At 40.0% G+C, this 72089-nt stretch overlaps 4 protein-coding genes, 2 long non-coding RNA genes and 1 pseudogene across 6 annotated transcripts; 3 read left to right on the forward strand and 4 right to left on the reverse strand.

Annotated features, from left to right (window-relative positions):
- On the forward strand, positions 8434-9235 carry LOC18771784 (protein DETOXIFICATION 45, chloroplastic). The gene is made up of 3 exons (XM_020568608.1): positions 8434-8592; positions 8834-8905; positions 9060-9235. The coding sequence occupies exons 1-3, from the start codon at positions 8488-8490 to the stop codon at positions 9177-9179; spliced, it is 297 nt and encodes a 98-aa protein (XP_020424197.1). The 5' UTR covers positions 8434-8487; the 3' UTR covers positions 9180-9235.
- Positions 13860-15133, forward strand: LOC109950211 (annotated as a pseudogene).
- Positions 15415-16263, reverse strand: LOC109950212. The gene has a single exon (XM_020568289.1). The coding sequence runs from the start codon at positions 16261-16263 to the stop codon at positions 15415-15417; it is 849 nt and encodes a 282-aa protein (XP_020423878.1).
- On the reverse strand, positions 16413-22151 carry LOC18771155 (transcription factor bHLH10). Its single transcript, XM_020568291.1, has 2 exons — positions 20989-22151; positions 16413-16688 (listed from the first exon to the last, which is right to left on the reverse strand). The coding sequence occupies exons 1-2, from the start codon at positions 21820-21822 to the stop codon at positions 16413-16415; spliced, it is 1110 nt and encodes a 369-aa protein (XP_020423880.1). The 5' UTR covers positions 21823-22151.
- On the reverse strand, positions 17582-18243 carry LOC109950248. The gene is made up of 2 exons (XR_002272554.1): positions 18167-18243; positions 17582-17665 (listed from the first exon to the last, which is right to left on the reverse strand). It is a non-coding gene; the product is annotated as an uncharacterized LOC109950248 (long non-coding RNA).
- On the forward strand, positions 25415-27960 carry LOC109950247. The gene is made up of 6 exons (XR_002272553.1): positions 25415-25665; positions 26193-26253; positions 26351-26428; positions 26524-26585; positions 26678-26887; positions 27029-27960. It is a non-coding gene; the product is annotated as an uncharacterized LOC109950247 (long non-coding RNA).
- On the reverse strand, positions 32723-37892 carry LOC18771188 (NAC domain-containing protein 68). The gene is made up of 4 exons (XM_020568607.1): positions 37524-37892; positions 36742-37322; positions 36364-36630; positions 32723-36094 (listed from the first exon to the last, which is right to left on the reverse strand). Exons 1-4 carry the CDS (start codon positions 37804-37806, stop codon positions 35930-35932), a joined length of 1296 nt encoding a protein of 431 aa, XP_020424196.1. The 5' UTR covers positions 37807-37892; the 3' UTR covers positions 32723-35929.

Below are 72089 nucleotides of genomic sequence, written 5' to 3' on the forward strand. Positions count from 1 at the left end.
AATCGACCGTGTAGAAAGTAAGCAAAATGTGACTATCTAGGTGTACATCTATTAATACCATAAAATAATGAAAAGGTCCAAATAATGGGTGAATAGGTCCACATATATCTCTTTAGATTCGCCGTAAAAACATGGGAGATTCACCAACAACTTTTACCAATGATGGTCTAATGACAAAGTTTCCTTGTGAGAAAGCCTCGCATGGACAGTCATTATATGAAAGAATCTTGGGAAATAGCCCTAAATGCCACCATGTTTATAATTGTAACTGAAAATACCACCCTTTTTTAAAAAATTTGGAACTATAACCTATAAATATATATTTATTGTCCCCTTATTGCACACATATCACTTTTGCTGAAATTTTATTCTCTCTGTTTTGCAAAAGTTCTCTCTCGGCTCTCTCTCTTGGCTCCGCTCTGTTTCTCTTCACTCTCCCGTGGCTTTGCTCTGACTCTCTCATCTCTCGTCGCTCAGCTCTGAATCTCTCGTCGCTCAGCTCTCAATCTCTCGTCGCTCAGCTCCGACTCTCTCTTCTCTCTTCCTCTCCCAGCGACAGGTACTGTTCATCGGCATTTTCTTACAGTTTAAGGGTTTCTCTGAAGTTGGTTTAGGGTTTATGCATTTCTCTGAAATTGGTTGAGGGGTTTGTTTGAAATTGGTTGAAGGTTTAGGGGTTTCTCTGAAATTAGTTTAGGGGTTTGTTCGAAATTGATTGAAGGTTTAGGGGTTTCTCTGAAATTGGTTTAGGGGTTTCATCGAAATTGGTTTTGGGGTTTCTCTGAAATGATCTTAGTATGATGATTCCTTGTTTCAAACAGTGAATGGGTTTGTTCTTTGTGGACTGATGCTTGCACTGCTGTTGTGTTGCTGTTGCTATTGCTGTCGTATTGTGTTTTTTTGCTAGTGTATTGCTAATGTAGTGATGTTGTGTTGGCATTTTAGTGCTGTTGTATTTTTAGTTTTATTATGGTTTTATTATGGTTTTTGTAGCAGTTATTGATTGGTATTTGGTGGCTTAGTATGAGTCTTTATGACCATTGCATTTAACCTTCTTACAAGTCTAATTGGTATCTATTTTGTTTGTTGAAGATGATATCTAAAGTGTAAGACAATTAACCTGTGTATATCATTTTGAACTTGTAAACTCCCAACCATATCATACTTTTTGTTTGAGAATAATGCTTGTTAATTCGACATATTTTTTTATAACTCTGTTTACTAAGTTTAGGGCTTGCATATTGGATATGGATGAGTTTTCTTTAGAACCATATGTGGTGTAATATGAGTTCTTTAAAAGTTTGCTATTTTCTGCTTGATCATTGTGTGCTTAAAAGAAAGCGGGAAATGAGTGAAGATGAGAACCTACCACCAGCAGGTGTGGTTTAGAGAAATGGGGACATTGATTTTGCTATAAACTAACTGTTTAAGCTTTTGCTTTTCTTGTTTGTGTATGGATACTTAGAGAACTCTGTTTATGAGGAGAACTTATAATTTTGTAATTGTACATGTCTTACAAACATTTTATACAGTTTTGATGGTTTATTTATGAATTTATCTTTGATATTTTGTTAAGAAAAAACTGAAGGGATGGTGCCAATTTCTTTCATTTTCTTACATTTGAAAGGAGGGCCATAGTAGAGTCAGTATTGTGGTTGCCACTAATTCATAGGATGTTCCATTACATTATACCTTGAAGTGAATCAATTGTTTCCCGATGTCTTGTTGTTTTTTAAAACTCTTTCTAGTAAGATAGATTTGTATCGTTAGTCTTGAATTGTTCTGAATTAGGCTTGTGCTACCGCACATTCCCATTCTAGCTGAAGCTGTCTCATGATTAGATGGTGTGATTATATGGTGTGTTGAGATGTGTGTTTAGATATTATATTATGCAGGAGTGGTAGAGTACTGGGTGTCTTGAAACTTGGCTTTGAGCCATTAAATTAGGAGGTCAGTTGTAAATAGCTGGGGTTTTGTTTATGATATGTATTTTTTGTTTTTTTTTTTCACTTCATATCCTATAATAGGCTGTTGATAAGTGGTGGTTGTTTATTGCTTGTTATTGTCTAGATTGCAACCGACTGAAATTTTGTTTATAATATTGGCATGCAGGGAAATATGATTGGTCAAATGAAGTTGATGATTGCAGAGGAACAAAAGTTCCAAGGGAAAGCATTGTCGCTATCCCATACGAAGACCGCAATCACTACGATAAAGGAGAAATTCACTGAACAGCAGCTGCAAATGTTTGAACAGAGTTGTTTTGGTCATCTCCTACGGATTGAGGACCTCAAGTGGACTTCTCCAATTGTCCACGGCTTGCTGCTCAGGAAAGCTGATCCCAAGACAGTTTCCCAACTGAACGGGATCAAATTCATTGTTGGCAATAAGGTCATCCAATTCACGGCGCAGCAATTTTGCATCGTGACAGGGCTAAGGTTTGGAAACCTTCCCTTTATTCCGATTCCCACTAATGAGAACTGCTCATTGAAACGGAAGTACTTTGCTAACGATAAAACTGTGAACCTGTTGGAATTAGAAAAGGCCTTCCTCGAATGCGATGATGTGGACGATGTATTGAAGCTCGGATTCGTATACTTTGCTGTGTTTGTGCTGTTGGGCAATGAAAAACATGTCCATATTGACATGCGATATTTGAAGTTGGCGGAAGACCTTGAAGACTTTGGGAAGTATCCATGGGGTGCTGTGTGTTATGCGAAGACAAATGCGTCACTGCTGAGGGCACTTTGTGCAGATTACCAGCGAGTGAAAGTGCCCACAAAAACTGCAAAAACAAAAAAATCTGGAAAGAAACCAACAACAACGGCAACTGGTAGACCAAGAGAGTACCACCTCAAAGGTTTTGCCTATGCACTTCAGGTGAGCAAATGTCCATTGATGTTGAAGTTAAATTGCATTTGTTTACAATGACTGACCTTTTATTCCTCAAACCAGATTTGGGCATATGAGGTATTTCCAGCTTTGGCTGCACTACATTTGGTGGTGCACGAAGATAATGCGTACATCCCTCGTTTACTACATTGGAGGAGCAATAGTTCGCTGCGTTTTTATGAGCTAATGAGCCAAGTATTCGAGAACCGTGAGGTTAGTTCAGTTTTTAATGATAATGTTAGGGATATGAAAATATAATATAATTAGTTTACTGATATGTATATTGTATGTGTAAATTGCAGGTTGATGTGCAGCTTCTCCGGCCATCTGTAATGGACAAGTTGCAGCCATATTGGACTTGGGGTGACAGTGCTGACGACACTGAAGAACTTGTTGACTTGTTGGGCGATGACGCTGAACAAAAAACCGGCACTTCTGCCTCTGTAGAAGAAAAAGATGAGGACATTGACGAAACTGCTAGCCTTCCGTCGTCTTCTAAGGCAAGCATTAATTTTGTTTCCAAGATATACGTCATAATACAATAGGAAAAAAGCTGCTGTATTGTTGCAATATAATTTGGAAATATTGTAACACTTGCGTTATAATTGAATGCAGGGTACAGTCGCGTCCACTGAGTTATGTACTTTGAAGCCTGACTTTCAAAGGACAAAGGATGAATTGGCCAAAGTTGCCATATCAAATCGAGCGCTTCGCAACAGAGTGCATCAGTTGGAAGACATGGTACGGAAGGAGTCATTGAAAGTTGAAAGAGAGTTCGAAAAAAATAAAAAGTGTGTGGAGGATTTCCGCAACACCCTGGCTTCAATGGAGCATTCTTTTAAGGTGGAGATAGAGCAACTGAAAATACGAAATCGTGGGGTGAATGAAGGTGGGGAAGGACATGAGGACCTCGGTAGTCCTCATATGAATGAAGGAGCAACCGATGACTTCTCGCCTCCACATGAGTATGTTAGTCCGCCTACAGAACCGGCAGTAATGGAAACACAAGTCCCCGCTGATGGAGCCAAACCATCCGCAGCCATTGTAGTCGAAGAGGCAGCAATGACTGCTGCAGTTGCTGACTTAGAAGTGCATGAAGCAGCTGAGCAGGCACAATCTGAGAAGCTGCCTACCCCGGAAGATGTGGCCGGGTGTGACGAAATCTGCCAAAGAGTGTTGTTTTTGTTGCAAGATTGGAAAAAGACTCAGAGTATGCCATCGGGAGGTCCAATGAATCCTCCAAGTCTACCCACAGTTAGTATGGCTGGTGATGAAGAAGGGAGTTCGAGTGTTGAAAAAAAGGAAGTGGAAGGTAAAGGGTGCAGACAGAAGCGCCCGACGCAGACATTGTTGAGCCCATTTACTGATCCTTTGAGGAAGAAGAGGACGATGAGTGTGTCGGCCGCGATTGCAACCCCGCCATGTTTTGATCCAACAAAATCCGTGCCCATTGAAGATGTGAAGGCAGTAATAGAGTTTTGCACTGCCTGGAAAAACGATATCATGTTAGGTTCTTTACCTTTGAAATCCAATCTTCATCCTATTCTAGTATGTAGTCATAGACTAATGACAAAATGTAGAGTTTGCTTTAATATACTTATGTATTTTTGTCGGAATTATGAGATGAGCACAAAAGTAATCGTTGCAAGTTTGCCTTTTGTAGTGCGGAGGTGCAGCTGGAATCATTTTCAGTGGGCGCAGATTTTTTCTACAAACTTATCGATGACACAGAATGGGTTAGCTCAAGGGTAAGAATACACAAAGCTCTACTTTATTACAATAATTCAATTGTTTTCCCACCTTTTTTAATTGTAGAGTTGTATGAAATTGTGCTCATAGTATATATGTCAACTTTCAGCACCTGGACATGGCAACCTTTCTTATCCGGAAAAGGCAACTCTCTCATCCGTTGGTATTTGGAACTGACTGGACAACGGCAGATTATTGCTTGCAGGTAAACATGTTACCAGGTTACATTCACTGGTTCATTTGCTTTCGGTTGTGATTTTCTAATATGCCTCCATTTCAATTTATGCAGCAATTTCTAGAGCCGTTGAAACCGACTGTGAAGAAACGTGGAGCGAAGAAGGCAGCTGCTTCAAACACCGTTGACCTTCCACCTAACAAGCTCAAGAATATACATCACTATGTGCGCGGTACGTGGCAGCACGGGTATGGCCAAGCTTGGACAAAAGTCCGGAAGGTCTATTTTCCATATAATCTTCGAGGGTCCCACTGGGTTGCAATCGTCAGACATACTGCAACTGTGTATGACTCCTATGTTGCGTATACCAAATCTTAGAGGCTGGTTACACTGCTGCACCCTATTAACGATACGCTAGCACGAGTGCTGTACGAGATGCACTTTTATGAAGATTCTGAGGTTGAAGAGGTTAAGCAAAAGGGGCTGCAGATGTCGAGGTTTACGCCATTCTCAGTTTGCAGCATTGCAGGTCTTCCACAACAACGAGATGGGTAAGCTTTGTCAATTTAGTGTAGTTTATCCAAATTTTACATAACTGCAGTTCTAATTTCCCAACTTATTGGCCTGACAGTACATCTTGCGGAATCATGACCGTCAAATTCATCGAGCATCTTAGTGCTGGGATTTCGGTGGATAAAGTTGACCCTTTGAAGATCAAATATTACCGACTGAAGCTTGCAATTGAGGGTTTAAGGGGGGAGGCATATTTATGAGGTAAATGTCTTAATGTCCGTGAATTCACCTCACTATGGACTTATGACTTGGGAATTCACTTTGCTCAAACTTATGTCAAGAACTCCTTCATATGAACATGCAGACGTAGATGCTTTAGTGGGGGTACTTCATATGGTCATCATGCCTTTTTGCTAGAGCTAGTTGGTTTAGATATTATGGTGAGGTGTAATATTGTACAGTCTAGAAGCAGTGGCTAATTGCCTTACATGGCACACACACTGTTTCGATTTTGAAAGTTAACTATTTTGTACACCTCCATATATGAATATAGTTGCTCTTTATGGATGCTTTTGTAGCCATTGTTCACATTTTTTGTCTGTGGTTTTGGGAATCTGTTACTGGACTTACTGAAGCATACAACTCTGTTAACATTTCTCCATTTAGTTTTGACTTAGTTCTTTGTAAATAATTGATGCTCTTACTTTCATTAGTTTGATATGATTTCTTCTAATATGTGATATATTTTTCTTCCCTTCATAATTGGACATAAGATATGCATCTTAGTGCTGGAATGGACTGTTATGTTTCCGTAAACTACTTAATACTGATTTGCCTACGCTGAACTGCCCATTTTCCATGCACAGATATTCATATTTTTTCAAATTTGTTAGAAATTTATCATTTTGTAAAAACTCTGGTTTGTTAGAGTGAATGGTAATATGAGCATGATAGCTGTGGATGAGTTTTTCTACTGTTGATGAAAGCCAGTCCCTCCCTTCCTTTGTCCTTCTTGATCTTACAAGGGCAAGCAAGCTGATGGGGGTTACAAGATTTGATACCTATCTTAAACATTGTGAAGCTGATATGAGAAACATTGCTAACAGATTCTTGGTCCTGTCTATTTCAGTGAGTGGCAGAAATTCTTATGATTACTCTTAATTAGTTTTAGGTGATGGGGGTTACAAGATTTGATACCTATCTTAAACATTGTTTTATGCTTGTTTTGGGTAAATGATTCTTCAGTACCTGTCTATCGTTGAGCAACATTCCTATCAGTCAAACATATTCTCCAGATGTCAAACGTGAGCTGTTGATGCTTTCTTTACCTGCAATTTTTGGTCAGGCCATTGATCCCTTAGCACAGCTAATGGAGACTGCTTACATTGGTAGATTGGGTATGTTTTCACTCCTTTAAATGAGTTGAACGACTAATATTTGTATAATGCATTGAACTTTGGAGCTTTTATTCAATGTTTTTGGCTTTTTTGTTTTTCCATAGGTTTTGTGGAGTTGGCTTCAGCTGGTATTTCAATGAACATCTTCAATTATATATCAAAGCTATTTAATATCCCTCTCCTCAGTGTTGCTACATCTTTTGTTACTGAAGATCTTGCAAAGAGTGAACGTATAGCTTCTACTTCAGGTGAAGTTTAACTTTTTTTAATTACTTGCTCATCTCTGTTGGACATCAATTTTGGTTAGGGTTCATGTCTAAATTAGAGCATAGGTGACTTAAAATTTCTCCATTCGTAATCTAAATTCGGCTAATCATTGTACAGAAAATGGTTGGCTAGGAGACATTACTAATGGTAAACCCGAACGTACTGATGGAGTAACTGAGAGAAAGCAGCTATCTTCAATGTCTACAGCTTTACTATTATCAGTGGGGATTGGGATTTTTGAGGCCGTAGCCTTGTCTTTGGGATCTGGATTGTTTCTGAATATGATGGCCATATCAATGGTAGGTTCCCTGATCTAAAATTACAGCTCATACTGATTTGTTATCTGCCTGCTGTTATCTTTGTTTACATAAACATACAAACATATGTTTTCTGTGTGTACTGTGTACATACATGTTTACATATTTATGTGAATAATTACTATACAATTTTGTAGGTCTAGTGTATGTGTGGTTACTTAACAGGTGATAGTATAACTTTCGTGTAATTTTATTAATTTCTGTGAGTCTGGGTGGGGGGAGCCATATGTTTTGTGTTTTTTCTTCTCTCAAGCTCTTGGCTTTGAATTTTAAGCAAGATTTTTCTTTTTTCTTGAATATCACAGGACTCACCTATGCGCATTCCTGCAGAACGGTTTCTTTCACTAAGACCATTTTCTTACAACCACACATGTACACACCTCTATGTGTGTGTGTGTGTGTGTGTGTGTGTGTGTGTGTGTGTTACTGGTCTGTTATTCTCGCATAATGTTTTTATAACTTTGTCCCCAACTAGTTGGTTTCTATTTGTCTTTAGTTAAGCTTGAGTGGTCCATCTGGTTAATTGATGTATTTTGCTTTGTGCAGGTATTGGTAATCTCCTAGCTGCATTTTTATTACCCATCCTTATGTATTATTTTGGTTTGGGTGTAACTGGTGCAGCCCTTTCCACTGTTATATCTCAGTATGTGATTTTCAAAACAGTTTCTGTTAATATTCCTTTTTTGCTTTACTTCGCAAATGAACATATTTTGGAATTTCTGTTTTCAGATACACTGTCACCTTTTTAATGATCTGGTTTTTAAATAAGAGAGCTATACTATTGCCTCCAAAGGTGGGATCATTGCAATTTGGTGGATACATAAAATCTGCTCAGTTCCTTTTCTTTTTCTTTAAACTTTTACCCTCTCATATATCTGAAAATATAAGCCCTTTTTTTCAAGTGTTCTGCTTCAATTATTTGCTTGACTATCAACACTATCATAATATTTGACTTTTTTCGTTTTCTGATTGAGCAGTGCATGTATCTGGACAGTGTGTGTCTTAATGTTTCATTTTTTCTTTGTGATGCTAGTTAAACCTCGAGATAATTCTCTCTTGTCTTCCTTTTCAAAGTTCTTTCCCTAATTGCTTTTGTTTTCAACTCTGGGATGATACATGTGGTTTTCTTCTTGGAACAACTCTTGCTGTTCTTACTACCTTGACATTGGGAACATCAATGGCTGCTCGTCAAGGTCCAGTAGCTATGGCTGCTCATCAGATATGTATACAAGTTTGGTTGGTTGTATCCCTTCTAACTGATGCAATGGCTGCATCTGGTCAGGTATACTCTCTCTCATTTTTTCATCTCAGTTCGTATGTACTCATTTCCATTTGGTGATCCAGATCAATCAGTGGGTGAAGTCTAACTTTCAGTTTTACTTCACCCCGAGTGTGGAATTCTTTTCCTATTTTAACTGGACCAAATTTCACAGATTTTTGTCTGCAAATTGGGGTTTTGTGATGAAATGTGTGTCTTTGCATTTGACATCAAATTTACACAGCTAAAATGTGTTTGTTTGTAGGCCCTGATTGCTACTTATTTATGTAAAGGTGAATACAAAATTGTGAAAGAAGTTGCTGACTCCGTGTTAAAGGTATAGCTTTTTTTTATCATCTATAATTACATGGATGCTCCCAGATTTGCCTGATCTTTGGTGTAGTTTCGTTATGTTGCATATCAGAAAAAGAACCAACTGAATTCATCGCACCATCCAAAAATTAAATTTAAGTCATGCCACTTTCTTGCAGGGTCTAAAAGAAATGGTTGAGTGTTTGTCTGGAACTTTGACTAAGTCAACTGATGCTATTGGGCAAGACGATATTGAAGGTCCAGGAATGAAACCAACAAACCTCCTGAGGTTTGAATAAGAACTCTGTTATCTAGTATTTACATCATTCTTGAACATTGTAATGGAGCCCATCTGCTTGTATGCATATGTGATGATTTATGCTGAGGTTCCCATTTATAGCATGCCTCTTTTTTCTTTTTTACTTTGCTTTTTTACTTTTCGCTGGTCATAATGTGCGTGGCCGGTAGATGCATTTGGCACTATTGAACTGACTCGGTGGCAGTACAAATTACCATAGGTCCTATCTGAACTGCCCTCATCATGCTCATCTGTACTTAACCTAGTTGTTTTTGCATGTTGGTCTCAACCAAGTGTTGATTGCAATATTCTAAACAAGATGACCATATACTGTTATTTGATGTAGGTATACGTATGAGATGGCTTAGCTTTAATTGGTTTAGTTGTTCCAAGTTTTATGTACACAATCTCACAGTAACTGCCGAGTTGTTTTTCACTTCTCGTATTTCTCCGTGGTATTTATTCGCTCATATTCTGCTTATGGAGATGAAGTAAAAATTACTGTGGAGCTTATAGTATGTTTAGTTTATTTTGTGGGCATGACTTATGTTCTTGATAACCCTTTTTCTACAAAATCTCTAGTTTCTGTCATCTGAAGTCTTTTCAGTCATTCAAGTTAAAAAATCTCCAACCCACTTTGGAATGGCAGAACAAGTGTTAGAAGGCCATAAAGAAATAGCCACAAGTTCTGATACATGTACATAAAAAGTGTGAAGTTCAAACCTACAGACGACAAGGGAAGAAGGAAGCTCTGTCCCATAGAGGTGATCCATGGAGTAAACATGTTTATGCCACCATTCCAAATTGACTGGCCCCTCGAATTGCACAATGGCAATATGCTCTCCTCCTGCGACTCTAAAGTAGGCAAAACACTGGTGTTGGAAGGACATGTAACAGGGTTATTGTGCATTCCATTGTACAAGCTTGAATGGATTTTATTTTCTGTTGTATTTGGCCCTTCTCTTTTGAAGCATGCCAAAAATCATCCTGGTTTCGTAATATGTGGTTTGTGGCCAATTCATTTACCGTGGATGTTGCATTTTTGTACCCAATATTTGATAGCTGCCTTCTTTTGAAGGACAATTAATTGAGGGAGAGAATTACTTTCCTTTTGAATATGATTCCATGTGCAACTCCAACTATCATTTGAAAGGTCCACATCAATTCATGGTAATATAAGGATGGATAACAATTGTCGTGTCCGTCATAGTTGAATTCAGGATTACTTTCAACGAAGTGTAGACTTATTAGACCACATGCCATTGACATACGATATAACAGCAATATTAGGTCAATATAAGTGCACTATAGAGGCAATATTAGAGCAATATAAGGGCAATACGATAGCAATAGTATTCCACTATATATACAATAGGGTGGCAATATGCATACACTATCTACACAATATACAGGCAATATCAAGGCAATATACATGCAATAGAACTACAATATTAAGTCAATCTACATACAATACATACACATTACAGACAACATTTCACCCATGCAAAAGAAATCGCCACCGAACCTTAACAATACTATCCCGCGAAGGGAAAATGAAGGCAACAAAAGATCCATGTACTCAGGTGAGATGAACTGAAGCAGCACTCACCGTTACTACAGGTCCATCAAAAGATCCATGTCTTTGTCCTTTCTCCTCGCTGCATGCACGAGGCTATGATGAGCCATTCCTTCAGCATCCATATTCAGCACCTGCCAGACACCAGCTACATCAATTTCACTCCAATTGTAGTCTGGTGAGATGACCGAAGCATAATCTCGGAACATTTCGAAGCCGTTGTTGAAACATTCAACCATTTCATGGTTATATTCTTCAGATTGTGTGAATTTTTCGACGGCATTTGTCTTTCTCTCTTCCAATTTCAACTTCAACGACTCTAACTCTTTGCTCCGACTTTTTGCTTTTAGAGTTTGCTTCACCTCTCCTGCGTATGCTTTGTTCAACTTGTTCGCCAAGTTTCCCATAACTTGGCCATGAATATCGCACTTACTCTCCCACCAATCCGTTGCCTTTGACATATATTGGAGGTGGTGCTTGACGGCAGAGATTTGGTCAAGCGGATCATTGATCTCAGCCTCACTTCCAGATGAAGTGGGATCATGATTGGGAGTCCGAGGTGGAGATGGGAATGGCACATGCCACGGCTGGTCCCCCGGGTAACTGACATGCTCATTTGGAGGGCGTACATCCGACATCTTTAAGTATTGCTGGGGACAATTCACAGCTGTTGCCTGCAACAAAACAAATAAAGCTACATTCAGTCTCCAGTTGTAAACGACAACATGGTTAGCTTTAGTGGAGAATATGTGTGCTGCACTAAGACTAATTACCTTTCCCGTTAAAAAGGTGCCTCTGTTGCAGTTCTATATAGGAAGGTTCAGTTATATGTACGAACTACTATGAAGTATATTGCGTGTTTAGTTGGTGCATTCAATTGATGGGATTGCAAACTACACAATTAACTCCTTGGCTGCAATTTACAGCAGTACAACATTACATTAACAACAACAAAAAAATGCTTCCAAACGACAAAAAAGCAAACCTTAATGGGACATTGTAAATTGTGGATTTCAACCCAAAATAGGACTATGTCACTAAGCATTTATTGCGAATTTCAGAAAAGAAAATTGGAAATTACCGAAATTGGAAAATTGGAAAAGTGAAAACTTGGAAAATGGGAAATAAAGAAACTTGAAAAATTGGAAATAGAACCAAAGGAAAATTGGAAAATCGGAAATACGAAAAAATGGAAACTTGGAAAATTGGACATAGGAAAAAAGGAAAAATTGGAAAGAGGAAACTAGGAAATAAGATAAAATGACAGTTGGAAAATTGGAGAAAATTGGAAAATTGGAAAATTGGAAAATAGGAAAATAGGAAAAAGGAAAAAAGGACACTTGGAAAATTGTAAATTTGGGTAATTGGAAAATATAGCAACTTGGAAAATTGGAAAATTGGAAATTGGACAAAAGGAAACTTGGAAAATAGGAAAATAGGAAAAAGGAAGAAATGGAAACTCTGAAGAGAAGAAAATTGGAAAATTCTAAATAGGAAATAGGAAAAAAGGACACTTGAAAAATAGGCAAATTCGCAAATTGGATAATTGAAAATTTGGAATATTGGATAACTGGATAATTGCAAACTAGAAAATAAGGCAACTTGGAAAATAGCAAAATTGGAAATAGAACAAAAGGAAAGTTAGCAAATTGAAAAATTGAAAAATTGGAAAAAGGAAAAAGAAAGAAACTTAGAAAATAGTCCAATTGGAAAATAGAAAATTGGATAATTGGACAAAAACTGAATTTGAAAAATGGAAATAGGAAACAGGGACACATGGAAAATAAGAAAATTGGAACCGAATTGAAATTGTGGAAATGGGAAATAAGACAATTGCCATATTGGACAATTTTATTTACTTTCTGAATTAGGCAAAGTAGGCAACTTTTTTTAATTACATAATGGGAAAATGAGAACATTGAAAAATTGGAAAACTGGAAATATAACAAAAGGAAACTTGGGAAATTGCACAATAGGAAAATAGGGAATAGGCAAAAATAGGCAAAAATAATGAGAAATTGGAAAATTGGATGACACATGGAAAATAGGAAAATATGAATAATGGAAAAATGGAAACGAATTGAGATTGCTGAAATGAGAAATAAGACATTAACCATATTGGTCAATTTGAATGAGTTGGTCAATTAGGCAAATAGGCAAATCCCTTATTTGAATTAAATAATGGGAAAATGACCAAGTTCGGAACGTCCAACATACAACTATATTACAAAAAGGCATACAGTGAACTGGCTAATAACTCCCGCCCAATACTATCCCGCCTAAGACTCCCGCCCAATACTATCCCGCCTACGACTCCCGCCAATCCCTCCCGCCAATAACTCTCTGAGTTACTCCAGGTCATTAAAACCTGCCTATATTAATCAACCCAGCTGTTTGAAATGAAAACTTCCATCACATTAACTCCTGCTTGCAGCCATTACCTTCCCCACTGATTTCACTCACATTTCATTTAGTCCCCCTTTTTTCCAATTAAGTTGTACACCAGGCTACAATAAATATCGAAGACCATGGACCATTACCTCACACCAAACCCAACGCTTTCAATTATTGAAGGAGGGGAGACTTAAACACAAGCCAAGTCACCTAATTCACTCCCTGCAGACTTGGTCCATGGCATGCAGCAATGTCGAGGCAATACGATGTTTTGGAAAAATCTTCATGCAGACATAGTTTCAAAAATTGTGGAGGGCCAAGGTAGATGGGGTGTCATAAAAAACCGCACAATTCGCTCTCGTTATCATGCTCGCATGCATCTCCTACATATAAAGGCAATGAAAGCAAAAATTGAAATTGCCCCTGCCACTGCAATTATGGTATTCAAGGAATCAGAAGCAATGGCCAAGTTGAAGAAAGAAGAAGTGGAAAGCGGATTTGAACTTTTTCGTAAGTTTGCAAAAATAGTGGATCCGGTAGGATCTTGGGCCAACATCACTGTGGCCGGGGTCATGAATTTCATGGGTCGCGGTCACCGCACTTGAAGACTATGCAACTTCGAATTTGTCAACACCAGGGAAATGAAACTATGAGGCGGCCTATTTTTGTATTATGTAATGATGGGGTGGCCTGTTGTTGTATTATGTAAGTTTGGAATTAGGATTTTATGGAATGATGAAGCCTCTTTTTGTATTTGTGCGTATACAGTTTATCGGTGTCCAGTTCAGTGGCGATATAGCAGCAATAACTATACAATAAACATGCGTATAATGGCAATATTATGTCAATAAGAGTACAATAGAGTGATGATAGAGTTACAATATGATCCTATTACAGTACGTACTGCATCAGAATGTTTTTTAAATTAATTGGTCCAAAAAAATACGAATAAATAAACAAAAAAGTAATTACAATTTGGAAAAAGGATGAATTATACATCCCTTAAAAGACATATGGCCTACAATACAGACCTTCAAAATGAACTATATATATATAATGCATGCCTTGTAGCACCATCACATCCCCCCCTAAATTACACAAACATGACACCCCAAAACCTCATGCTCCTTCCTCTTTCAACCCCTAAATTATCCATTGGATGCCCAATACTAGATCACTACTTGGGGGGTGGGATACCCTGCAACTCCATAACAGAATTAGTAGGGGAGAGTGGTTCCGGGAAGACGCAGCTTTGTCTCCAACTTACGGTATGAGCTCAGCTCCCACCCTCACATGGCGGACTAGGGGGCTCCTCCGTCTACATATTCACAGAATTCAGCTTCCTATTTCGTCGATTGCAACAACTAGGCAACCTTTATCATGCATCATACCCCAACTTAATAAGGTTGGAGTCATTGGAAGACATATATGTTCATGGTGTTCATGATGCTCAACAACTCATCCATGTCCTTGGAGACATAGAAGCATTTATTGCCATTGATCACACCCGCCTACCTGTGAAACTCATTGTCATTGATTCCATTGCTGCATTGTTCCGATCACAGTATCAGACAACACCGGCAGATTTGAAACGGCGATCTGAAATGTTCTTCAACATATCTGGGACATTGAAGGGTTTAGCAAATAAGTTTGGGTTGGCGGTGGTTGTCACCAACCAAGTGGTGGATTTTATTGGGCCACATGATGGAGTGAATGGGGTGAGGTTGGGAAACTTGGAGTCCCTGGACACATCAGGCAGACGGGTGAGTCCAGCTTTGGGACTGGCTTGGGCACATTGCATAAATTCAAGAGTGTTCTTGGCAAGACATGAGCAATCTATTGAGGTTGACATTCGTAATGCTCCTTCAACAAGTATATGTAGTCAAACACACAGGACATTTCACCTTGTATTTGCCCCACATCTGGCCTATGCATCGGCTGAATTTGTAATCAGAAAAGAAGGTATAGTCGGAGTATCACAGTAACTGTGTAAGAAAGGAATTCTAAGAACTTTAATGTTTTGGATCCATTTGGAATTACATTCCAGTCCCTTTAATTTCGCACTCAAATTATAATAGCAATCTGGAAGCAATACCAGTGCAATAAACGTACAATATAATCGCAATCTGTCATCAATACAACATGCTGTAGCAATGCAACCGAAATTATGCAAATTTAAAAGAATTCCTATTCAGCATAACACGAAACCCACCATGAATAAAAGTAGAGTTTACATGACCTACCAAAGCAACACAAATCATATTGTCTAAGATACATTGCGCAATGGAATATTGTTTTTACAGGTGCTTTTATTGTGGCCTGCGGAACCGCACCTTGAGCACTTTCTTCTAATGGTGCCCTCTCCTTGCGAGGGAATTCTTATCTTCTTTCGTCTGCTTGACATGACCCTTGCCATGGGAGGCAGCACAACTCGACTTCGAACATCTTCAGGAATATCCCACATTCCGTGACGTTGTACCGGGTAGATGGTATCCGAATAAACATCCATCCAGGTTTTCCGAGTGTAATACCGAGAAGCCTTTGAGTATACATTTACTTTCAAGAAGCGGCAAACTGCAACTACATGCTTGCAAGGTAGCTGCTCAAGCTGAAACTTTCTACAACTACAACTGTTGTTCGTCAAATCTACGAGGCCGTCCTTATCACCGTCCAAAACATTAAACTGTGCATTATTTAATTTAACCACATTCATCCTTGCAGTATCCTCCAACCTGTTCCTCAACTTCTTCTCTCCTAAATTGGGGCACAATGTTGTTGTGCAATTCAAAGCCAACTCACGACGTTCGGTGAACCATTTCACAAGGAGATTAACAATTTCCCCTATCAAATGAACCACTGGCAGCATCCTTGCAAACATAAGGACTGAGTTGATTGACTCCACAATATTTGTTGTCATTACATTGTAGCGGCGTCCATCCATGTGAGCTCTAGACCACTTATGTAACCCTGCCTCTTCAAGATATTGAGCAACATGTTCCTTTCGCTTGATGTTGCGAAAATGACAATCAAATTCAGCAATGGAATAAGATTTCGCAGCCTGCTCAAAGTGCATAAGTATGTGATCACGCTTTTTCAACTTGCAAGTGCGTTTCATGTTCCCCTTCATATGATTTTAACACCCTTGTACTTGGATTTTAAATGAGTGGCATCCACGGCTATCACTGGGAGCATGGAAGAACGGAACCCTCTAATACATGCGCCAACCGCCATAAATAAATACACAAAGTGATTGTTCTCATCAGTTTAGATGTGTGTTTTTGTGCCGGGATTCATACGCTCCAATTCATAGCAATAAGCTGGAAGGATATAATATGCCTCCTCCGCTGATCCTCTAATGGACAATAGAGCTAACTCCTTTGCTTTCCAAGCTTTCAAATAATGGATGGTGCAACCAAAGCTGTGTTTCACATCTCTCATAATGTCACTTGGTGTGTATATTGTTCGAGAATCCTTCAACTTCCTTTTAAGTGAAGTGGCTACAAGTGCTACGGTTGCTTGACGATGCTTGTCACTTACGAACCTCAAATCACATTCATGGACAGTTGTACACCTCACAATCATGAAGCTGTATTCTCCAATTCTCGATGCTCGGACCCGCCATGGGCATGGACGTTGACAACAAACCACAAGCAACCTCTTAGTGCAAGAGAATTGCACCTTAAATTCAAAGTGGCCTCTTAATGCCGTGAACCGTAACTCCGTCAACAATGCTTTCTTACTAGAGAAAATTTGCCCAACTGTAATTTTCGGATTCCAATCACTTCGTGAAAACCCGCTGTCCAAATATGCTTCTTCATCATATACACCGGCTTCATTGTACCGGTTTTGTTCACCCATTTGACTCCAATAATGTTGACGAGTGGATTCAGATTCTCCTCCTAAACGCATTATTGGCAACTGGGTAGCTGTGTTCAAGCAGCCCAAATTAGGAGGGGCAGAGTACACTGACACTTCATTTCTTTCAGTACCATTATCACCACCATGCATCTCCTCCACCTCGCTAAAATCAATCATATCCATAAAATCTGTCCCTACTTCACCTCCCACGTCAGTGACATTTTTATTATTCCAAGTTACTTCATTGCTTTCAACAATGGCAACTGAAGAATGACCCATCCGACTACTATCTGTCGTGATATGCGTACTATGAACTACATCATTTGTCAGTCCTTTATCTTCTATACTCACGAGTAAGGGAGCTAGTTTTGAAGGTGTTACCTCGGAATTGTACTTCATAAAAAAATTGACATCATCATCGTCCTCAATCTTTATGTGCTTCCACTCATTCGAGGCCACCAAAACTAAGAATTTTAAGCAAACCTTGTCTTCCCTGCTGTTTGTATTACCAATCTGATGCACACGGTCCAACAGTTCAGCAAATTTGATAGTCCGTGGAACTACTAAGCCTTTTGAGTCACCCCCTTCGTATTTGCACATCTTCTTCGAGGTGACCCATTTTCCATTGTAGCACACGAGAATAACAATTGTCTCCATTTCTGACCATGACAAAACAACATTTCATTAACCCAATATAACCACAATAACCATACAATACAATAGCAATATAACCACAATATAACAGCAATATAGAAGCAATATAATGTCAATATAACAGCAATACGACAGTAAAATAAGAGGAACACAACAGCACTACACCAGTAACACATCAGAATCACACTATACAGATCTACTACATCAAATGGAAAATCCCAAGTTTCAAGATTCACATATCCAGACCAATCTAAATGCAATTGGTACAAACCCAGATGAATGAGCATGAATATTCAACAAAACCTAACCCAAAGAAATTAAAGCCAAAACGAATTTAACACAAACCCAAACAATCAAACTATAACCCATTTCACATAATCCCACTGATATTAATAAAAACCCAAAGAAATTAAAGCCAAAACGAATTTAACACAAACCCAAACAATCAAACTATAACCCATTTCACATAATCCCACTGATATTAACAAAATAACCATCAACACTACCTTTTCGAGGTCGGCAATCCACTAGAGCTTCAAGGTTGCAAGCAGCTATTCAGAAGACATAGCTAAAGGGAGGGGTTCGCGATTCCAAACAAAGAGCAAGAGATCGAATAGGGGAGAAACAGACATAACGAAGCTAGAGAGAGAAAGAGCTGCGCTATGAGAAAGAGAGCAAAGAGAGAGACAGAGAGTTGTGCTAGAGAGAGAGAGAGTCAAGAGATAGAGAGCCAAGAGAGACGCAGAGAGCTGTGATAGACAGATACCAAAGAGAAAGAGAGCTGTGCTAGAGAGAGAGAGAGCTGTGTGAGCTAAGAGAGAACAGAATTTCTGGACTTGTGAAAAAACTGCAATAAGTGGACAATAATTTTATATTTATAGGTGATAGTTGTACAAAAATTGGGAAGGAGTGGTATTTTTAATTACAATTATAAAAATGGTGGCATTTAGGGCTATTTCCCAAGAATCTTCTAGTTCTTCAATGGATGACCATATGAATTCTCAATTATTCGATGCATCATCGTTGACCCTAAATGGCCCAGTCTATCATGCCAAATTATAAAAAGTTATGGATTGTTGAACTTCTGGTTCACCATATAATTTGATTCTATTTCACTTATGGTGGTATAATATAACCCTGATGAAAAAGCTGGAAGTTTTTCTACTACATGCTTCTAGCATGAGTTAATAGAAGTGATATGAAGATATTCTTATTGAATTAAAAGCATTACACACAAAGTACATGAATTGAAACACTCAGCATACAATAAGCCTTTTATTTTAGAGCATTACACACGAAAATGTAGAAATTTGAACACACAACATAAGGTATAGCATAAAAGATCAATACAGAATTAATCAACATTCATGTCATCAATGCCATCATTGTTAGCCTTGTCATCATCATTGGCATTTCCTTCATTGATTGTGCGATCAATGTTTCCACTTGTTTCTATAAAGAAATTAGAAACCTCTAAATGGGTGATGTCTATCGGCTCATTGAAATCACCAAAAATGTTATCGAAATCAGTATAGTTTGTTTGTTTCTCTTTTCCCTTTCCCTTAATTGATTCTTGATATAGATTAACAAGATGTTTTAGCATACGATATGTACGTGACCAGTGTCCTTTTATTCCACACTTGTAGCAAGCAGCATCATCTTTCTTTTGGGAATTATGCACAACTTTCTTTTTCCTTTTCCTTCATTATTATTCCACTATTAGTGGTATGATGTGTTTTTCTTGTTTGAATAACTTCCTCAATTTTGGGAACTGTAATGAACATGACCATGACCTCGGCCGCACCCATGACCGTGTCCACGGTCGTACCCATATTTTCTTGCATTTGCTTCAGGCGATAATGTATGCATATTCTCATTTGTATTCACTTCAAGGATTGGTTTTGAGCCAGTTGAATCAGACTAATAATTTTTCATTAAAAGTTCATTATTTTGTTATGCAACAAGGAGACATGAAATCAGTTGGGAATATTTATTAAACACCCTTTCTCTATTGAGCATCCAATCATATTGAGCCTTTGGAAGTATTATACTCTTTTAGTCATCATATATTTCTTCCAAATTTTTCCAGAGAACTGCTGGATCTTTCAACCCAAGATATTCAGTTTTCAATCCTCCATGAAGATGAAGGAAAATCATTGCTTTTGCGCGATCCTGCAGGGATGCTTGATTTCCTTGCTTGATGGTATTTCCTAGTTTATTCCCATGCAGATGAATTTCCGCATTGAGAATCCACGTTAGATAGTTCTTGCCAGAAATATCTAGTGCAGTGAAATCAATCTTAGCAAGATTTGACATTGTTGTATATCTATAAAGATAGAAATAAAGAATTAATAAAAATAACAGTATGCATTAATAATATAAATGTTTAGGAAAATAATTTTAAGGAGATGATTGGATTATAATATGTATTTTATGTACTTGATGCTACAGGTTCAAGTTTAATAAAATTTAAGACTTCTAGCTCTTAAATTATCATATCATTCAGAACTTATGGTTCTAAGATTATTTTGATTTTAAACTTCAGGTTTAAATCATTAAGATGTGAACTTCAGGTTTCCACTCAATTCAAAATAAAATTCATTTCTTATAAAAGTATTCATGATATTACAATTATCATTTTAGTTTAGAACTTCGGATTCCAAAAATATTGGTCTATGAACTTCGGGTTCATGAATGATAAAAATTCATCTTCATCATATCAATATTGTAAGTTTAAAGATTAAAAAAGCTGATATATAAAGTTTGGCCGTTAACTATGTAAATATATATATATATATATTTATTTAAAAACAATAAGTATGTTTTATATAAGATAAAAGCCCTGCACGAGAATACAAAAATGGATAATATAGAAGATTCATGCTTTGACGTAGCTTCCACTTGTATTAATTAACATGTGTATAGCTATATCTAAATGAAACTTGGTTAGTAAAAATAGCACTCATATTAATGATTGAACTAGTAAATATAATAAAAAAAACGGAATATAAATTTAGATGGAAGAAAATTATACCAAGATCCTTGAGTGGTTAGAGACTCGTGCTGATAACGTGATATAAAACTTAGGGTAAATTACTCAAATGGTCCTCAAACTTGTACTCGATTTACATTTTGGTCCCTAAATTAAATTAGTAGTCCAAATGGTACATAAACTCTATATTAATCGCCCATTTGATCCAACCGTTATATTTTCTGTTAAATGTAACCAAATTTTAAGGACAAATACGACTTTTCATAATTAACAAATAAAATAGGGTTAAAATAAATACAAAATTAGAAAATAATTGAAGAAGAAGAGAAAAAAAAAGTGTTTGGTCCCTTTGACGTCTCCTCTTCCAATAGAACCCATTTCTCTGGAGAACTCCAACACCCCATTCTCAAATTGCTTCCCATTATTAATCACATCGGAGTAAACCCCTCCTCCAATCCCCTCTCCCTCATCCCCACCACTAGTAAACAAAGACCCATTTCTTGAGCCTGGCAAGCTGTATCCATGTGGCAATGACTGAAGCAATTCCCTGAACAATGGTGGCTGTGGAGGCAGGTTCAAATGGAAAAGTGGGTCATAGGGAACCGAACTCGCTGTCCCTGTCGGGGTGTCAATCCCACCATGGACATCTCCGAGGAACCCCAAAGAGTTCAGAAAATTCGAGCTTCTCGGGTTGGGGTTTGTGAAGGTAATGGACGAGTTTTGGAGAACAGAGGAGGGTGAGCATCTAGGTAAGCTGAAAAGGTTGAGAAGGTCAGGTGTAGGTGGGTATGCACCATTAGCACCATCTTGCAATTGTTGCTGCATCTGATCATGGACACCATGAATATTGTCCCAATTGGTTTGTTGCTCAAAGGAAACCAAATGGTCAGTATTGGTGCTGTATGGATTGAACCCAAGTTCATTTTGGAGCTCAATTTCCATGGCAGCATGATGATCTTGTTGATGAGGGTAGGAGAGCTCTTCCATGGAGAGTCTCAAGTTTTCTGCAACAGCAAAGCTGTTGTTGTTGTTGTTGTGGGTTTCTGAGGGAGAAGGCATGAGAACTTGTGGTGGAGGTGACAGGGGAAGAGGGTTGAGGTTGAGGACACTTTCTGCTGATTCTGGCATGGAGTTTTGGTCAAAGTTGCAGCCTACTGTATCTTCATACATTTTTGGACCAGTCTTTAATTTGTCTTCTGGAGCCTTTTGGCTTTTATGGGTCTGTTTTGTCTCTCTGCAGCATTTTCACATAAATGGGGCCTGGGATGGAGGGTGGTTGTTGGATGGGTTTGGGTGGAGAGTGGTTGTGGGATGGGTTGGGGGTTGGAGCTTGAGGGTGGTGGCCATGGGGGAATGGAGAGAGAGAGAGTTTTAACGTACGAAATGACCAATTTGTCCTCACATTTAACAGCAACATTGACAGAATGTAACAGTTGGATCAAATGGGCGATTAAAATAGAGTTTATTTACCATTTGGACTAATAATTTACTTTAGGGACCAAAATGTAAATCGAGTACAAGTTTGAGGACCATTTGAGTAATTTACCCGGACTTATGGAGAAAATTTAGAAGAAGATAATAACCATAGAGCTGCTCTTCTCAAACTTGTAATTTAATTCTCTTAATGCCTTGTATTTATGGACAAAATAGAGTATAACTATTTACCACACTTAACAAATATAATATAGGTAAATTACAATTACATCATTGTGGGTAAAAACATAGTGGCAAGAATTGTGAGAAAAAGTATATAGTGGGCATCCATAATAATTAAATTGATTTATAAGGCCTTCTCCAACCAATTTGGTCCTAAACCTAAATTTTCCTCCTCTAAAAAGTAACTATTTGGTTTTTGCCCGAACTCAAACCATTTTTTCCCTCAACCCTTCAGACTCCAATTTTAAGTTTGCGACTTTATTAAATTGTTTAATAATGGTTTAAGTAAATTTTTTTTTTTTTTTTTGTGTGGATAACTTTTCTTCATTTAATCTTTTTAAATAACTTCATAATTTAATTTTGTGAACAATTTGATTTTAAAAAATTGAAATTCCACAAATATAATTATATTCGAGAAATGGGTGGGTATTTATAGAGTTTAAAGTGAGTTTTGGGGTTGGATTTGATTTAGATTAATTTAAGATATTATTTTGATCGTTGAATTTTATTTTTTACTGTTAAAATAGCTTGGATTTAATATTGATCATTGGATTTGGGTTATTGTTGAAAAAAAAAAAAAGGCACGATACCAACACACGATAGTTGGCGTGTGATAGCTTCTGCAGCAACAACAGCGACACCTGGTGTCCATTGATTCCTCCTTGCACATGGGCTGCGTTAGTCTTGAGTGGGCTACACCAAAAGTTTTCCTGTCCAGTTTGGCTCCAAGTTTGGGTTTCCCAAATTTTGACCCCTTACTTTTCTTGAGTTGGGAGAAAATTTGGGGGCCAAATTGTAGCGATGGTCCTTGGACTAAAACAAACTTTACTTTTCGTCCCTCATATTGTTAAATTTTTACGGTGGTATTTGAATTATGCCTCCACTTTCAGAAATCATCATTTCCGTCATCTCAGTCAACTTTTCAATTAAAAATCATGACATGGCAATGACAAGTCCTACTTGGCATGGGCAAAAATGTCTTTTCACACAAAAAATTTAAAAAATTAATCAAATCTCTCTCTCTCTCTCTCTCTCTCTCCAGCCCCGATTTCTTCCCCCAAGTGATTTCTCACCCAGATTTCTTCACCCACCCAAATTTCTTCCCAACCCCGATTTCTCTCTTTCTCCCCCCCAAGAAGCAAAACAGAGAAGTGATTAACATCCCCCCCTCCCTACCAACGAACCAGAACCCCAACCCATAGCAACAATTTTGCCAATACACAAACACATAGCTATAAGAAGTGACCAATTTCTCTTAGCAGATCAATACACCTAACCAAGAAGCTAGCAAATCCAAAGTAAACAAAAAGTGGGGGATTGCGGGAGAGAGAAATTTCTTTTGATGGTTTTGTTGTACGTTCTTGGGACTTTTATCTGTTCAGTGATGAGGCTTTTGCAATTTAAGTTTAAGGAATATACTTCTACTTGTTGGAAACTATTAATTTGGGAAGAATGTCATTATGAACCATCAGTATGTTCTCTACCTAAATGTACTGCTGGAACCGAAAGAATCGAACTACCATTTAGAGAATGGGAAGAGTGCTGGGTTTCTTCTGAAGTGTGCTCCTCTTCTATTAGTATTCAACCAGAGGAAAGAGTGTCTTCACTTATTAATGTCATTTTAGCCATCCTTCAACCCTCTATCATTTCAGCCTCCTTCAAAGATTGAACCAATTTCTATTCACAAATCCATAAGCAAAAGAAAAGATGCCTCTGCTTCTCTGTTTTGATCAGATCTATGGTGGAGGATGGGGGCTGGGGTTGCGGGTTTGTGGGTGTTAGGGTTGCGGGTGTGGGTAGAGGGTTCTAGGGTTGGGGGAAGAAGAAATCGTCGGGGGAAGTGGGAGAGCGTAGAGGAAAGAGGGAGAGAGAGAGAGAGAGAGAGAGAGAGAGAAATTTTTTTTTATGAATTTTTCAATTTGCCCTTAATTTTGATAGAAAATTTAACTAAGTTGACTGGAAGACCAATGATGCAACATGAGATCTAATTAAAGTACCACCGTAACAATTTAACAATATAAGGGACGGAAAGTAAAGTTTGGTCTTAATCCAAGGGCCATTGCTACAATTTTACCAAAATTGAGTCATAATTTGAGATTATTTGGGTTTGGCCTCAAGGGTTGAAAATGGCCTAACAGAAGTAAATTCAAAGGGCAAGGTCGGGCCAGATTTTTTTTAGAAAATTCAAAGCCCCATGGGTCGGGCTTAAGAAAGCACATTGGGCAGGGCCGGGCCTAAACGGGCCTACATCATTAAAAAAAAATCATAACTTAATCATAAAGGCATTTTAGTCCAAATTTGAGATTAAACTCACTTAATTCCAATATTTTCACATCAAACCAAATTCATAAAACACCCAATAAAGTCACACAACTTATAAGATTTTCTACACAAATAATAAAATCAAGTATTATTTTTGAGGTTATTACATAATTAGACCATAATACGTTTTAAAAAATAATAAGTATCAAAAAAATATTTGTTTTAAAGGATGGTATGAATAAATATGCAAATATTTGGTGATGTGTTCAAGAAAAACATGATTATATTTGGTAGTACAATTATGTTTCGTGATATGATTATATTTGGTGATGTGATATGTTGTTCATCTTATATATATAATTGTTGAATTAATAATTGACACAAATTAATGTGCTAATCATCCAAATATAAATTAGGAATAAGTAAAGAAAAGTAAATGAAATGAAACAAATTATATGTGATTTAAGTGATAAAGTCCTAAACCTAAACTTTTATTTATACATATATAATACATGTATGCGGGCCTAACGGGCCGGGCTTTTGTGGGTGGGACAGGTCGGGTCTATGGGCCGAGTTGGGCTTCAGACACCCAAGCCCAAGCCAAGCTTAGCCCAAGGCGGGCCGAACCATCTCAAAACCCATAACGGACCGGGTCAGACTTTTTTCCAATGGGCCGGGCGGGCTTCCATTGGCCCATGAGCCCGCGGGCCAAATGATAAGGCGTAATCCAACAGTATAAAAAGTCAAAATGGGACACGTGTCCGGAATCTGATTTCACAGTTTCTAGGCTAGGGCAGCTGCTGCATATGCATATAAATTTGGGATTTAGGGTCGAGCCATCTCTACGGATACGGCGCCGCAAAATAAGCTGCTGCTGATGCAGCCGCCACAGCCGGCATCTCCAGCGTCTACAACTCACGTGCCCTAACCGACTCCTACCTATCCGACCTGACCCTCCGGTACCTTTCCGAGTGGGACCCTTCGGCCTCCGCCACCGACGACAATAGCCGAAGTAGCTCTATGTATCTGGCGACGTCGTCGCATTTGATGTCCTAGTATTCATGGCCAGCTCCCGATGTCGAGCCCGGCGTGAAGGTTCCTCACTTTCCGCTCTCTGTTTGGTTACTGCAATTTTGTTCTGATGTAATTGTTTATTGTTTCTTTGATAAGAAAGTGAGAATCTTGAATATGGTTATGATTAAAGTTCATTGCTTTAATACGACGTTTACTGAAAGTTTCTAATCGTAGTATCATAGAGATCAAAGAGTGGGAATGCAGTTGCTGCATACATTGCTTAAATTAGCTTATTTCTAAGTTAATCTTGTATGCAATTGTATTTCTGATTTTATGTGTGCTTTTTAATTTGCTTATCAGCAAGTATGAATATGATTTTTTGCTTAGAATTAGTAATGTTTGAAACTGATTAGTATTTCAAGCTTACTTTCATAAAGTCAGTTCTCCACAGATTTCACCTTAGATCAGTAATCTATTAATTTTAGAAATTGAATTTGTTGATCATAGATTGCAGCTGTTTATGTGCTATTGTCTGTTTGCTCATTAATTGATAAAGAGACAAAAGTTATATTGCAATAACTAACGGAAGTTTATGATTGGTTCATTAGGTTCCGCTTGTCGCTTCCAAGTGAATCCCTTACTGAGAGACATGGAGAGCCAGATTGTCCAGTAAGTTGCAATTCAATTTTTTTTTGTCTTTTTGCAGAAATGATACTTTTAAACAATTTAACTGGATATGGATTCTTTTCCCTTTTTTATGTTGCAGTATAAATACTTTATAAAGACTCAAAGATGCAAATTTGGTATGTGGTGCAAGTTCAATCATCCGAAGGACAAACTGGCTGTAAGTGCAAATGATATGTGGATTTTCCAAGAGTTAACTGTCGTTTGGACCTATTCCCTATTTTATTATGATATGATGCTCTACTATGGTTTTAGGTTGCTTCAGAAAATGCTGATTTTTTGCCTTACCTGAGAGGCCTTCTGAACCCCCATGTGCAGTAAGATATATTTCCATTACTTTTTTGGTGTGCGTTATCTATCTATCTATGTCGTAGATTTGCTTATATTCCATTTCATAATTTTTAAACAGTTCCACTAGTAAACGGGGCAATGTAAGTTTGGTGCAACCTGCAAATTTCATCACCTGAAAGATATCCTGATACCATCAGCCGAGCAAGAGAATACAATTGGAGAAACTAGGACAACAATTCAGCCGGAGGGAACTGAATTTGCTGTGAAGCCTCTTGTTTCATTCAGCCCTGCACTATCATTTAACTCCAAGGGTCTTCCTGTAAGACCGGTAAGGACGAAGCAACACATGAGCCTTTTATTATTCTGTTTGCATTACGTCCAGATTTTTAGTTACTTCTTTCTTCTTCGGATTTAACTGCTTTTTGATGTTGTAAATTTATGTTGATCATGTATCTTTTGCTTCTAATAGGGTGAACCTGATTGTCCATTCGATTTCTACCTAATTGGAAGGTCAGCATATGTATAGTTTTGTTGACTTATACTGTGATAAAAGTAAAAGGAGACTGAGAATTCCTAAATGACAAGAGAACAGAAAAAGGCACTATGGGACGATCTTGTTGCTGCCTCCACCACGCACTCAGCACCGTCAACAATACCTCCTTTGGTGAGGAGAAGGCCACGCAGAGAAGTTTGTAATCGGTAATGTCCCAAGTTTGTAATCAGTAATCTCACGGCATGAATTCTTTATAAAGTACTGCAACATAAAAAAGGGTATTTATGTGATCCACCAGTACTTGGCCGCTTTTCTTGTGCATCAAGGCCTTCATGCGATCTGATAATCAACTTGAGTTGAAATTTATTGAGAAAATTCTGAGTGTAGTATGGACCCCAAAGCAGACCAATGCCTTTCTATATTTGGAGAAAGACCAGGAGTCATTAAGGGATCTGACCACATCATGTCACCAGGAACCAAGTTGGGACCTCCTCATGGAGCATCAAGAAAGGTCCCAACTTGATTCTTGTTGACGTGATGTGGTTAGATCCTCAATGAATCCTGATCTTTCTTCAAATATAGAGAGGCATTGGTCTGATTTGGGGTCCTAACTGCATTGAGAATTTTCTCAATAAATTTAAACTCAAGTTGATTATCAAATCGCATGAAGGCCTTGATGCACGTGAAGAGAGGACATTACTGATTACAAAATTCTTTGTTAGTGGGATGCGATTTGCGAGGCTGTACCCTTACCCTTCATTTGGATGAAGGAATTGAAAATTACATATTATTCTAAAATGACAGAATTTGGATCTCTGTCATTTAAATTTCAATGTTTGGATTTATGTATGTCGGATTTTGTAAATAATAGAAATTTCAATGTTTGGATAGCTCATTAAAATTGTAAATGTCAGAAATTAAATATTTTGTGAAATTGATAATTTATTTCTAACTCATAAATGACATTTGTATCAAAAGAAAAACCAAACTCACAACCAATATAGAATGTACTCCAAATAGAAAAGGCTTAATTGCTGCAGTGCCCCTTGAAATATTGGTCAATTTATTATACCCCCTCAAAGTTAAAGTGACTCACTTTGCCCCTTGACCAAGGTTTCATGTGTCACTTAACAACTTTCCGTCAACGCCATTCGAAGTTTTGTTAAAATGATGACGTGGCAGGGGTATTTTGGTCAATCCAACTGAGTCGGGATTTTTCACCAATCTGAGGTTGTGACATGTACTTGTGGACCCCACCCCTAACATCTGATATAGCTAAAACGATTGAATTGCTTGCTTATGTGGATTTGTGGACCCCATCTCTAACAAAACAGCCACTATAATCTCTGAAAACTCACAAATGAAAACAGAAAATCAGATTGGGAGGGAAAATTGAGATTTGGGGATTTTAGAGTTAGGGTTTGAGAATACGATCAAGAAAGGGAGAGTGCTGTGAGTTAGTTTCGAAAACTTGAAGGCAAGAAGAAGCGATGCGACTCGACGACAATGCCCGTTTGGCGAGAAGTAGGAGCAGGGCAACCTGTGTACGGTAAGTGATTCTTCTGAAAAGGGACCTATTTTCTGAAAAGGAATCTTGTCTTTTGATGTGGAAAAGAATCTTGACCTGATAGTGATTTGCGTTGTGTACAAATTGATAGTCTTTAGGTGTTTTTGTGTTATGTGTTGTCGGTATAGTGGGTTCTAATGTAGTATAGCTTTCCTAATGTGGTCTCGTTTTTGTTTTCTTGTAGTTGGCTTTGAATATGTTAATCGAACCATGTTTGTTGTCTTGCTTCTAATAATTGGCTTAGAATACTATTTTGATGTTCTTAAAGACAAACCTTTTTTGTTTGTGTATAGAGGATAAAGAGTTGGTCACTTTTGAAGTACATCATGGGGGTAGACTTGTGAAAAACAAATAGAATAAGTGGTGTTATATTGGTGGGTCTGTAGGATATTTGGATTGGTGTACTGTAAAGTATATAAATATGTTAGAGATGTGGGAGCAAGTGAAACTGCTTTGGCACATGGGGAAAGTATCACTTAAAGGAGTAGTAAATGATGAGTTACTGGATATAGACACATATGGTGAGCTATTAAGTTTGTGTGATAAGGTACCACTTTCTTATGAGAGAGTGGTGCTAATTTATGTACAACACATTGAAGAGGAAGGTGTTACAGTGAATGAGGATTGTGAAGAAGTAGGTGTGGTGTTGAATGAGGATAGTAAAGAGGAAGGTATGACATTGAATGAGGATAGTGAAGAGGAAGATTCGGCTTTGAATGAGGATATTGGGCTTGTTACTGATGAAAATGGGGCTTTTATTGAAGGCAGTGGGCCTCTGAACAATGATAAAGAGGGTCGGCCTTTTACTGAGGATCATGGGCTTGCTTGCAGAGTTGAAGATTGAGTTTCAAGTGATGATGATGGGGCCCTGAACAATGAGGGTAATAGGGCTGATATAGGTGAGACTGATGTGGAAGACAGGAATGAAGATAGTGAAGAAGAAGACAAGGAAGATGACCTTGATTTTATTGACAATGCTTATGAGCAGAGTGAAAATGAATGTGAGTTGTTGAGAAAGGACAATAAAGCATTTGAAAATTATGTAGACCAACCTGAAGTAGTTGAAGACCCAAATGCCCTTGTAGACGAAGATGGGGAGTAAATTGATGTAGCTAAAAGTGATGTTGAGAGCTTGGATAGTAGCTCATATGATGAGGATGATGGGAACCAAAAGAAAAGGAAGAGGAAATTGCCTAAATTTCAAGAATTTAGGTCGGAAACAGACATGCGCAACCCTGTGTTTAAGCTGGGTTTAAGATTTGCAACCATTGACCTATTTAGGAAATCAATTAGGAACTATTCAATTATGAACAGAAGGATGATTAAATTCAAATGCAATGATCATGACAGGGTGAGGGCAGTGTGTGCAGGGAATTGCAACTGGGTTTGTTTTGCTTCAATAGTGAATAATAGTGAATGGGTTTAAGTGAAGAAGTTGGTTGACGTGCATGATTGTGGGACAATTGACCACAACTTTCATGCTAACTCAACATGGTTAGCTTAGAGATATGCTACTCAACTGTCTAGACTACATAATTGGGATATAGGAACCTTTAAGCAGCAGGTACAGGAAGATTTGTCTGTGATAGCTTCTAAATCCCAAATATATAGGGCAAGGCAAAAGGCAACATCCATAACTGAGGGGACTTATAAAAAACAGTATGAGTTGTTTTGGGATTATGCTGTTGAATTCAGAAAGACAAATGTGGGTAGCACAGTCATTATCAAATGTGAGTTAGAGGGTGAAAGGCCAAGGTTTCAAAGGATTTACATTTGCTTGGCTGCAGTTAAACAAGGGTTTTTGCACGGATGTAGGCCAGTGATAGGATTTGATGCTTGTCATATCAAAGGTCATCACCCTAGACAATTGTTATCTGTTGTTGGTGTGGATCCTAACAATGGCATGTATCCTATTGTGTATGCAGTGGCTGAGGTGGAGAATTATGAAACATGGTCATGGTTTTGTCAACTGTTGGCAGAGGACCTTAGAATCGAAAACAACACAAGATATGTCTTTATCACAGACAAGCAAAAAGACTTGATTGATGCAGTGCATGATCATTTTCCAAACGCTGAGCACATACACTACCTCAAACACTTAGAAGCAAATTTTTTGCTTGCTGGTCACAGAGGATTGGTGTTGAAATTGCAAATGAAGAAAATCGCAAGGGGCACAACCATCCCATGGTGGGATACTGAGATGAAAAATATGAGACAGTTGAGCCAAGTTACATTTGATTGGGTGGCGGCCTTAGATCCATCACAATGGTGTAGAACTCACTTTAAAACTCATTTCAAGTGTGACATCTTTTGAATAATATGTTTGAGGCTTTTAACGGTGCCCCTGTGGAAGTCTGAGACAAACCCATTTTAACCATGCTAGAGAGGATTAGATACTATATTATGTTGTTGATGGTAACTAGAAGAACATCTTGTGAAAGATGGAAACATGACATTGGTCCAAATGATTTTTGGCATTTTGGAGAAAACGAAGAAAGAATCATCTTGGTGCATTCCAAAGCTTGCTGTGGAGAGTTTATATGAGGTCAAAAACCATGATGGAAGTCAGGTTGTGGTTGATTTGGCAATGCATAGTTGTTCATGTAGGAGATGGGATATCATTGGGATTCCATGCAAGAATGTTTGTGCTGCCATTGGGCAATTAAATAGGGATCATATTGCTTATGTTGATGCTTGTTACAAGAAGAAAGCCTTTATGAGAGTTTATCGTCCAATGGTTCACCCAATGACAAGTGAAGACTTGTGGCCTAAGTGTCATAAGTCTCCCTTGATGCCACCGCTTGATCACAAACAACCTGGGAGACCAAGGAAGAAGAGGATGAGGCCAGCAGGTGAACAACCATGCAAATCTAATCCTACAGCCACCAAGTTGCAGAGGTATAACTTGGAAACCAAATGTTCAATTTATAGACACTGCCCTAAGGCAAAAGAATGCACTAGCAGTCAGGTTCGTCTCTTCCCAAAATACATTGGCAATGCATATTTGTTTTGGATCTTTATTATTTATTTATTTTCAAGTGATTCTCTTCTTATGTTAGTTCCCATGTAAACCAAAGGTGAAGAAAACAATTGACACGACATCAACCAAAAGGGTTACAAGACAATCAATAGCCAAGAAACTTGTTAGTGACTTTCCTTTGATACATATTTAGAGGAAGAGGTATGGGATGTAGTTGATGTAAATTGCCTTGTGCTTCAATTTTTAGGTCTGAAGAAGGTTGGAAACTGGCCAGTGTTCTGAAATTGCCCAATCTTCTCAAAATCCACATGGTTCTTAAACAGCCCAAGCTTCTCAAACTGCCCCAGCATCTCAAACTGCACCAGCTTCTCAAACTAGCCAAGCTTCTAAAACTGCCAAAAAAAAGAGGTTCAAGTCTTCTGTAAAGAGGATTAAATTTCCCAAAAAGAAGGATGGTTCTCAAACTGTGCAAGGAACTGAATTTGTGCAAGCTTGTCCAGGTTCTCAAACTGGCCAATGTTCTCAACCTGCCCAAACTTCTCAAACTGTGCATGGATCTCAACCAAGTACAAGCTCGTCACACGCTTTTGCCAGTGGTACAAACAAAAAGAGGTTCAAATCTCCTGCCAAGAGGAAGAAATTTACCAATCGAAAGGATTTTTGGATGGTTATCATCCTTGGAGATTCTAATGGTGTGCAAGTGTTTAGTGTTTTGTTAAAATGCCTCTTATAAAGACCTTTTCATTCCACTGTTATTTTGCAAGTCCAACTGTTAAGGACAAGTGTTAAGGACAACCCTTTCAAATGAGGCTTTTGATTGAACTATTATTTTGCAAGTCCAACTGTTAAAGACTTTATCAGTAATGTTATAAACTGTGAGGAGTTGATGGATGTTATAAACTGTAAGGATTTGATCAGTGTTATAAATTGTTTCCAGCTTAGACAAACCCATGATCAATGTTATGAACTATTTCCACGTATTCATTAGATAAGTTGATTTGTATACTCTTTTTCGTACCTTCTAGGAAGTGTTCGAGGAACTGTTGTTTTGGTAATGCTTTTGATACCATTACAGAAGTACCAAATCCAAAAACTGACTCCCACATTATGTTCAAAACCCACATTCATTAGATAAGTACTAATACATTGTTACATCCAGTTGCAAAATCAAACCATGTTCCTCCATCATTACATACGTACCAATACATGATATTTTACATACAGTTGCAAAATACAGACTTCTAAAATCTGCCTAATTCCTCCAGTGCAATGGCCACATTTTGTGGCAACTGTTACAGAAATTGCCAAAACAACAACAACATTACTAAACCCCAGGAAAGAATAAGCCAAACCATTAACTTTCTTTCTCTTGATTGACGATGCCCAACGTCCTTTTCAAGTTCCTTCAATCTTCTGAGTAGCCAACTCACTAGAGCCTTCTCACTAGGTGGAAATTCAACATCAACCTAAACAAAAAACCCACATCCTTTTTTCCTCCTCTACATCAACCATTAATAGCAATTTTAAAAACAAATTTAACCAAATTAACAAACTTTCAGCAACATAACTTACCCCTGATGAGTTTGGACAAACATGGAATCTTCGAAGTGGATTCACCTCAGTCCATGAAGTTTGTAAGCGAGCTATCTTCCCACAAAAGCAACGCGCTACCGCCACATCCAACTCTTCCCCTTCGTCAATTATTTCAGGCTTCATCTTCAATTTTCGTGGAAACCCAACCTTTAATTTCTAGAGTTTTATCTTCTTCTATGGGAGAAGGAAGCCAATCTGGGGTTTTTTGGTTCGCCAGGCAGGTCAGATCAATTCGATCGTTTTGGCTATATTAGATGTTAGGGGTGGGATCCACAAGTACACGTCACAACCTCAGATTGGTGGGAAAAATCCTATCTCAGTTAGATTGACCAATATACCCCTGCCACATCATCATTTTAATAACGGCAAGCAAGCTAAAGGAGCAACAAGTTCGAACACAAAATTCAGGACAAGCGCAAGTCGCAACCCCAAGAGGGAGTCTCCGAAACAAAAACCTTCACTGAATTTACTATCCCGATCCACCAAATCCTGGCACAAGTGAAAAACAAGCCGTGCGTGAAGAGACTGCCGCCTCTAAGGGGAGACCCAGCTAGGAGGGACACCAGTAAATATTGCGCATTCCACAGGGAGCATGGTCATTACACTAACAACAGCAATGCTTGGAAAAGGCACCTCGAGGATCGCGATGTAGCTGCCAAGGAACCTCCCCAAAAAATAATAAGGATCATCACCATCCTAGCCGACTCTCAGGAGTCCGGGCTAACCACTAAGGAGCGAAAGAGAAAGATCGAGTAGGCGAATTACGTCTCCTAAGTCATAACTGGTGATCCAACCATTGAGGACACCTCGTAATCGACTTTCAGAAGACGAACTTGATTTGCCACATAATGACGCCCTAGTCATCTCATCCAAATTGAACAAGCTGTGATCGAGCGAGTTCACGTGGACGAGGATAGTGCAGCCAACATCCTACAACTATCTATTATCCAACAGATAGGATTAGAACCCAAGATCAACAGACTTGCCAAGTCGCTCACCGACTTCAATGGGGCCACATTGATCACGGTGGGAACGATTGACCTTGACATCCACTGACCCTAGGTGGTGAGCTCCACCTTTATGGTCATCCACAAGATCTGCCCTACAAAGGAATTTTGGGCCGACCATGGATCAGCAAGATCGAAGCATTCACATCTGCAATACACCAGAAGATCGGCTACCCCATCCTTGGGGGCGAGATCGGACAGATTAATAGTGACCAAGCCATGGCTAGAAGATGCACAACCCAAGGGCTCAAGACAAGCAAGCAGTTGCATTTCACACCAGTAATGTAGGCTGTTGACGTGGTAGGATGAGCTCCCAGCATACAAGCAAGCCCGAACGGGAAGGGAGTTGCTACCTCACAATAACAATTAAGGAGCCAGGATCAAGGCGAGGGAATCTACCCTAAAGACTCTCCTGAAAAGGGTTGGAAGCCTGCGCTACAACCCAAACGAGAAGGATCGAGATGAAGGAATCTGCCTGGAAGGCTCCCTTGAAGAAGCTTGGAAGCTTGAGGAAGATGTTGAGTTAGTACCCCCCGCGCCTGAGCCCAGACAAAAAGGTGGAGCACACAACCTTCCTCTAGAATAACAAAGACATGTTCACATGGTCACCATCTGACATGCCTGGCATTAACTCTAACATCATCTGCCATCGGCTCCATGTCAACCTCGCCAACAAGCCGGTGGCACAGAAGAGACTCAACTTCGCTTCCGAGCGAGTCGCAATCATTGAAGCCGAGATCGACAAGCTTCAAGCTACTAGCTTCATCGAAGAAGTCTCCTACTCATAGTGGCTAGCCAACGTTGTTTTGGTGGCAAAACAAGAAAATGGCCAATGGAGAGTTTGTGTCGATTACACTGACCTCAACAAAGCATGCCCTAAAGACAACTTCCCATTTCCGAGAATCGATCAGCTCGTGGATTCAACTTCCGGCAATCAGCTGCTTAGCTTCATGGACGCCTATTCTGGCTATTGTCAAATCCTAATGCACGAGGATGACGAGGTGAAGACTTCTTTCATCATCGAGAGGGGAACCTACTGTTACAAGGTCATGCCCTTTGGGCTGAAGAACGCCAGAGCAACCTACCAAAGGCTCGTGAATAAAATTTTCAAAGAGTAGATCGGCAAAACCACGGAAGTTTACATGGAAGACATGCTAGTCAAAGCCCCTGAGTGTGCGGACCACATCATGAACCTCATTGAAGCATTCAGCCTGCTCTGCTAGTATCACCAGTATGGCATTCGGTGTATCGTCCGACAGATTCCTGGGATACCTAGTCATACAACGAGGTATGGATGCACACCCAGGCCAAATCAAAGATCTTGGACATAACCCTTGCCGTGTGTGACAGACTAGTAACTTGTGTCGTTTGTCCTGGACATAAATGTCCAAAACTACGAACAAGTTTCCAAAGCCTCCAGTTCCAGAAATGTAGACAACTGTGAGTTTTTACTCAATACAGTTGAATTATTTGTAGGAGAATATCACTGTCTGTAATAATGTGAGTTGGAGACACATTCTTACAAGGACTTTTGTGGTTTATAAGTCCCCTTTGATATTCTCCTATAAATAAAATGTTGTGTTTTTCTCCAATAGCTAATACAGATAATCTTTCCATGGAGTACTTCAGTGTTTGCGTCACTGTGGTACTCCACCATTTCCATCATAAACCCTTCCCAATGATTTTGGTAGGTTGTAGTCATTGAAAAGAGTTTATGATGTTTCTGTTATTCAAGAACTTTGTGGGAAAAGAGCTGCAGACTGCAACTCATTGCATCCAATATAGTTATTGGCATGCAGAAATCTCCCAGTTCTAGGTACAATAGGCAATATGTAATCCTCTGGCTCAAATTGACGAAAGAACGATTCCAGATTTTCTTCTGCTTGAGAATAAACCTGGATTAAGAATCATAACAATCAAGTGTTAAGTTTGGGTGTACTTCTTGTGCTCCATATTAAGAATTATGTATATGAAAGTTTCAAACAAGCAAGTGTTAAGTTTAAGCATCACAAAACAAGAATTATGTGAATCCAGCTCTTCTCCTAGCTGAGCACATAATTGCCATTGCCAGATTAAGCATCACAAAACAAGCAAGTGTTAAGTTTTGATATTCTTGTGCTCCATATCAACAAGTTCACATCAGAAAATGTTCAAAAAGTGTCACCTTTTGAAGCATATTAGATGAAACACAGCCACCAGGTTCACCATCATCAGGATTGCAACTGCCAAGAACACGTTCTAGCTCTTTGTAGGCCAGAAGTTCTTCTGGGTCTGGAATCATATGATTGATAGCAGCAGCTTGGTTATTAGAATTAGAGCCGATGTAATCACCAGTAACAGGAACATTTCCCAGCTGAGGTGGCTGGCGTTGGCGAGGCAGCTCAGGAGGAGGAGAAGGTAAATCCAGATATTCTCCACCCTTAGCACATAGCTGCCAGATTAAGAATCACAAACAAGCAAGCATTAAGTTATTGATATATTTCGTGTGCTCCACATTTCCAATTTTACATCAGAAATCTTCTAAAAGCATATTAATTCTCACCTCTTGAATCATATCATCAAAATCAGATGAAACAAAGCCACCAGGTTCACCATCGTTCTGATTGCCACTTCCAAGGAGAACATGTTCTAGCTCTTTGTATGTCAGATGTTCTTCTGCATCCGAAATCAGATGAATTCCAGCAGCTTGATCAAGCTCAGAATTAGAGGCCATGCAGCCAGAAATACCAGGATCAGCTGATTCAACACAGACTGAAACATCCTGATGCTTCTTATTATCAGACTCATTGTCAGTTGACTTATTCTTCATGCGGCTGAGAACAAAGCCACTCAGCTGATTGGGATTAGAACCTGGGTCAGTTGGAGTGAGATAGTACTCCTGCCTGACGCAGCCGGTGTTCCTGGACTTAGACACACGACCTTCATGGAAGGTCAAGGTCCTCTTTTTGCAAGTGACCGATTTGGGGAGTTGTCGAGACTTGGCTTGTCGTGGCTTGCCTGTGATTTTCCAGAAGCCCTTCCCTGTGGCCCTGTTGCAGCGAGGACTGTTGGCAGATTTGTAATCAGGTCGACTGAAGGAGAACCAGGCCCTGGGTTGATATGGAGAGTCTGGGAACATGAGCTCTGCAAAATGCAAGCAAGTCTTGAAGTAATGAACAACAAAACAAAAGATTTCACAACAGCATAAATTATTGAACAAAATTGTAAATTGGAAATGAGAAAAACAGGATAATTGATCAAGATTATGTATAAACAAACATCATATATACCTTGGAAATGTGAAAATGGGCAGTGAAGAGAAATTGAGACAGATTAATGGATTACCAGCTAAATCCCAAGGCTCGTACTTGTAGACATCGATTTCTGGGATGGATTGGGAGGCCTTGCCCTGCATCATCCTCTTCAAGAAGCGACAAAAAAGTTGGATAGATTCATTATCAGGTAAATCCCGAGGCTTGTCAACGATTTCATCAGGGATGGCTTGGGAGTCCTGGCCCTCCACCTTATTCTTCAAAAGGTTCACCATTTCCTCCTCAGAGGGATGGAATCTGAACTTGGGCAGCAAATCAAGCACTGATTCTTTTGTTGTGCTCATACTTCTGCTCATCCCTCCTTCAACTGTTTTGGAAAATTGGAATATAAGATGATCAAATGCTTTTCCTTCAGAGAAGAAGCAGCAGAGAGCAGTGAAAGTTGTATTTACAAACGAACAAACTCACCAATCATAAGCCACAGCTTTGTTTTGATTCCCAAGTCATGATGACGTACATGGCTGACGGCATTGGCTTGAGCCATACTCATACTGTGGATCCCACCCACTTCCTCTCATGCCTTGCTTTTTTGTTTTCTTTAGTTATTTTGGGGAATCTGCCCCTCTCGTAAGAGCAAGTCCAACCAGCAGCTGAGCCCAAGCTGGGGAAAAAAAAAAAAAAAATTCGTTGCAGCGGTCAGCTCAAGTCCGGGGGGGAGTAGGTCCCACCAACTTGGGCCAGCCCGAAGGCCAGTTCAGTCCGCGGGCTGTGACGCCAGCTCCAAGGGAAGATGCCACGTGTCGCGCCCACAGCGTTCCGATCAGCTTCTCCGAATCCAATCCAATGACTGGCATTTTTTGGGCAATAAAATCATGAAAAAAAATCGAAATTGTTTTAAAAAAATTCTAAAAAATTCTGATTTTTTTTTTCTTTCTATAAATACCTATCAATACCCTTCACTTTCAACACCAATCCTTATACATTTCATTATACTTCTACTATTATTCACATTTTACTCAACATTTTCCTCTTTTTCACCTTGTATTTTTATTTCATATTTTTATGGCTTCTTCTATCGAAACCGGAGGGGCTTGGAGCACTATGGAAGATGTTTCCTTGTGTGAGGCTTGGCTCCAAATTTGTCATTGTCCCGTGTCCGGCAATGAGATGAAATTTTTTCATATGTGGAAAAAAATTCATGCCGAATTTTGTGAAAAAATTCCGGAGTCTATTCGTACGGAGATGTCATTATCTAGTAGGTGGAAAATTCTCAATAAAGAGTTGGGAAAATGGAGAGATGCCCTGGCAAAAGCGATGGACAACTATAGAAGCGGGAAAAATCGTACTAACGAGGTAAGTATTTTATAATTTTTGTTTTATTAAGTTTAATCTCCTAATATATATATATATTGTTCATATTTATTGCATTTTCAATATTTTGTTAATATTTCTTGCATTTTAAATATTTTGTTAATATTTCTTGCATTTTCAATATTTTGTTAATATTTCTTGCATTTTAAATATTTTGTTCATATTTCTTGCATTTTCAATATTTTGTTAATATTTCTTGCATTTTCAATATGTTAATATTTCTTGCATTTCCAATTGTTTCTTAATTTTCTTGCACTTCTAATTTATTTGTAAGGTTAATTGCATTTTCCATTATAATTTTTTTTTGTTGCTTGCATATTCAATATATTTTAAATATTTATTGCATTTCCATTTTTTTGTTAAATAGATGATTCAAGCACAGATGTGGTTCGGTGCAACCGGGGGTGGGAAAAAAAGTTTCAACCATCATGAATGTTGGGAGGTAGTGAAATATTGCAAACGCTTCATAATTATTCCGACGGGTCCAGTCGTTGTGTTAAACGAGACGCCACTCCGTGATTCAATGACATCGGATTCACCTCTCGATTCCCCTATGAGTCAAGACTCACCCATCGAAAAGGAGCCGAGGCCCATTAGCCGAAAGGCCGTGAAGGCAAAGAAAGCGGGTAATTCAAGCAATAATAATTCAAAGTTTTTAGAGAAAATTACAAGGCAAAACGGCATAAGAATTGAAATGGAGCAGAAACGCCAGGATAACGAGTTGGCCCTTCTGTTTGGGCCCAAATTCGGCACGCCCAAGACCAAAAGACAGGCCCATGATAAAATTGTCTGCCCAGCCCAGAGACTTGAGAAAAACAAAAATAAGATCCAGACAGTTTGGGCTTCACACCAAGAATGTTGGAAATAAAGCCTCAGCCCAAAGAAAGCCCAAATGTGGAAACTCTCGAAATAGGCTTCAAAGATCAGCCCGTAATTTTTGTTAGGTTCAAACCCAAAGGATCAAAGACACACCCACGTGATTGCCTCAACTTTGGAAAAGTCAGCAATTCCAACTAAAGTTTAAAAATGTGAGAGGGACGTCTCTGAAACACTGCCAATTGAAGATCAAAAACCCATCTGTGTTCGAGATTTTGCTACAAATCAATACACCATCTCCCAAGGAATTCACGAATCACGCCTTTTAAGTTAGAACGGGAAACAGGGAACCACTCAGAATAAGTCTTCTGAAAACGAGATCCCTCTCGTTACAAATTTGGTTCAGCAAAAGCCAAGACAAACATAGTTTGAGTTTTCACAAATATGAAAACCTCAACAAATTTTACAGCATAGTTCCAGCTTGCTAAATCCTCGAGAATAGCCACTTCTGTCCCTTCAAACTGAAGAAGCTGCAGTTCTGCCCGCTCAAAAGTCTCCCAAGGCTTGAAGTAGATTGAAGCTCTGCCAAAATTGAACTTTGGTATCGATTTACAGCTGAAGCCAAGCAGCCAAAGTTGTTGACAGCACAGTCCAGCACAGACATACCCAGTCCAGCCCAGATCAGAAGTTTCTACCCAGGCAGAAATGGGATTCCAGCCATCTTTTTGTCTTTCTAGAGTTGATTTCTCCCTTCTTAATTTTGTAGAAGGCAGTTCTGCCTGAAACAGTCTATTTTATTATTATCTATTCTGGCCAGAACAACCATTTGATACTGAGATAAATTATGAAAGTCCTCACCAGTCTGAGACAAAAAAAGAACTTACTTGGGAGATATTCCTCACCCAAATTCACAATCATTTGTTTTAGAAGTCAGTAACTTGAGGCGCAAGTTATCCACTCTAAAAATAAGTCTGCTAGAATTTACATTGCTAGCAGTGGCACGCTCATACACCAAAGAAAGCTGACTTGTCGACCAACAAGTGGTCTCCAAGCCAGTGGGGAACTTCGCCCTTCCACCTCAGGAGTAAACACGAAAACGGGTGAACAATTTGGCACGCCCAGTGGGACTTCTCAGTATACATACTCTGACAGAATCATTCACAGATTTACAAATATGGAGAAAAACAAGATGGTTCTCAGGGAAGGCCTCGAGTCAGAAGAAAGCGATGCTAGGCAATCTGCCCACGGCAGTACAGGAAGTAGACGTTCCAGGACTGGCTCCAAAAGGATGAATCAAATACAGGAGTCAGTACTCCGACAAGAAATCACAGTACAAAGGAGCCAGGAAACTCTCAATAACATGACAGCCATGATGCAATGGCAGGTTAACAGACAGTTCCGGAAGGATCGAGAATCCGCCATGGCCAGAATTCCAAACCCGGATCCTATACTCCAGCAGTTAGATCTCCCGTATGGCCCTCCGCCAGGATTAACGTGGCCATACCAGGAAAATCCCCTAGTTGCACAGATGGTTGGAGTGCCAGACCACAGAGAAATTCAGGCTGGTCCGAGGGAAGGAGCCCTTCCTAATCAAGAACATGAAGCCCCAGCTCAACCAGATAACCTGGCACTGGCTCAGAACCAGCCAGAACCTCAGCCCATTCCACCTCATGTGGTCCCATATGATCAACCTTTGGCGCTTCTGCCTGAACCACCGGCAGTATTGCCATATAGACCCAGAAGGATGGACCCTAATCCATTCCCTCCACTTGCAAGAGGGAGGAGAGGCCGAGGAGGGAACAACCTTTTTGCTAATCATGACAGGAATAGACCGGGGGCAAACTAGAGGAATCATCCAGAAGTCGAAGAGCAGGAAGAACACAGGGAGGAAGTTCCACCCAGACCACACAGAGCAGAACCCAGGTTTGATTACGTTCAGCCAGAGCAGGGACAAAATTTTCCCCCCGTCAATGCTTTGAATGACATAGGAGCATTGCAAAGAATGATCAGAGAAATCATGGAGCCCGAGGCTAGAAGAGGGGAAAGGCCTACTTACAGAAAGCCATACCCAGCCTATATCGATCAAATACCGTTGTCTCCAGGTTTCAAAGTACCAAACTTCACTCTGTTCAATGGGGAGGACCCCCATGCTTCTTCAGTTGAACACATAGGCAGGTTCTCCGTCCAATGCATAGCTATTGAGAACAACCCTCTGCTGAAACTAAGGCTTTTCGGCAACTCTCTCTCTGGACAAGCTTTTACTTGGTACACCAGCCTGCCAGCTAACTCTGTTCAAACCTGGGAACATATGGAAAATGTCTTCCATGACTACTATTACAGGATTCAGGCAGAAGTCATCATCAGTGATCTAGCTGCCCTCAAGCAAAGTGAAGATGAACCGGCTCAAGATTTCATAACCAGGTTCAGAAAGCTCAAGATGAAGTGCCGAATCCCTATGGAAGAAAGACACTTCATCCAGATGGCCCAAGCCGCCCTTAAAATCTCTCTCAGGAAGAGGTTCGACGGGATATTGTTCGGAGATCTGGCAGAACTGGCTGATAAGGCATCCAAATATGAGGAGTTACTCAGGGAAGAACAGCAAAGGAGGAACTCCTCCAAAGGTACATACTATAAAACCCCTTCTTCTTCAGTCCACCTGATCGAGGTGGAATCACAAGAAGATACAGAAGAATCAGAAGAGAAAGAGGTTTCAGTGGCAGAAATGGCAAAACTAAAACATCCCATTAGTTGCAAAGCCCTCACAAAGCCACCTAAAGACCAAAAGCCACCGCCATTCACAGGAGGATTCGTTCCAAACAAGCCAACACAAAACAAGGTTTACTCTTTTGACTTAACCAAGGTTGATGCCTTGTTCGACGAAATGCTACTGCAGAAGGCAATAGAAACGCCTCACAGAATACCGAAGCCGGAAGAACTCAAGGGCAGACAGTACTGCAGGTGGCACAACTCTTGGAACCATTCTACCAATAGTTGTGTTGTTTTCAAGGACGTGATACAAGAAGGAATAACGGCAGGAAGGTTGAAATTGGCAGAAAAACCACCATCGGTCACAACGGATCCCTTTCCTCAACCTCAAGTCAATATGGTCAACCTAAATTGGCCAGAACAGAGGAAAACCGAGCCAATCACAGATGCTGGTTGCAGCAGAGGCAGAAGAATCATAAGGGAGACCAGTCAAATACCAAGAGCGACCATCTCGGCTGGGGTAGTGCTCTGCAGTAGGTGCAAATGTGAAACAGAGCTAGAGGTGGTTCTAGACAGACAAAATCAGCCCACACCTAGTGTCTTTGACAGGATTGGAACCTCATCCCGAGACAAAACAAGGCAGAAGAGCTGTCTTAGGCCCACACAATATAGCGAGAGGAGGATGGAGCAACCCAGAAAGGAAATACTAGTCAAGACACCTGGAAACGAAAGACCCTTGGCAACGATCATAGAAGGGAGATGGTATTCCGTAGGAAGAAGCGGTAGACCGACTCTGGAGCTGACCAGAACTCAGAAAAGGAGAATCCAGAGGCAATACTGCACATATCTTAAGAGCCAAGATAATACGCAGGTACGTTCACAACCCAGTTCTGCCAGGAAAGGAAAAAATCCTGAAACACTTCCCCAGACAGAACAGAAAGCTTGCCAGTCAAGGGAATTGCTGAAAACAGAACCGCCAGCCAGGACTCCTATCCATGTAGCCTCGTCGTCCAGCAGCGTCCTGACACCACGCAGACACCAGAGAAATCCGGGTCTACCCAGTTACAAGGAGAAGACGACTACACTGAGGAATATGAAGAAGAGCAATTGGACTATGAACCTTCTGCAGATGATCAGAAAGAGCCCCTCGAAGTAGCAGAACAGGATGACTGGACGGAAGAATATGGGGAAGAATTAATGGAATTTGGTGAAGAATTGGACCCAGAAACAGAAGCTTTTGGCGCAGAATTAGAAGACCTCCTACAGGGTGATCTAGGAATTAACATGGTATTCATCCTACCAGGTAAATTCAGGGCTGCCGAAGGACAAGAAAACACTCTGGAAGGAGATGTTTTCTCTCAGGAAAGCTTTGAATGTAGATTGGCAGAAGCAGAGGAGCCACTAGAACCACAAGCAGACAACCCCAGGACAGGCAGAACAGCCAATAAACCAACTATAGAGCAACCTTGTTTCGCCAAGCCAACCAGAGAAATGGCAAATCACCTCAGACCTTTGTTTATAATGGCAAATCTTGGGGGTATTCCTATTTCCAAGATCATGGTAGATGGAGGTGCAGCCATTAATCTATTACCCCACAGAATGCTGACCAAGTTGGGCAGGACAGAGAAAGATCTGATTCCAACACGATTGACCGTCACCAACTTCGCTGGGGGCATCACCAAAATACATGGCATCTTAGATGTGGATGTCATAGTCGGAAGCAAAGAGTTGAAAATAGCATTCTTTGTTATAGACACTACTTCCACCACCTACAATGCACTACTTGGCAGGGATTGGATTCACCAGAGCCTTTGTATTCCTTCCACCCTCCACCAGCAGTTAGCACTATGGAATGAAGAAGGCTGCATGGAGATTATAGAGGCCGATCCACGGCCATTCCTGCCCTCTGCCATGTGCTTTGAAGCAAGGTATTATCATGATGACCTCGGTCCTTTCACTTTCCTTGGAGTCAATCAGAACGGCCGCCCACATGGTGTCACGGCCCAAAGACTCATTGAAGAAGGTTTAGCCAGTTCTCTAGAGGACTGGAATAGACCTTTTTGTGCTGAACTTCCAGAACTCTGATGTTTAGTCCCAATCAACTGGACAAGGATCGAGCTGCAACAATCCGATCCATCACAAAAAGATTGTTGATATACTGGGGAGAAAGAAGGCTTTTCATACAGAATCCAGCCATCAATATGGCAGAATTCACCCATGAAAGCACAAAAGAACAAGAGGAGGAAATTTTACAGGAGGAAGTATTAGATTTTGCACCAACAGCACTGGATGACTCCCTGCCAGAAGTAGAGGATCCTCTACAGGAGATAAACTTAGGGACAGAAGAAGATCCAAGGCCTACTTTCATCAGCACACTTTTGAAGGAACCACTCAAGACTGAACTCATGGCACTTTTGCAGGAGTTCAGAGATTGTTTTGCCTGGCATTACCACGAAATGCCAGGATTGGACAGGCAGTTAGTGGAGCACAAGCTGCCAATTAAAGATGGCTACCTTCCAGTCAAACAGGCCAGAAGAAGAATGTCTATGGACACAGAACTAAAGGTCAAAGAAGAGATAGAAAGGCTGCTCAAGGCAAGATTCATCAGGCCAGCCGTCTATGCCGATTGGTTAGCAAATATTGTACCTGTTCTCAAAAGAAAAACAGGGACAGTTAGAATCTGCGTGGATTACAGAGATCTGAATGAGGCATCTCCTAAAGACGAATATCCTATGCCAATGGCAGACATGCTAGTAGATGGAGCTACTCATAACCAGATGCTATCTTTCATGGACGGCAATGCAGCTTATAACCAGATTATGATGGCAGAACAGGACATCCACAAGACAGCCTTTATGTGTCCAGGACATATAGGTGCTTTCGAATATACTGTAATGCCCTTCGGTTTGAGGAATACAGGGGCCACCTACCAAAGGGCAATGAATTCTATTTTTCATGATATGATAGGACATTCCTTGGAAGTATACATAGATGACGTGGTGATTAAATCCCCTGAGGAAGGAAACCACGTAGCAAGCCTAAAAAAGGCATTCCTAAGAATGAGGCAACACAAACTAAAAATGAACCCCAAAAAATGTGTTTTTGGAGTCCAAGCAGGAAATTTCTTAGGATTCTTGGTCCACCAGAGAGGTATAGAGGTTGACAGAAATAAAGCAAAATCCATCATAGAAGCTCTACCACCTCGGAACAAGAAGGAACTTCAAAGTCTCTTAGGAAAAATCAATTTTCTAAGGAGATTCATATCCAATTCTGCAGGAAAAATCCAACCTTTTTCTTCCCTGTTAAGGCTGAAGAAGGAACAGACATTCAAATGGGAAGAACAGCACCAACAGGCTTTCCAGGAAATAAAGCATTACCTCTCAAACCCACCAGTTCTGTCCCCGCCAAAAAGAGGCAGACCACTCAAGCTTTATGTATCTGCATCAGAAGTATCCATTGGAAGTCTTTTAGTTCAAGACAACAAAGAAGGAAAGGAACAAGCAGTCTATTATCTAAGCAGAACATTAACAGAAGTGGAGAGAAGGTATTCCGTAATAGAAAGGCTCTGCCTGGCCTTGTATTTCACTGCTGTAAAGCTCAGGCACTACATGCTGCCACACACTATCTACATCATTGCCAAGACAGACTTAATCAAATACATGCTAACAAGACCAATGCTGAGGGGCAGAATTGGGAAATGGACTTTGGCTTTGACAGAATTCACCTTCAGGTATGTCCCTCAGAAAGCTGTCAAAGGGCAAGCTGTGGCAGACTTCTTGGCAGATCACCCGGGAGAGGAAATTGAAAACATGGATTCTCTGGACATAGCAAATGCAGGGTTTTACTGGACTTAAATCGTTTTTTCTCTCAACCCTCTGGACTCAAATTTTAAGTCCGCAACTTTATTAAATTGTTTAAGAATGGTTTAAGTCTAATTTTTTTTTTGATAACTTTTCTTCATTTAATCTTTTTAAATAACTTCATAATTTAATTTTTTGAACAATTTTACCCAAAAAAAATTTGAAATTCCACAAATATAATGTTTTTGGTAGATTAATTGATAAATGAGTGGGTATTTATAGAGTTTGGGGTTAGTTTTGGGGTTGGGCAATAATTTTGAATTTTTTTAGATTTGGTCTCTTGGGTTGGAGATGGCTTAAGTTGGGAGAAAAATTGTGCTATAATTTGAGATTATTTGGGTTTGATCTCATAGGTTGGAGATAGCCTAAGACCATCTCTAACCATGTTGGAGCTAAACTCAAATTTCGACCCTCCAAAATACAACTATTTATGTATTTTCAGGACTCAAAAAAAATTTCCTCCAATCTTGTAGACTCATAATTTGAGTTCGCAACTTTATTAAATTGTTTAAGAATGATTAACCCTTTTTTTTTTCTTGACATTATTTTTTGTTTCAATACTCGTGATTTAATTTTCTAAACATTTTAACCTAAAAAAATTAAAATTCCAGAACATAATAGAATTTCACTTAAAAATAAAAACAAGTACAACACCATACGTATGCCCGGAATAATTCAAACCCTTCATTGAACCCATTGTCATAATCTTCTTCCATTTTTACTTTTACTTTTACTTTATTGGATTCCTTTATCCTCATTCAATAATGTTCTGAACTTTTGCCCACCTCCACTTGTGTTCTTCAATTATTTTCGGAACCCTTTCCAATCCCCTATTGTCTTGTTTCAATCATGTTCTGAACCATTGGTCAACTTTGTCCATCTCACTTTATTGGATTCCCTTATCTTTCCCTATCTTTTTCTATATTCATTCAATTATTTTCTGAACCATTTCCCATCTTGTCTTGTTTCAATCACGTTCTGAACCATTGCTCATCTTTGGTCATCTCACTTTATTGGATTCCCTTATCTTTTCCTAGCTTCATTCAATTATTTTCAAACATGTAGGTCATCTCATTCTCTTATCTATTTAAGAAGTGTTATTCTACTGAATTGACCACACAATCTCCTTTAATTCTCCTTCTTACAATTAATTAACGTGGGAAGGCTATACAAAATTTCTTCAATGATGATTCTAATGATGATGACCTTCATCAACAGAGGGTTGCAATGGCTGTTCAACGCCATACATTTTTGCTAGAGCAATATGCTCAACAATCCAAATATGGTGGTTCTATTGCACGCCGTGAATACAAGAATCGGAAGAGAGAAAAACATCATAAGAGTCTCATGGAGGACTACTTCTGTGAAAGAACACTTTATCCCCCAGTGGACTTTTGCAGGCAGTTTCGCATGAGAAGAGAGCTTTTCTATCGCATCTTGAATGATGTTGTTGCACATGAGCCATACTTTACCCAGAAGATAGACGCTTGTGGACGACAAAGTCTATCCTCTTTTGCCTCATTTCCTTGTTGAACCAATTCAGATAAGAACTTACCACTTTGGTTGAGATAACTTTCAACACCTTTCCCTTTCTTTTTTTCATCCTTTTGTTTATCTTTTCCCAACAGCCTTGGAGTGGGCATGACCACATCATCTTCATCTTCCTCCAAATTGACTGTATTGCCACTATGAGAAGAATCTTTGAATGTTTGTGTGGGAAATTCACATAGGTCGTTCTATTTTGGGCAATCTTTTAAGATTTGCCAAGCATGATACAACTTGAAAGGCCTATTCGGAGGTTTATTATCATTCAAGAAAAGTGTTTTTGCAGTCATATCCTACCCATGAACTAAAATAAAAATCAAGTTAATAATTGAAAACAATTAAAGTTATAAATTTAAGCATTGAAAAAAATGGGTACTCACCACACCTTCAAGATTGGAGCCAGTCACATGCCTTACATTGGCCTTCGTTATACATGACTTCCAAAGAGAACATTGTTGGTTGATGATCTTGAACCAAGAAGCAATACCTTGTGGTGATCGTACCCGGCTTCGCTCATGCCCGGATCATTTTCCAAAAAAATTTGGTACACACGCACCGAAATGAGTCGTTTGATTGATTTGTGCCAATAACCCCATCTTAAGAGACAGAAACCCACCCTCTGCACAATGCCTCATCTTCTTGTGGTTTCCAGTTCACACCTCTTTGGGGGTTTTGGGGCCATTCTCAACAAGAATGAATGTAGAATGAAAAATTATAAAAAAGGGAGAAAGGAAAAAAAATTTACTTTTTGGTGGATTATTTACCAAATGAATGGCTATTTATAGAGTTTGGAATAAGTTTTGGGGTTGGATCTTACTTAGATTAATTATAAATATTAATTTGACCGTTGGATTTAAATTTGAGCCGTTGGATGTGAAATTTTACTGTTGAGATTGCCTAAAATGAATCATAATCGTTGATTTTATAGCCGTTGGAATGTATTTTTTTTAAAAAAAACAGCATAACATATTATTTGAAAAAGTAGCCGTTGGCCATCAATAAAGGAAATGGGAATCTGCTTTTTCCCACTTGTCAGCGGGCCCAGCATGCATTGGCCATCACGTGGGCTTCCAGCCCAAAAAAAAAAATTAAAGCAGATTTTGGGCCCACAAAATTATCAGTCCTGGTAAAAATCAGATTGGAATTCCAGTCCAATTTTGAGATTTCTCAAATTTTCACCCCTTAAAGTACATGGGTTGGAGAAGCTTTTTGGATGCTAAACTCAAAATTTGAGTTTCTACCCCTTGAGTTAGAGATGGTCTAACAAAAGTAAAATTGTTCTGGTTGAAATAAAATTACCCCATTCACTCCCCAAAAACCAACAATGAAAAAGGTTGAAACAGGACATGTGTCATGAATCTGATTTCATAGTTTCTAGGCTAGGGCAGCTGCTGCATCTCCATATAAATTTGGGATTTGCATCTCCAAACAATCCATGTCGAGCCATCTCTTCAGATACGGCGCCGCACAATCAGCTGCTGCCGCACTCTCCAGCGTCTACACCTCACGTGCCCTAACCGACCTGACCCTCCGGTGCCTTTCCGAGTCCTACCCTTCGACCTTCGCCACCGACAACCATAGCCGAAGTAGCTCTATGTCTCTGTGACATCGCATTTGATCTCCTAGTCTTCATGGCCAGCTCTCAATGTCGAGCGCGTTCCCGGCGTGAAATGCCCCTCTAATCTTGAATATGGTTATGATTAAATTTCATTGCTTTAATACAGACGTTTACTGGAAGTTTCTAATCGTAGTACCATAGAGATCAAAGAGTGGGAATGGAGTTGCTGCTTTGATGCATGCATACATTGCTTAAATTAGCTTATTTATCAGTTAATCTTGTATGCAATTGTATTTTTGATTCTATCTGTGCTTTTTAATTTTGGAAATTGAATTTGTTGATCAGAGATTGCAGCTGTTTGTATGCTATTGCCTATTTTATTATGATAAAAAGACAAGTTATATTGCTATAACATAACAGAAGTTTATGAGGTGTGTTTACACCATAATCAACCGAGCATATCCAACATCAAAACGACTAACACTAAGGCAGACACGCCTTCTTCCCTGCCGAAGGAAGACAGCCTTCCGAAGTGGCAGACACGCCTTCTTCCTTGTCGAAGGAAGACACCCTTCCGACGCTCTCGACTGCGAAACCTAATCTCCAAGACATGTGTCACCACCATAGCAACTTGCACAAAGTCCCACATCGAAACTTTGTGCAAAACTCCCATTTTCACTTCCCTATAAATAGGGAACAATACCTGAGTAAAAAGGGCAACTATTTTCTCACCTTTACTGTTACTCTGCCAAAATTACCACTTATAGCTGACTTAAGCATCGGAGAGCCAGTGTCCGAAGCTTGATGACTGCTTCTTCCACTTTGTCTTCTGCAGGTTCTTCTCGTTCCAAAGGTCCTCACCTTCTCCCCAGCTGAAGACTATCCACTTCTCTCTAAGTTGACCCTCCCAAAAAGAGCATCAACAGTTTGGCGTCGTCTATGGGAATCGACTTCTGAATCCCATTTCCCTCTACTAGCCCCGTCGGCTCCTTCTCCCATCAAGCCCCGTCGCCTCTTCTTGACCCCACACTCTGGTATGTCGACAGAGGATAGCCACGATACCCAGAGCCATACCCCCCACGGGGATACCTCCCGAAGAAAACCTTTGGCAGAGGTAGAGCGCCACCGCGCCAATGTTGCCAAGATGTCGAAGAAATACGAATATCTTCATACTAAGAATGTTGAGCTGGAGCACGACTGTTGTACTCTGAAGCGTAACTGGGAGAGGACTCACCATCAGGGGGCCCAACATGACCTTACCCAGGATGTTGAGCACACCTAGCCAAACCAACTAGTGCACTCTCGTCACAGTGCCCCGGTCCAGTCTAGGTTTGGCAAGGGCAAAGGCCACCTTCATCCGGAGCCAACCAAGTCGCGGCTTCTTTGCATCTCCCTACCGAAGGACTGGCCCTATGAACCAACGAAGATCTATAGGGATTGCATGGACCGTCTCTCGGACCTTTAGCCAGACCCCCATCCCTATCCCTGTTAATCTCAAAAACCCACGGGTGGCACACCTAGGCCCCCCACCGAAGCCTACCCACCAACCCGCTGGAGAAGATGCAGGGGACTCAAATAATTGGGAACCTTATCATCTAGAAGAATGGGAATCTTATCACACCAAGGAGTTCGAATAGTTGGAAATGTACCCAACCCCTGCCCAACCCCACCCCAGGCTTTCAGCACCCGGCACTTTCCCTCATGTCTACCTGACTATAAGGCTTCTCTTCGAGAAGGTCCAGCATCTGGAGAGTGAGCAGCACCGCAGCCACTAGCCCCTCTAGGTGAAGCCACAACCTGGGCCCTTTATCGAACTTATCCTCAATTACCACTAGTAGAAGGACATTCAGCCACTCCGCATCGCCTTCTACACTGACACGGAGGATCCTCTCACCCATATCTACTCTTTTCAGTCTACCCTTGGATGCAAGGGCCTCAATGACGAAGGCATATGCCTCATCTTTCCTTCCACCCTCAGTGGCGCAGCTCTGAATTGGTTCTACCGGTTGAACCCCTGCACTATCAACTCTTTCAACAGTCTGAAGCAAACCTTCCTGGACCATTTTATGATCTAGACTGATCGCCTATACTCCACGGATGACTTGTACATGCTTCGGCAGGGTAAGGACAAACCTTTTTGAGAGTATGCAACCCGCTTCAGCCACGAGTACTCCCGTTGCCCAGACACTGACGATTGAGCCGCCTTCGGTGCTTTCAAGAGTGGCCTCTGCGAGTCTAACTTCCGCTACCTGGTCCACAGCAACCCATGGAACACCTACGCCGAACTGATAAAGCAGGGCACGGTCCATGCAAAGACTGAGTACTTTAATTCCAAGCGTGGCCCAGCCACCTCAGCATGTAGCACTTTTGGTGATCTTCCATCTGCTTCGATACCCACCCCAGCCCCACCTCAGCATTCTGCTCCCTCCCCAAATAACCTGAGTACCCAGCACCCCAAAAGAAAAGATAGCTACCAGCATAACTTTAGCAGTAGAAAGCATGGCAGACATGGCAACCACCACCAATCCAGCCGAAGCAACCCTCCCAGGACAAGTGATCGTGCCCCACTCCCCTTCACACCCAAGCATAGGTTCAAGGCATTCACCACCCTCAACACCACCTATGAGAATGTCCTAGTGCATGAGGCACCCATCATACCCAAGCCTTTCCCCCAAGATCGACCAATAAGCCTATGCCAAACACAGGTTTTCATCAGTTCAGTGGCCATGATACCGAATCTTGCGTTGCCTTGTGCAATGTCATTAAAAGACTTATCCGTGATTGGAAGCTGGACAAATATGTGCACAACCTCCCACCCCCACCTAACCCTCACCAACGGCAGATGAACATGATCTCCACCATCAGTGGTGATCCTACATTGGCTGGAACCTCCAATAACTCCATCAAGCATTATGTCCACTCTTCCTATGCTCACCAGGTCTTCAACACTGAGCAGGGACGCCTGCCAAAGACGCAAAAATCAGGCTGGGCCCCCATTACCTTCTGCGAGGAAAAGAAAGTGGTGTCATTCTCCCCCATGACGACCCACTCATTATCCGTGTGGACATTTCTAACTTCGACGTTGGGCGTATCCTGTGGACACTGGCAGCTTGGTCAGTGTGATGTTTGCTGATGCCTTCAACGATCTCCAAGTCCCTACTCACTTGCTCGACCAAAGCATCACACCTCTTGTGAGCTTCTCTAGCGATGTTGTTCAGCCTATTAGAAGCATCCACCTTTCTATCTCTATTGGTTTAGCACCCCAGGGAATAATGGTCACCACTCCATTTCTCATTGTTGATTCCCCCACAGCTTACAATTGCATCCTCAGACGCCCTGCCTTGGCACAAATGAAGGTTTTCATTTCCACACATATGCTACTGCTGAAGTTCCCTACCCCCCATGGCACGGGCACAGTGCGTGGCAACCAACTTAGCGCCCCGAGATGCTATGCTTCAGTAGTCAAATCCACCAATCGCCAACTCAAGGGTGAGGCCCTTAGAGTAACCAAGGCCCCAGCCCCTCCCCGAGCCGCCACTCAACGACCTGAAGACCATAGGGAGGAATCTATCACCCAGCAGGCCGAACCTGTGGAAGACCTTGAGCTTGTTAGCCTCCGTGACGACAGCTCGGATCGGCACCTCCCTTTCACTAGAGCTTCACTCTGACCTCATAGCCTTCCTTCGCCTAAACTCCGAGGTCTTCACATGGTCTTACAACGATATGCCTAACATATCACCTGATATCATTTCTCATCGGCTAAGCATTAATCCTATAGTCCGACCCATTCTGCAGAAGCATTGTGCCTATGACCTAGAGAGGTACGAGGCCATGAAGGCGGAGGTGGACAAGTTGAGCAGCATTGGGTTCATCAAGAGGGTGGACTATCTCACCTAGCTGGCTAATGTGGTGATGGTCCGCAAACCACAGAAAGGCTGGTGCATGTGTGTAGACTACACCAACCTTAATCGGGCTTGCCCAAAAGATAGCTTCCCTCAACCTCGAATCGATCAGCTTGTTGACGCCACAACTGGCCACGCCCTTCTTAGCTTCATGGATGCCTACTATGGGTACAATCAGATCTTCATGCACCCTGATGACCAGGCCCACATATAATTCATTACCGATCGTGGCCTCCACTGCTATAAGGTGCAAGTTCAATCATCCGAAGGACAAACTGGCTGCAAATGATATGTGGATTTTTCAAGAGTTAACTGTCATCTGGACCTATTCCCTATTTTATTATGATATGATGCACTACTCTGGTTTTTGGTTGCTTCAGAAAATGCTGATGTTTTTGCCTTACCTAAGAGGCCTTTTGAACCCCCATGTGCAGTAAGATATATTTCCATTACATTTTTGGCGTGCATTATCTATCTATCTATGATGTAGATTTGCTTATATTCCATTTTCATAACTTTTAAACAGTTTCACTTGAAAACGGGGCAATGTAAGTTTGGTGCAACTTGCAAATTTCATCACCCGAAAGATATCCTGATACCATCAGCGGAGCAAGAGAATACAACTGGAGAAACTGGGACAACTATTCAGCTGGAGGGAACTAGATTTGCTGTGAAGGCTCCTGTTTCATTCAGCCCTGCACTATCATTTAACTCCAAGGGTTTTCCTGTAAGACTGGTAAGGACGAAGCAACGCATGAGCCTCTTATTATTCTATTTGCATTACTTCCAGATTTTTAGTTACTTCTTTTTTCTTTTGATTTAACAGCTTTTTGATGTTGTAAATTTATGTTGATCATGTATCTTTTGCTTCTAACAGGGTGAACCCGATTGTCCATTCTACCTAATTGGAAGGTCAGCATATGAATAGTTTCGTTGGATTATATTGTGATAAAAGTAAAAGATGACTGAGAATTCTTAAATGGATTTTGTCTTCTAAATCAGTTGCAAGTATGGGGCCACTTGGGCACGACTTAGGAGAAAGAAAAAGGCACTATTAGACGATCTTGTTGCTGCGTCCACCACACACTCAGCGCAGTCGGCAATACCTCCTATGTGAGGAGAAGCCCATGTAGAGAATTTTGTAGTTGGTAATGTCCAAGTTTGTAATCAGTGATCTTATGGCGTGAATTCTTTATAAAATACTGCAACATAAAAAAGTGCATTCATGTGATCCACCAGTACTTGGCCTCTTTTCCCGTGCATCAGGGTCTTCATGTGATTTGATAATCAACTTGAGTTGAAATTTATTGAGAAAATTCTCAGTGCAACTTGGACCCCAAATCAGATCAATACCTCTCTACATTTGGAGAAAAACCAGGAGTCATTAAGGGATCCAATCCGATCACATCATGTCACCATGAACCAAGTTGGGACCCCCTCATGGAGTATCAAGATAGGTCCCAACTTGATTCTTAGTGACGTGATGTGGTTGGATCATCAATGAATCTTGGTCTCATTGGTCTGATTTGGGGTCCTGGCTGCACTGAGAATTTTCTTAATAAATTTCAACTCAAGTTGATCATTAAATCGCATGAAGGCCCTGATGCATCGGAAAAGAAGACATTACTGATTACAAAATTCTTTGCTAGCGGGATGCGATTTGCGAGGTTGTACCCTTGCCCTCCGTTTGGATGAGGAATTGAAAATTACATAGAATTCTAAAATGATGGAATTTTGATCTCTGTCATTTAAATTTTAGTGTTTGGATTTATGTATGTCGGATTTTGTAAATGATAGAAATTTTAATGTTTGGATAGTTCATGGAAATCTTAAATGTTAGAAATTAAATATTTTATGAAATTTATAATTTATTTCTAACTCATGAACGACATTTGTATCAGAAGAAAAAGAAACTCACAACCAACATAGAATGTATTACTCTAAATATAAAATAACATATTGTTTGATGAACTAAAGAGGTCAACAAATTGAAAAGAAAGAAAAAAGAGCATATTAGCAAATGAAATCACTCCCATGTGCAATAAACATCAACAAGATACTTTTTTTTTTCCCTATGTTGGGAATGCCTTCAGCATATAAAATTGTTTGTCATTTTCTATTAGCCAAACACATGGTTTGAGTTGTTCATTTTCACTAAGACTTGATATTGCTTGAAATTCAGCGTATCTATGTTGGATCAAGGTTCTTGATATTAGCACCGATAAACTCTTCAAATGATAAAACCATTCTAACAATCGAATCAGCAACATCATCTTTGAATGCTCCTCTTTTCTTTATAGAAAGAATATTAGAAGAATTTAATGCACAATTTCTTTTCTTTTGACTATTTGTTGAGTTTGGTGAAATATCATCAATAAGATGGGTATCTTCTAAAACTTTGTGTATCACCATCCAAATCAACATGTTCAACTTCATTGGTAGGAGGAGTCATAACCTTAGTTGCATCTGCATCCATTTCAACACTCTCCTCCAGTAGATCTATCTTTGTCATACAAATCTACTATATCTTCCCAATTTTCAATAACTTTAAATCGAAAACCTATAGCATTGCCATGAGACTACCATACAAATAGTCAAAGTCAAATAAGAAACTAATAAATATTTATACGGAGGCACATGATTAAAAAAAATAGCTTTAATATATTTACCTTCACATATTCTTCCCGAACATAATCTTCATCCACACTTATCATCTTTTTTCCAACTGAATCCACTTTGACTTAATGTAATGCACATGCCTTGTACTCTTAATATACTATATATATATATATTTGTTTTTTTTGTTTTTTTTTTGTTTTTTTGTTTTTTTGTATTTGGTCAAACCTCTCAATATACTATAGTTTATAACAATCAAAGAAAACACTTAGGGTTTAGGCAAGGAGGAGCAAACACCTAAACTCGTGAATATGTGTAGCAACATACGGTCGAACTATTGGGAAGAAAAATATATAAAAGACAAGCAAGAAGAGGATAAACAGAGAGTGAAAAACTAACACATCAAACAAATTATTTTTAGGCAAAACCATATTCCATATAGAAAGCATAGAAGACAAAAGCATTAATAAGCACAAAGCGATAAAGTTAAGAAACATAGACAGAGTTGCAGGAAAACACTGCACACCAATATCCATGGGCACAGAGTATTTTTGTTAAAACTTCCCAAAATCCAGCCATAGTGCCGCAAAGATCACAAAATCCATTCATAATAGATTCAAAAATTTAGTCAGAAACACCCAACTGTGATATCCATTCAGAAATCATGGTAACCCTAAAGTAGAAAAACATGAGTTGACGGGGAGAGAGATAGGCTTGAAGACTAACATTCAAATTTAATGCATAGAGACAACATGTAACTCAAGAGCTCCTTCTCCTTCCTTCTCTAGTTGTAGCCTTGAGATTGGCAGAAGATAATTTTTGTAGCTGAGTTCTATTGTGAGTTTTGTTGTTGGGAAAAAATGAATTCCCGCTCTATAGAAATTGTGAAATTACACATATTTTGGTGGAAATTAAACTCAAGAATTTGTTGTCCAAATTTCCACCCTTTTTTCTACGCGTCATTTAATAAATTTTGCACTTAAGTTGCCAAACAAGGGAATTATCAATTTCTCCATTTAAATTCCCCACTTTTAACAAAATTCTGAGTTATTTTTCCTCATCCAAATTGAGGGTTAGGGTTTTGCATGGAATTCCTACTTAACTTGTTGAGGAATTTAGTGTGAGCCATTTTTGGGGCACTGGTCATCCATAACACAGGGATGTCATCCCACTTTGATGAAGTAAAAGCTGTAGTTCATGCTTTGAACCTTAGACAATGAGAACTGGAGAACTACTACCGACGACGACGCTGAGTGCATGGTTGAGGCAGCAATAAGATTGTCCCATAGTGCCTTTTATGCTCTCTTTAGTCATTTCTAATCCTCTTGGTGAGAGAAACTCCTTAAGGATTCATAAGCTTTCGGAGTGCTTTAGAGTGCTTTCGGAGTGCTTTGGAGTTTGATTCTTAAACTCAGGCAAAAGGGTGACATCATCCACTCTTTTCACAGTAGTTCATGCCCATATGGAGCTGTTGGAACGAAAAACCACCTACACGGGTCACAGAAAATTAGGTGATTATTTAGATCACTTTACCATGTTTGCATTTAAAAAAAAAAAGTTATTTGTAACTAAATAAATATTTGAGATAGGGAGGAACTCGAAGTCTTCCTTACCTAACAAAATTGAGAGATATACTGCTAAATTGATAGTTAGTTGAGTAAAGCGTATGATGAGACACAATTCGTTGGAGGTGAAAATCTGGTTGCAAAGCATATTCATTTACAACAATTTGAGGTTGGCTTTATGGTAACAAACAGTACAATTCAAATGAGTTAGAACAAATATTTTTTTTCTTCGTATATTGTTATGGCTATCCTAAACCAAGTAGAGGATCCGAATTCATCCTACAATACTATTAGAACAAGTTATCCAAATCCAATAGACAAAGTTAAATTAAAACATACCAAATTAGACTCAAACCAGAAATAGAAAACTTTTGGCCTTTGAGCGCTATTTCTATTTCGAGATGCTGATTCATTTGTTCATCTTTTCTACATTAGCAGCCATGACATTGAAATGCCCAAAACCAGTATGTATTCGGGCGAGAAGAAAAGAGGAGAAAAACACTTGCCACAGACAAAGTGCCTGCCAACTGCTGAGAGATTTAGACATTGTGAGTTGTTGTATTGTTAATTGACACAAATTAATATGCAATCATCCAATTAAAAATACCTGCAAGTGCACGAATCTATTGAGGTATAGATTTTGTAAGTATGGGTCGATCCCACGAGGAACTATCGGCTTACTACAAGTTTTAATTTGGGTATGTAAAGAACACTTATTTAACACAACACAAAAGCACAAAACAAATTGGAAACTAAAAGTTAGTAAAGAAAGGTAAAAGAAAAGAAACAAACAAGAAACCAAAGATAAACACAAATTTCACGTTCGACCTCTGTCCAGTTTTTTAACTATAACTTTCCAACCGTTTGTCCAAATTTCACGTTCTTTATATGGTTGGATTCAGCACAGAAAAAGGAAGAATACAAAAATAAGTAAAATTCAGTGAAGAAAACATATAACATTTCAAACACACACACACACACACGATTTTGAGGGGAGGGGAGGGGGGTTTGATTTGATTCAAGTAACCTAATTCTTGTTGGGAAAGATTGCGAAAAAATCAAAGAGCCAATAAATAAATATGGCACTCCCAGGATCTGACTTCTCCCAGCCTTGTGTAAATAAAATGGACAAAATTAACACTCTATCTTCCACTAAGAAAAATAATGGGAATACAAAAATAATCTCACCAAACACCGGTGGCTAAACTCTCTCTTGGTTTTTCTCTCAAGAGGATTTTCTCTCTCACACAAGTGAGGTTTTCTTATCTCTCAAAACTCTCTATGTTTTGGTTTTCTAAAGGATGATTTGAATTGAAGAAAGGCAGCTACTTTTATAGCCAATGTTCCTGACAAATTGGTGGCCTTGAATGCGAGAGAGTTTTTCTCATTTTCTCTTCCGTTCGTTTTCTTCAAATTTTCCCGTCTTTTCTTTTATTTTATTTTAATATTTATTTTCCTTCTTTTTCTCTCCTCCACTAACGAGGGAAACCCATCAATCTCCCCCTCCCGACTTAGGTGGAGGGCTCCAGCAGTCCAGCTGCTCTTCTGCAAAATTCGTACTTGTCCTTAGGTAAGGACTTGGTCATCATATCTGAACTATTGTCATCAGTATGGATTTTCTCAAGCTGTAATTGCTTTGACTCCAACACATCACGTATCCAGTGATATCGTACATCAATGTGCTTCGACCTCGAGTGAAAACTCGGATTCTTGCTCAAGTGGATCGCACTCTGACTATCGCAATGCAAAATGTATTTGTGTTGCTCTTGCCCTAATTCTTGTAGGAATCGCTTCATCCATAGCATTTCTTTGCATGCTTCAGTAGCTGCAATAAACTCTGCCTCTGTAGTTGATAGAGCAACACATTTTTGTAACTTTGATTGCCATGAAACTGCTCCCCCTGAAAATGTAATCAGGTATCCTGAAGTAGATTTTCTGGAATCAAGATCTCCTGCCATGTCTGCATCTGTGTAGCCAATCAATTCAGGTTTTCCACCTCCAAAGCACAAACTCATTTTGGAAGTATCCCTGAGATATCTGAGAATCCACTTCACAGCATTCCAATGCTCTCTGCCTGGTTTAGACAGGAATCTGCTTACAACGCCAACTGCGTGTGTTATGTCTGGCCTCGTGCAAATCATTGCATACATCAGACTACCAACAGCTGAGGAATATGGCACCATTGCCATGTTTTCTTTTTCTTTCTCACATGTGGGACTCTGCTTTGAACTAAGCTTGAAGTGACTAGGAAATGGAGTAGAAACTGGTTTTGCTTTATCCATGTTAAACCGCTTTAGTACCTTCTCGATATAACTTTCTTGTGATAACCTCAACTTCCGATTTTTTCTATCACGGGATATACTCATACCGAGGATTCGTTTTGCGGGTCCTAAGTCTTTCATAGCAAAAGACTTGCTCAACTCTTTCTTCAGCTTGCTAATCTTGTCACTGTTTTGTCCTACGATCAACATGTCATCGACATAGAGAAGAAGTATGATGAATTCACCATCATCAAATCTTTTCACAAATACACAATGGTCTGAAGTAGTCCTTCGATATCTGTGTTCAATCATGAAGGAATCAAACTTCTTGTACCATTGTCGAGGTGCCTGCTTGAGTCCATATAAGCTCTTCTTCAGCCGACATACCAAATCTTCTTTTCCTTTGACTTTGAATCCTTCTGGTTGCTCCATGTATATTTCTTCTTCAAGATCTCCGTGAAGAAAAGCTGTCTTCACATCTAGCTGTTCGATCTCGAGATTCAGGCTTGCAGCCAAACCGAGTGCAACCCGTATGGATGACATCTTCACTACGGGTGAGAAAATCTCTTCAAAGTCAATTCCTTTCTTCTGACTGAAACCTTTCACAACTAGCCTTGCCTTAAACCTGGGCTTAGAGTTGTTTTCTTCCGTCTTCAGTCGATACACCCATTTGTTCTTGAGTGCTCTTCTACCTTTTGGTAGGTTCACTAGATCATATGTGTGGTTCTCATGCAGAGATTGCATCTCTTCATGCATGGCTTTCAACCACTCATCTTGTTGATCATGAGTCAATGCTTCTTTATAGCATTCTGGTTCTCCCCCGTCTGTTAGGAGAACGTAATCATCTGGAGAATACCTACTCGGAGGTCTCCGTACCCTGGTCGATCTTCTTGGTTGGAATTCGGCCTCTGGCTCTTCATCGGCTTGTGCTTCTAGCCCTTCATCCGCTGCATCATCTATTATATCATCAGTTGTATGACCATCACTCATGTCACTATCAACTGGTTCATTTATAATAGGATCATTAGCTAGATCATCAGTATCATTGGATTCATCTCGCTCGTTATTGTGCTCCAATGGGGAAGGAACTAGCTCTAAGTTAGCTGGATATTCTCTAGGATTATTAGGTTTATCACCTCTTCGAATGTCTTCAATGTTCTGTTCTTCAAAGAAGACAACATCTCTACTTCTAATAATCTTTCTAGCTACAGGATCCCATAACCTGTAACCGAATTCTTCATTCCCATATCCCACGAAGATACATTCTTTCGACTTTGCGTCGAGCTTGGATCTCTCGTCTTTAGGAATATGAACAAAAGCTCTACAACCAAAAACTTTCAAATGATTGTAGGAAACGTCTTTTCCCGACCAGAACTTGTTTGGGACATCACCATTCAAAGGCGCTGAAGGAGAAAGGTTGATTAGATCAACCGCAGTCATCAGGGCTTCACCCCAAAAACTTTTGGGCAGCTTTGCATGAGATAACATTGTTCTTATTCTTTCAACAATTGTTCTGTTCATTCTCTCAGCTATGCCATTATGCTGAGGAGTCTTCGGAACAGATCTTTCATGCCTGATTCCATTACTTCTACAGTAGTTTCTAAATGCCCCCATATATTCTCCTCCGTTATCGGTGCGAATACATTTGAAGCTTCTACCAGTCTCTCGTTCAACGCTAGCATGAAACTGCTTGAACACTTCATACACTTGATCTTTTGTTCTAAGTGCGTAAGCCCATACCTTCCTGGAATGATCGTCAATGAAGGTAACAAAATATCTTGCACCACCAAGAGTACTAGTGGTCATAGGACCACAAACATCAGAGTACACAACATCCAATACATTGGGTTTTCTTTGTGCATGACCATGTTGAAACGAAGCTCTATGCTGCTTTCCAGCCAAGCAATGCGTGCATGATTTTAGAGGCATGCCTTTCTTCATCCCAATCAGTGCCTTTCTTTTGGCTAGAATTTGCAGCCCTTTCTCGCTCATGTGACCGAGCCGTTTATGCCATAGCTCGATTGAGTCTTCTGCGAGAGCATTTACGTACCCATTACTAACTTTTGCATGTGTCATGTATAGGGTGTTCTCCTTCTTCCCTCGTGCTAGGACAAGAGAGTTCTTGCTGAGTTTCCATTTCCCTTCAGCAAAGACATTGATGTATCCTTCATCGTCAAGTAATCCAGTGGAGATTAGATTGAGACGCATGTCTGGAACATGTCTCACATCCTTGAGGACCAAGTGACAACTTGTGTTGGTTTCAAGGGAAATATCTCCTCTTCCCACGATCTTGGACAATTTGTCATTTCCCATCCTCACATTACCAAAATCTCCATTGGTGTAAGATGTAAAGAAGTCCCTCCGTGAGGTAACATGAAATGATGCACCAGAGTCCACTATCCAGCATGTATCTTGAGAGGAAAAGTTAATGAAACCATCACCACATAGAATAATTACCTCATTTCCACTAGAGGTAGTTGCGGTCGTGTGTCTGGCATCACTCTTTTCGTTACCTCTATCTTGCTCTCGTTTAAACAACCTGCACTCTCTCTTCATGTGGCCTATCCCGCCACAATGGTAACATTCTAGGTCCTTTCTTGTCTTGGACCTTCCTCTCGAGCCATCTCTTGACCTGCCCTTTGACTTGTCTCGTCTGTGGAATTTTCTATTGTTAGTTCTTCCACGATACTCTGAGACAAGGGCTTCTGACTCGGCTACTACACCTTGTTCTTTCCTCCTTGCTTCTTCATTGAACATGCTATCTTTAACTATGTCCAATGTAAGAACGCCTTGGGGAGCTGAATTGCTTAAGGATACTACTAGTGTATCCCAGCTATCAGGCAAAGAGCTGAGTAACATTAGTGCTTGTAACTCATCATCAATCACCATCTTCATATTCGTCAACAGGTTGATCAAACCTTGGAAGTCACTGAGATGCTCGGTAACACTTCGACCATCTCTGTACTTAAGATTTACCAACCGTCGGATAACCGATGCTTTATTTTGAGCGGTCTTCCGCTCGTACATGGACGACAATTTTGTCCATAATTTGTATGCATCCGTCTCTTGTGCAACATGGTGGAACACACTTTGATCCACCCATTGTCGGATTTGTCCGACAACTTTTCTATTCAGAATGCTCCATGCATCGTCTGACTTCCCTGCTGGTTTTTGTCCCAGCAATTGAAGGGGCTCATACAAATCCTTGCAGTAAAGGATGTCCTCCATTCTTGGATTCCAAATGGAGTAATTGGATGCATTCAATTTTAACATTGTTGCTGATGATGATGATGATGATGACTCCATCTTAAATTACACAAGAATATAATTTTTGAGCCAAAGCTCTGATACCACTTGTTGGGAAAGATTGCGAAAAAATCAAAGAGCCAATAAATAAATATGGCACTCCCAGGATCTGACTTCTCCCAGCCTTGTGTAAATAAAATGGACAAAATTAACACTCTATCTTCCAATAAGAAAAATAATGGGAATACAAAAATAATCTCACCAAACACCGGTGGCTAAACTCTCTCTTGGTTTTTCTCTCAAGAGGATTTTCTCTCTCACACAAGTGAGGTTTTCTTATCTCTCAAAACTCTCTATGTTTTGGTTTTCTAAAGGATGATTTGAACTGAAGAAAGGCAGCTACTTTTATAGCCAATGTTCCTGACAAATTGGTGGCCTTGAATGCGAGAGAGTTTTTCTCATTTTCTCTTCCGTTCGTTTTCTTCAAATTTTCCCGTCCTTTCTTTTATTTTATTTTAATATTTATTTTCCTTCTTTTTCTCTCCTCCACTAACGAGGGAAACCCATCAATTCTAATGCTTGAATGTAACCGAACTCTAATTTTAACAAGAGTGAGATGAAATCAAAATGTGAAATTGATATGTAACAAACACTAGTGTTTCGGAATCCACCCTAAAGAATCCTACCCATGTTCATAGACACTCAAGTGATGAACTCTAAATGTGTTGATGAAGCTGTTTGCAATTAAGACCGGGTCTAGTTGCTTAAGGTGCATTGATTCTCTCTAATATAAGTAAAGTGCAGGGCTAGTGCTACAATACTTGTGCCTTCCCTATAATCAATCTAGGTGTGCTTAGTATCGATTTAATTACAATAAAAACCCATTAAGTTGAAAGAGACTATGAACATCACAAGAACCCTAATAGTATAATGTTTACATGAGGCATTCAAGAAACCAATTCACATGGATGATTCTTACTTCATCCATTTGTTGCTTAGGAAGACATGATGGTACATATAATCCCAACAACCTCAAGAAGCATGCTTTTCAAACGTGATCAATCAAAGAAAAACATACATCAAGGATATATTATTTTAGTGAATGAGAATTCATCAATAATATCTAGAAATTCATACACTCAAACATCAAAATAATAGAGTATTCATGTTTAGGGCTTCAACCTAAGCCCTAGCTATGGAGTTTAGTTCCTCTACTTATTTCAAACACAAATTCGAAATAAAACTAGAAAGGGTTTACAGATTTTGTGAAAGTGATGGAAGCTCAAGGTCTTCAATGGTGGAAACCTTCTTCTCCTTCTTGCTTGGCTGCCCTTGTCTTCCTCCTCTAGCTCTCTAGCTCCAAAATCTCCTCCAATCTCTGCAAAATTGAATAATCCGTTCAAATGTGGTTGATGCCTTCTCTATGCTCCCCCTCTCTCTCCTCCTTTCCAATTCACCCATCAATATTAAACTCATTGTTGTAAAAGTGGAGTCCCCAAAATGCCCCCCTAAATGCCTATAAATAGGGCTTCCCTTACTTGTAAGAACACACATTCAGAACACATATTAGAATGTGAAATCAGTTTCCATTCCCTTCTCTCTCTCCCAATTTCCTCTCCATAATCTCTTAGTTTTACAACACGTTATCAGCACGAGTCTTTAACCGGCTGAGTTCTGTGATGAAACCCATTTAGATAAACCAACAGCAGCAAGCAACAAATATCAAAATCACATCACCAGCTCTGATCAGTATTTCAGAATCTCTGATTTCTTGATCCCAGAAATTGATCAAGACACCCAGTTCGAAACCAAGCCCCAGATTGCTCACCCAAAACCAACCCAGTTTTGTACAGAGCCACACGGATTGCTTGCCAGTGTCCTGCCATGCCACCACAGTGAGGCCCTCGACAGCAAAAGCGCCAAGCGCACCCAACAAAGAGACCAAAGGGCATGATCAATTCATAGTTCCTGGAGATAGAAAATATGATATCTGAAAAAAAAAAAAAAAAAAAAAGAACCAGACAGTTTCATCTTTGGGTAAAATCGATTCTTGGCTAACTGGCATGGCTATGCTTCTTAAGGCTTGCGTGGCTTCTCTCACACAAGCTTCTACTGCTCACCATAAGCACTTCCTGGCTCCATCTGCATTCAACTTCAGCACATCAGGAGCGGCAGGAGACCTTTGAGCTGGCTGTTGCTGAGGTCCAGGGCCGTATTGAAGGCAACGTCGACTAGCCATCCAAGGGCTTAAGCCTCATCGCATTATCACACTTCTCACCAGCAAAAGAGAAGCAAAAGCCAAAACGAAACAGAGGAAGCAAAATCCACTTTTTTTGTCTGATCGATCAGCCATCAATGGCCGCGAAGAACTTCAAGCACGTCATCCTCGGCGGTGGAGTCTCAGCTAGATATGCAGCTCGGGAGTTTGCCAAACAAGGGCTTATCTCTTCCCCGAGTCTCCTGCTAGACTTCCTGGGTTTCATGTTTGTGTTGGAAGTGGAGGAGAGAGATTGCTTCCCGAGTGGTACAAAGAGAAAGTTTGGCAGGGTCTGGTGTCCAGAACATGAGTCAAACGACGTCGTCGGTTGGGAGCTCGAAGATACTAAGGCTGTTTGGGGTGATCTTGGAGTGCCAGCAGCAGGCTGACCACGAGTCCCAGCCATCCATCCACTCCCGATGGCTCGTCGTCTTTGTCCATGTCATCGAGCCAGGGTCCAACCCCACACCTGACTCGGGTTGCAGCGCGTACACGAGATTTGTGAATTTGGACCGGTGGCTCGCCCTCCAGCTCCTCCCCACTGTCAAGATTGGTTTGCTTCAGCTTCTGGAGGAGATTCTCCTCCATTATTTTGCATACCCATCTTTTCTTGTGAGTGGAGACTGCAACAAGCTTTACCAATTTGTTAAGGAACAAACAGAGATGCTGACTTAAGTCTAATGGCGGGCCACGCGATAAACACAAGTTGGCTGGACTGCACATGTTGTCGAGTGCGCATGATTACAGCCCCACCCACCGAAACATTAAAAAAAATAATGGCATAAGCGAAAGAATAAGCGATAAGATCTCTGCTCCCTTATCTTCTCTATTATTTCATATTATATTTATCTGCTTTACTTTTACTAACCATTAACAAAAATGGACCCTTGGTAATACTAAACATATTATCAGTGGGAGACCATTACTAATATTAACATTTTTCTTATTTTATTCGGTGGTGGTTTTAACCCCACATTTATTTTATTTACTGTATGGTGTAGGTTTATTACCCATATAACAGTATTTATTTAAAAGGGTGGTGCGGGTTTATCGTCCACGCCTTTACTTTTATTTAAATGTATGGAGCAGAATTAGTGCTCATACAAGCACGTTTACTTTACCGCAAATTTACTTTTTCTTAAAGTATGACGAGGAATTGAACCTCATACTTTATGAAATTTACTTTATGAAATTTACTTTACCGCACATTTATTTTATTTACTGTATGGTGTAGGTTTATTACCCATACAACAGTATTTATTTAAAAGGGTGGTGCGGGTTTATCGTCCACGCCTTTACTTTCATTTAAATGTATGGAGCAGAATTAGTGCCAATACAAGCACAATTTACTTTACCGCACATTTAATTTTATTTAAGGTATGGTGCGGGATTAACGTCCATACAGCAAGCAATTTAATTTACCGCACATTTACATTTATTTAAAAGGGTGGTGCGGGTTTATCGTCCACGCCTTTACTTTTATTTAAATGTATGGTGCGGGTTTATCGTCCATACCAGTAATTTATTTACCAGCAATTTATTTTATGGATTAAATGTGCTGTATGATGAGTTTTTACAGTAAGCAGATCAGGACCAGAAGTTCCTTGATCCTCATCATACAATTACATCAGGACTTGAAGATCCTTGATGATGATATTAATATGAGAGCTGGCAGTCTCTCCGGTACTGTATTTGTAAACATGTGATCGGACTTAAGGGTCCTTGATCCCTGAGATGTAAATAAGGACCTAGAGTTCCTTAATGATGTAACAGTACCGTATTGGTTCATAGTGCCGTACACATTGATGATAACTGTACTGGCAGATGAATAGATACGTATTCATGACTTGATGAATAGTACTATTCACATGAATAGTGACGTATGCATAAATATGAACCATTTTGGGTAAACCGTCACTATATACAAAAGGGAACCTGCAGTTCCTTAAACTCATGGATGAGCAATTAAATGAGATGCCAGAAGTTCCTCCAAATATGGACAATTATGTAAGGGCTTGAAGTCCCGAAATATGTACAGAAAATTAAAAAAATGTCCATACCATGAGAATATGTGGCTTTGGCCTGAAGTTCAAAATTTAACAGTGTTGAGAACCTGAAGTTCCAACAATTAAATGGACAACCCTTGAGGTATTATTGCAAATTGTGGTACGCCACATATCTCTTTGGCATAAGAGAATGATGAATTGAGGCTCCCCACATATTTTGTTATATTTGGGCCGGAAGCTCATGAACCCAAATATATGAGATATTAGCGTGACTTTTACTCAATTCATATTTCATGTCCATTTTGAAAAGGGCAAATAAATTCTGAGTTTGTGCCTTGGCCAAAAGTTCCGGGCTACCATGCAATTTGGGAGAATCAATGTGGTTATTTGAACCTATAAGGCACAAGGTTCCAAACCGTCATTTTGAAAAGACGTAAAAAACCACAGGTGCAAATTTTAAGAATGTGCGCAATTATTATAACAGGAAAGGAGCAAGTTGAAACGCAGTTGCTCCAATCAAGTTTTGCAAAGGCCATATCTATAGGAGGAAATATGCCTACAGTTTCCAGGATCCCAATATTATCTCAGATCCCCATATTATCTTTTTCTTTCCTAGAGTCCAAAACTTCACATGGCCTCTGATAATGCATGTCGGCACTTTCGGCGTTTTCAAGTATTATTTTTGTCAAAAGCCGATCTTGCTTTGTGGATTTCACGGAGCTACTTTTTCAAAAGTATCCCGAGAATCTCGCAATTTTCCTATGGTTAATTTGAAATTCACTGGTTCTACCTATTCATTGTATTTGTGTATAAATGTGTTACTAACGAAATTTTCTTTGCAGAAGACATCCAGTTCTCTCCATACCTAGTGATGCGATATCTACTTGTTTTTCTTATCAGTGAGCACTTAATATGCCCGAGAAGCAAGACTATCTCTGATCATCCATTCAGGAAGCGAGACTATCCCTGATCACGTTTCCGCCACATCAGGGAACTGTGAAGGCGACCTTATGCTCTAATCTCCGGAAGTTCTTCTAGACTAGGATAAATGAGAGCTGGTTGTTTGCTCCCACCAGCTTCCTTCCTTGATTGCTGAGCTTGTTGTCTGCTCCCACCAGCTTCCTTCCTTGATTGCTTACCTTCTCTTGCAATCAATATCACATTATTTTTGCATTATTTCTCTTTTTATAACTCTCTGTTCATAAGGGATTTTATTTCTTTAGAATGAACATCTGAAGAATGAATCCATGCAGTGATCCTAACTCTGAGAGTTATTTGTTTTTGACAGAGAAAAGAATTGTGATTTTTGCTCTTGCAGGATATAACAAGATCATCAAGCGATACTTTATATTTACTGGGCCGATACGAGCTTGAATGATACTTGAGAAAAGTTTCTCCCACCTAAGGATGTAAGCAATACTTGTGTTATTTTATGCTTATATACCTATTTGATATTTTATCTTGAAAGGTAACCAAATGGGAAGATAAGTCCGTTCCAAAAGAATGGCTTGTATGTATCCATGAATTATTAATGCAAATTTTACAGATTGCAAGTTGGATACATTGATAATACACTGCACAGATTAATGTACCATAAGAACAGAATATGGGTATAGCAGTGATCAGTATGATGCACGCCTGTTGCGTAGCAAATGATATGGATTGAAGTCCCGAAAGGACAATCCTTTGACATGTCAATATTGATATTATGCACGCCTAATGCGTAGCAAATTATATGGGTTAAAGTCCCAGAAATTAATTGACATGTATGTATTAATCTGTGGCATGCCTGCAGCATGACAGATATATGGGTGCACGCCTGTTGCGTAGCAAATGATATGGATTGAAGTCCCGAAAGGACAATCCTTTGACATGTCAATATTGATATTATGCACGCCTAATGCGTAGCAAATTATATGGGTTAAAGTCCCATAATATGGGTTAAAGTCCCAGAAATTAATTACGCCTGTTGCGTAGCAAATGATATGGATTGAAGTCCCGAAAGGACAATCCTTTGACATGTCAATATTGATATTATGCACGCCTAATGCGTAGCAAATTATATGGGTTAAAGTCCCATAATATGAGTTAAAGTCCCAGAAATTAATTGACATGTATGTATTAATCTGTGGCATGCCTGCAGCATGATAGATATATGGGTTCTAAATGTTCCAACTCTCTAAATAGAGATTATCCACGCCCTACTGCTAAATAACGCTCCAATGAAGGTTATAATCCACATTCTCACATAATAAAAGCCCCATGAAGTGGCTTGGGTACCCAAAAGCAAATAAATGCTTATAATTGATGCATGCGCATGCACATGAGAATGGTGGGATCATGAATTGATGAATGACAATTTTTGGTTTTGGAGTAGCTACTCAAATCATCAATGGGCTGTGTTGATTGGAACTACGTTCAATTATTAAATGTCGACAATATCATTGGCCAAAATGGAACGAGGTAATTCCATTATAAATGAGAATGAACGTGAAAGAACAAACCCACAATACGAACCCCAAAATTTGTTAATACTGAATTTATACTTGGGTGTTCGGAATAAAAGGGAATATACCTACTTTGTATGACACACTGTTTGTAGCAGAAACAAGGAATGTTGGGTTTTCTCCATATTTACAGATTCAATTGTCCCCCCCCCCCCCCTCTTATTACACAATTACGGAGACCAACATAGCAGGGACGCCTGCCAAAGACGCAAAAATCAGGCTGGGCCCCCATTACCTTCTGCGAGGAAAAGAAAGTGGTGTCATTCTCCCCCATGACGACCCACTCATTATCCGTGTGGACATTTCTAACTTCGACGTTGGGCGTATCCTGTGGACACTGGCAGCTTGGTCAGTGTGATGTTTGCTGATGCCTTCAACGATCTCCAAGTCCCTACTCACTTGCTCGACCAAAGCATCACACCTCTTGTGAGCTTCTCTAGCGATGTTGTTCAGCCTATTAGAAGCATCCACCTTTCTATCTCTATTGGTTTAGCACCCCAGGGAATAATGGTCACCACTCCATTTCTCATTGTTGATTCCCCCACAGCTTACAATTGCATCCTCAGACGCCCTGCCTTGGCACAAATGAAGGTTTTCATTTCCACACATATGCTACTGCTGAAGTTCCCTACCCCCCATGGCACGGGCACAGTGCGTGGCAACCAACTTAGCGCCCCGAGATGCTATGCTTCAGTAGTCAAATCCACCAATCGCCAACTCAAGGGTGAGGCCCTTAGAGTAACCAAGGCCCCAGCCCCTCCCCGAGCCGCCACTCAACGACCTGAAGACCATAGGGAGGAATCTATCACCCAGCAGGCCGAACCTGTGGAAGACCTTGAGCTTGTTAGCCTCCGTGACGACAGCTCGGATCGGCACCTCCCTTTCACTAGAGCTTCACTCTGACCTCATAGCCTTCCTTCGCCTAAACTCCGAGGTCTTCACATGGTCTTACAACGATATGCCTAACATATCACCTGATATCATTTCTCATCGGCTAAGCATTAATCCTATAGTCCGACCCATTCTGCAGAAGCATTGTGCCTATGACCTAGAGAGGTACGAGGCCATGAAGGCGGAGGTGGACAAGTTGAGCAGCATTGGGTTCATCAAGAGGGTGGACTATCTCACCTAGCTGGCTAATGTGGTGATGGTCCGCAAACCACAGAAAGGCTGGTGCATGTGTGTAGACTACACCAACCTTAATCGGGCTTGCCCAAAAGATAGCTTCCCTCAACCTCGAATCGATCAGCTTGTTGACGCCACAACTGGCCACGCCCTTCTTAGCTTCATGGATGCCTACTATGGGTACAATCAGATCTTCATGCACCCTGATGACCAGGCCCACATATAATTCATTACCGATCGTGGCCTCCACTGCTATAAGGTGCAAGTTCAATCATCCGAAGGACAAACTGGCTGCAAATGATATGTGGATTTTTCAAGAGTTAACTGTCATCTGGACCTATTCCCTATTTTATTATGATATGATGCACTACTCTGGTTTTTGGTTGCTTCAGAAAATGCTGATGTTTTTGCCTTACCTAAGAGGCCTTTTGAACCCCCATGTGCAGTAAGATATATTTCCATTACATTTTTGGCGTGCATTATCTATCTATCTATGATGTAGATTTGCTTATATTCCATTTTCATAACTTTTAAACAGTTTCACTTGAAAACGGGGCAATGTAAGTTTGGTGCAACTTGCAAATTTCATCACCCGAAAGATATCCTGATACCATCAGCGGAGCAAGAGAATACAACTGGAGAAACTGGGACAACTATTCAGCTGGAGGGAACTAGATTTGCTGTGAAGGCTCCTGTTTCATTCAGCCCTGCACTATCATTTAACTCCAAGGGTTTTCCTGTAAGACTGGTAAGGACGAAGCAACGCATGAGCCTCTTATTATTCTATTTGCATTACTTCCAGATTTTTAGTTACTTCTTTTTTCTTTTGATTTAACAGCTTTTTGATGTTGTAAATTTATGTTGATCATGTATCTTTTGCTTCTAACAGGGTGAACCCGATTGTCCATTCTACCTAATTGGAAGGTCAGCATATGAATAGTTTCGTTGGATTATATTGTGATAAAAGTAAAAGATGACTGAGAATTCTTAAATGGATTTTGTCTTCTAAATCAGTTGCAAGTATGGGGCCACTTGGGCACGACTTAGGAGAAAGAAAAAGGCACTATTAGACGATCTTGTTGCTGCGTCCACCACACACTCAGCGCAGTCGGCAATACCTCCTATGTGAGGAGAAGCCCATGTAGAGAATTTTGTAGTTGGTAATGTCCAAGTTTGTAATCAGTGATCTTATGGCGTGAATTCTTTATAAAATACTGCAACATAAAAAAGTGCATTCATGTGATCCACCAGTACTTGGCCTCTTTTCCCGTGCATCAGGGTCTTCATGTGATTTGATA

The sequence above is a fragment of the Prunus persica genome, chromosome G7 (genome assembly GCF_000346465.2).
Source record: "Prunus persica cultivar Lovell chromosome G7, Prunus_persica_NCBIv2, whole genome shotgun sequence".
Lineage (NCBI taxonomy): Eukaryota > Viridiplantae > Streptophyta > Magnoliopsida > Rosales > Rosaceae > Prunus > Prunus persica.

What these genes read in the sequence shown, in the direction of transcription:
- LOC18771188 (XM_020568607.1), bottom strand. Translation starts at nt 37,806, where the DNA reads ATGAGCAGAAGTATGAGCACAACAAAAGAATCAGTGCTTGATTTGCTG. An exon ending in CGAGCCTTGGGATTTAGCTG is followed by an intron (nt 37,323 to 37,523) that starts GTAATCCATTAA and finishes TGCATTTTGCAG; the next exon opens with AGCTCATGTTCCCAGACTCT. An exon ending in TTGATGATATGATTCAAGAG is followed by an intron (nt 36,631 to 36,741) that starts GTGAGAATTAAT and finishes TTAATCTGGCAG; the next exon opens with CTATGTGCTAAGGGTGGAGA.
- LOC18771155 (XM_020568291.1), bottom strand. Translation starts at nt 21,822, where the DNA reads ATGTATGAAGATACAGTAGGCTGCAACTTTGACCAAAACTCCATGCCA. An exon ending in ACGTCAAAGGGACCAAACAC is followed by an intron (nt 16,689 to 20,988) that starts TTTTTTTTTCTC and finishes TGTGATTTGAGG; the next exon opens with TTCGTAAGTGACAAGCATCG.
- LOC109950212 (XM_020568289.1), bottom strand. Translation starts at nt 16,263, where the DNA reads ATGAAACGCACTTGCAAGTTGAAAAAGCGTGATCACATACTTATGCAC.
- LOC18771784 (XM_020568608.1), top strand. Translation starts at nt 8,488, where the DNA reads ATGGCTGCTCGTCAAGGTCCAGTAGCTATGGCTGCTCATCAGATATGT. An exon ending in CAATGGCTGCATCTGGTCAG is followed by an intron (nt 8,593 to 8,833) that starts GTATACTCTCTC and finishes GTTTGTTTGTAG; the next exon opens with GCCCTGATTGCTACTTATTT. An exon ending in TTGCTGACTCCGTGTTAAAG is followed by an intron (nt 8,906 to 9,059) that starts GTATAGCTTTTT and finishes ACTTTCTTGCAG; the next exon opens with GGTCTAAAAGAAATGGTTGA.